Source organism: Nuphar pumila, chromosome 5 (genome assembly GCF_984573655.1).
Source record: "Nuphar pumila chromosome 5, dmNupPumi1.hap1.1, whole genome shotgun sequence".
Classification (NCBI taxonomy): domain Eukaryota; kingdom Viridiplantae; phylum Streptophyta; class Magnoliopsida; order Nymphaeales; family Nymphaeaceae; genus Nuphar; species Nuphar pumila.
This window is the reverse complement of record NC_143253.1, coordinates 42,604,811-42,676,899: the sequence shown is the minus strand read 5'-3', so window position 1 is coordinate 42,676,899 and position 72,089 is coordinate 42,604,811. Positions and strand designations below refer to the sequence as shown.

At 35.3% G+C, this 72,089-nt stretch overlaps 1 protein-coding gene across 1 annotated transcript; it reads left to right on the top strand.

Moving 5' to 3' along the window:
* Positions 1-26,606: 26,606 nt before the first annotated feature.
* Positions 26,607-71,576, top strand: LOC149837455 (RING-H2 finger protein ATL48-like). Its single transcript, XM_090007384.1, has 2 exons — positions 26,607-26,832; positions 71,303-71,576. The coding sequence occupies exons 1-2, from the start codon at positions 26,748-26,750 to the stop codon at positions 71,467-71,469; spliced, it is 252 nt and encodes an 83-aa protein (XP_089863510.1). The 5' UTR covers positions 26,607-26,747; the 3' UTR covers positions 71,470-71,576.
* Positions 71,577-72,089: the final 513 nt, after the last annotated feature.

The window sequence follows — 72,089 nt, the reverse complement described above, 5'->3', positions numbered from 1 at the left end:
TTGAAAAAATCATGTCTTTACATCAAAATTACTTAAGGTACAGTCCCTACTAAATGGACTATTCTAACTGCATCTATGGGGTCAAGTTGATGAAACAAAACTTGCACCTATGAATTTCATAGAGAAAGTATGGTACTCTAGAGTGTACATAATATTTTCTCACAATTTCCTAACCAGATAATTAGTTTACCTATATTATTTAAGATTCTATCTCGCATCTCTCTCTCTCTCTCTCACACACACACACACACAAACACACAAAGATTCGTGGACATGATGATAGGGGATCTGGGTTTGACTTGCAAGTCTAGAAAAGTTTTCAAAAATGGGGCACAAGGGTACATGATTTTTTTTAACAAATTTTTTGATATTTTACTATTTATAAGAGCTTTTTTATTGAGATGCAATAAAAATAGAAATTACTAAAAATATAACAAATATTAGCAGTACGAGTTAGTGACCAAATATGCATGTCTATGCTTGTCACCAAGTACATTTAGCCAAAATGACGTCCCTGAGCTTTTGGTAATCATGTTTGGAGCGAAGCAGGTTATATGTTCCTCCCTGGAATGGGCAAGTGTTGGTCTGAATAAGCGCCATGTATGTAATCACGTGGGGCTCGTTTCCCCGTGTATGTCTACATCACTTAACATCAAAGTCCGGTGCGTTTGAAAAGACTAAAGTATCCTTTCTCGCCATTAGTGCCATGAAACGATGTTTCGTGTAATGTACCAAAATCTCCTCCAACCAGAAAATGGAGGACAACCTTTTGTTTTCGCCCTAAGCAACACCTCTGCTTGAAGAGTCTCAACCTCGAAATATGTCGCCCTCTCCATTCTGGATCACCCTTACACCTCCGGATGAGCACCCTTTGTCGTCGTCTGCTGTCATGGGAGCACCCTTTGCCGTCGTCTGTTGACGGAGCACCTTTTACTGTCGTATGCTGTCGAACCACCCTTTGTCGTGCAACTGATGATCTATCAGATATTAAATCAACAAGAGCAGATTCAAAAGTATACTTTGCAGCTGGTAGCTCTATGTTCTTCTACAGAAGTTCTGACAACTCTATATCAGGGGTCAGATCCCACATATCTTTTGCAAGAAAACAAGCTCATTCGTAATGGCAGCCCACCGCACCATTCAAATTGATACAGTTTCTTAGATGTTTGTTATGTTCAATATTGTTTCAATTAGTGGTTGTACATACTCATCGAAGAGAAATAATTAAAGATCTTTATAAAGAATGGGTTGACCCTGCCAATTGAAGATCTTCGAGTTATTATTTACCATGTCAATAAAAGTAACGATTTATAGTATTAGCATGTTTTGATGCGATTCATACGACAAATATCATAATAATTGACACTAGCAAACACATAATATCTATTTACAACGATTCATACTTCAAATAATGTGCAATGAGTTTAATAGAAATTGTTAAATGAGCAACGATTTGAACACACACATCGATTTACATATCGCACAATATACTATAAATCGATACGATAATTCAGCATAATCGCTTATTCATATTATAAATCGATACGATAAACGTAAGTATTGTTATGCCTCACAAACCCTGGACAACAACAATCGTGGTAACTTCATAAATCATAAATACAAATCGTGAAACCTGATCCATCAATATTGAATGACACATATTTTGGTAACAAAGCCAAATCGACATGCTTTATGATTTATACGTTTAAAGCAACAACGATTTATACATTTCATGCAATAGCGATTTATGATATATAAAGTTACCAAGATTTATACTCATGTTTGCTAAATTGTACAATGAGGTTTATTGTTGAAGCCCAAACGTTACAACGATATGTACTTATGAAGGGTGCGATTTATACATCGACTTGTAAGTTTGAAGCAATGATTTGTACATTTAAATTAGAAACGATTTATACGTTTGATGCAATAGCAATTTATAATTGTTGATGATAGCGCTTCACATGGCAGCTATTTAATTACCGGTACGATGCTTTAAAGTGATTTCCATAGCAATCGCTAAAGGAGAAACGATTTAAACATGGAAATGGCTACCTCGTGTCCCTACAATTGTTATTCCTCACGCACATGTTTCAATTACATACTATAAGTATCTAGCCTTAAACCCTAAGCCCTAAACCCCAGCCCTAAACCCTAAACACTAACCCTAAACCATAACCCCTAAACCTGAAACCCTGAACCCTAAACCCTAAACCCTAAACCCTTTTCCCGAAACCCTAAAGTCCTTACCCTAAACCCTAAACCCTAAATCATAAACCCTAAACCCTAAACCTTAAATCATAAACCCTAAACCCTAAAACCTAAACCATAACATAAAACCATAACCCCTAAACCCTGACCCTAAACCATAACCCCTAAACCCTAACCCTAAACCCTAAATATCTTACTAAACCCTAACGGAAAACACTAAACACTAAACCCTAACCCTAAACCATAACCCCTAAACCTAAAACCCTGAACCCTAAACCCTAAACCTCTAAACCCTAAACCCCAAACCCTAAACCCTAAACCCTAAACCCTAAACCCTAAACTTAAACCCTTAATATCTTACTAAACCCTAATGCTAAAACCTAAACCCTTAATAAATTACTAAACCCTTAACCTTAAACCCTAAACCCTTAATAAATTACTAAACCCTTAACCTTAAACCCTAAAACCTAGACCATAACTCCGAACCCCTAAACCCTAAACCCTAAACATCGTGTCGATTTGTTCTTTAGTAAGTCTAAACATTGTGTCAATTTGTTTAAAGCTATTTTCGTTTCGCCTTTTATGAATCAGTCATTAGGTAAATCGTGATACGACATATCGTTCACGTAGAAAACGCTCATAAAAGCAAATCGCGATAGGATATTGTTCACATAGACAAAGCTGGTAAACAAAAATCGCTATAGGACAAATCGTTAACGATTTAGGTCCGTTGTTGTACAGATCTTGATAGAATACTTTTTCTATAAAACAACAATAACGATTTGCAATTTTAACTTAATGTCTGTTGTTGTACAGATCATGATAGAATACTTCTTTTATATAACAGTGATAGTGATTTACAACTTTTTAATAGTTATCAAGTTGTAAATCGATTTGTACATTACTAAGTCTAAACATCGTATCGATTTGTGTATACGTGCGTAAAACCCTATTCTATATAAAACCCTAATATAGATCTGTGTAAAACCCTATTCTATGTAAAACCCTACTCGACCCGACCCGTTGTCCATGTCTAAAACCCTAATCTATTTAACATCTCTTCCTCTTTTTTGCAGCAGTGCAACTTCTTCTTCTTCTTTTTTCTTCTCCGCCTTCTTCTTCTTCTCCTTCTCCCTTGTATTTTTCTTTCTTTTTTGTTCTTTTGTGTTCCTTCTACCTGTGCTTGATAGATGGGTTTTGATGCTGATAACATAGTTGTTTCACGCCGTGAGGAAAGATCTGTATAATCTTCGATGATGATTATGGTTGTTATCTTCTGTGTATACATCGATATATTCATGACACATACGACTATGGCGTATTTATCGTGAAGTATAACGAAGCTTATGCAGAATATAACGACCATGATCATCTTCAATCGTTGCCGCCATACGGGAGCAAGTACACATATTCTGCATGATAGGCAGGGGTGATGTTGGTGTTCATCTATTTGATCTATTTCTACTGTCGGACCCTCCATTGTTCGCAAACCGTAATTCGTAGTTGGAAAAATATCTGCCTACCTTCAATATACTTCATGACAAATATGCACATAGAATCAGTTGCTTCAAGGGGACAATGCCTGAGCTGATGTTTGTGAAGCATATTCGCATATATACCTCTCTAGAGCTCTTGCTAGCCAAAATATGAACTTTGTGCCAGGAGTGATAACATTGCAGGATCTCTTAAAGCAAAGAATGTGCAACACTATGAAAGCAAAGAATGTTCAGCTGAGGATATTTGTATGAGAAGCAAAGAATATGCAACACTCATATATTTTGTAAATGAATGTGGTTGTAATGTATCATTGAAGTTAACTCGATTTATAGTTTACTATGCCTAAACATCGTGTCGATTTGTTTATTGTATTTTCCTTTCAACCTTTTATGAATCAGTCATTGTATAAATCGCGGTAGGACATGTTCACTTATACAAAGCTCATAAAATTAATTCACGAAAGGACAATCAGTATCAAGCAAAATTTTGTATATCATCTTAAAAATCGATACTAGAAAATACCTAATATCTTACACATCGATATACATAATCATCGATACAACAATTCAGCATAATATCGATTTCTATCATGATTATTTATATTGATTTATGATATTGTTTTGATTATTAATATCAATTTAAGATATTATTTTGATTCTAAATATCGATTTTTAAGATATCAATATGATTTTTCAAATCGATTTATGATATTGTTTTGAATCTTAATATTGATTTCTATGTTGATTCTTAATATGGATTTAAGATATTGTTTCATTCTTAATATCGATTTAAGATACTATTTTGATTATAAATATAGATTGTTAAGATATCAATAGAAATTTACATATCAATTTAAGATGTTCTGATTCTAAATATCAATTTTAAAGATATCAACACGAATTTTTAAATTGATTTAAGATATTGCTCTGAATCTTAATATCGATTTCTATGCTGATTCTTAACATCGATTTAAGATATTGTTTTGATTCTTAATATCATTTTAAGACATTTTTGTGATTCTAAATATCGATTTTTAAGATATCAATAGGAATTTCCATATCGATTTAAGATGTTTTGATTCTTAATATGGATTTAAGATATTAAATTGATTCTAAATATCGATTTTTATTCTGATTCTGTATATCGATTTATAAGCTATCAATAGTAATTTTCATATTGATTTGTATGATATTCGATAATCCGATTGCGTTATACTATGACAATATTTTTCGCAACAAAGGCAGATCTTTGTGGCCGACAACGATGTCATTTTAAAATCTTTTATTATAAGACATGAGCCACCAAAAATGTGAATTGACAAAAAATGTTTGGTGGGTCCCATAAGCATTAAACTCCTTGGCTATAAACGAAGTTCTTCACAATATTTTCCCCTAATCATTCCACAAAAATTCTAACACTTCATCTTCTTTCGCTGAAGCACCCTTTGCCGTTTCGGTAAGTTTTTATGTTGTGCAGGTTTCGAATGGCTTACATTCCTAAGAGAAGAAACACTTCATCGTCAACGGAGAAAATTCTTGACGTAATCGTCCAAGAGTATGCTTTGTATGAGCAAGCAGAAGCGTACTACAGAATAATGAAGATTGAGAATGATAAAGAAAGGGAGCAATTGTTGGTAAAGTATAGATCAAAGCCTAATCCGTTAGATATTGAAGATGATAATCCAACGATGAAAAAGAAGAAGAAGGATGACGAAGACAAGCAAAATGAAAGGAAGGAGGAGGATAATGAAAAAAAGAAAAGAAAACTAAGACAACGGAAGGAGGTGGATGATAGGGGAAAGCAAAGGAATAATAAGGAGAAGGAGGAAGAGAAGTGAAGGCAAAAAAAGGAGGAGGAGGAGGAGGAGGAGGAGAGGGAGAAGCGAACGAAGAATAAGGAGGTGGAAGAGAAGCGAAGGCAAAAAAAGGAGGAGGAGAAGAGAAAAAAAAAGAATAATAAGGAGAAGGAGGAAGAGAAACAGAGGCAATTGAAGAAGAAGGAGGAGGAGGAAGAGAAACAAAGACAATTAAAAAAAAAGGAGGATGAAGAGAAGCAAAGACAATTGAAGAAGAAGGAAGATGAAAGGCAAAGAAAGCAAATTTAGGATGAGGAAGAGAGGGAAAGGCAAAGGAAGGAGAAGGAGAAAAAGGACGAGAAAGAGAAGGCAAGACAAAGGAAGGAGAAAGCTGATAAGGAAGAGAAGGAAAGGCAAAGGAAGGAGAAAGAGGACGAGGAAGAGAAGGAAAGACAAAGGAAGGGGAAGGAGGACGATGAAGAGAAGGAAAGAGAAAGAAAAAAGCAGGATGAGGAAGAGAAGGAAAAAGAAAGGAAAAAGCAGGAGGAAGAGAAGGAAAGGGAAAGGAAAAAGCAGATGATGGACAGAAGGAAGAAAGAAGTACAAAAACAGAGGATGAAGAGGAGAAAAGTATGACCAAGGTACGTTAATCTCTATTATATGTCACGATGCACTGTTGTAGATATTATTATGTATAGCAATTACTATGAATAGCGATTATTATGTATAATGATTACTATATACAACGATTATTACGTATAGCGATTTCTCTTTAAAGCGACTACTACGATAGCGATTAAGCACTAACAATTACTTTGTATAGCGATTACTGCGATAACGATTACTATATATAGCGATTACTTTATATAGTGATTACTAGGTGTAATGATTAAATGTGATTTGATATTTTGTGTTACAGGCAGGTCAGAAGAGAAGCAGAGCAACAAGTGAAAAGCTGACAGGGCGGTGTATGTGGCCTGTAGTTCTGTCGTTGTTCAAAAAGCTGAGTGAATATAAGAAGGACCGATTATGAAAGATGCACTTCAGCGGCCTTCTGGATCAACATTATTTTGAAAATTGCTGAAACACCATGACCCACCTGGTCAATAACTGGAACCAAAAGACGAACACGTTCCAGTTTGAGGGTTTTGAGATGACCATGACCCTAGAAGATGTGGCACAGATTACGGGTCTTAAGTGCCATGACAGTGCTGTCCTAATACAGGATGCAAGCTATAACCAAAGGACAATTGCATGGCTCTTCTAGGAATGTCGATGAAGGAATGGCGTGAGTGTATTTCTCGTGGAGGCAATTCCTCATCGATGAAAGTTTATTTTTTCCATAATAAATGGAAAGGCCAGTCCGCTGTATGTGCATCTGAAGCAGCTGACCAAGAGTTGCGTGACTTTTTTCTTTATTTTTTTGGACTTACTTTATTTTCTTATTGTTCTGGATCGAGAATAAGTTACTTGTGGCTGCAGTTCCTGGAAGACTTAGATAAAGTCGACAACTGGGCATGGGGTGCTGCTATGCTCGCACACTTGTACAGTCAACTTTACCGTGCGAGTAGGGGAACAAAAAATGTCGCGGGTTTTTGGCCATTTGTTCAGGTATTTGTTTATTACATATTTAGTGCTTGTGGACTAAGCTCGTTGAAGGTTGTAGTCTTACTAATATATTATTTTTGTAGGCCTGAACTTAGGAGTATATTGTCATCTTGCGTCCTCAATATGGCCCTGTGGTTTGTGGTTTTCCCATGATCGATGCATGGGCTTCAATAAATGTCAAGTGCGAAAATGCTCAATTCATTTTAGATGGGCTATAATTAAATGAGGTAAATGGTTTAAAATTGTTGTAATATTTAGCATTCTTAAGTAATCATCGCTTTATGATTTTGTCTTCCTTAGTACAAATCGTTATCTCCTACGCATCTAACTTTCATTAGCGTAAATTCTTATATGGTTTAGCATTCTTAAGTAATCACCGCTTTAGGATTTTGTCTTCCTTATTTAAAATCATCATCGCATTTTCATAACTTTCATTAGCGTAAATCGTTGTAATGTTTAGCATTCTTAAGTAATCATCGCTTTAGGATTTTGTCTTCCTTAGTACAAATCGTCATTGCCTTTGCATCTAATTTTCATTACCGTAAATCGTTGTAATGTTTAGCATTCTCAAGTAATCATCACATTCAACATTTTGTTTTTCTTAGTACAAATCGTTATCATATTTGCATCTAACTTTCATTACAGTAAATCGTTATAATGTTTAGCATCCTCAAGTAATCATAACATTCGGTATTTCATTTTCCTTAGTACAAATTGTTATCGCATTTGCATTTAACTTGCATTACCGTAAATCGTTGTAATGTTTAGCATTCTTAAGTAATCAATCCATTCAACATTTCGTTTTTCTTAGTACAAATCGTTATCGCATTTGCATCTAACTTTCATTACAGTAAATCGTTGTAATGTTTAACATTCTTAAGTAATCATCACATTCGACATTTCATTTTTCTTAGTACAAATCATTATCGCATTTGCATCTAACTTTCATTACCATAAATCGTTGTAATGTTTAGCATTCTTAACTAATAATCACATTCAACATTTTGTCTTCTTTAGTACAAATCGTAATCGCATTCAGCATTTTGTATGAATAATTATGTCTATATCTAAACTACAATCTCCATTGTACAAGTTATGTGGAGACCTTATGGGGATGGGGAGGACGAGGACGAGGAGGTTGTTGTCGAGGCTGTGAGATTGTCTGTATGCAATATTGGATCTTTAGCAAATGTGAAGCCGAGATGCTGCATGGTAGTCAAGTACTCCTACAAGTTGGCTTGAGACAGTCGATACCAAAATTGCCTCTGACATTGAAAAGAAAGATGAATAGTGGTGGGGCTACAAACGTGAATTGGCACGAACGCTTTAGAGAACAATTGGATAACTGGAACAAATTAGGTGTTCGTGCCATACCATATGATTATAAAGAACGACAATATGACCCCAACTATTTCAAACAATATTGGCAACCCATGCATGGAAATCGACAGATTGAGGACAAGCAACCTGAAAGTGAGGTCACTCTTGTCCCCAAGCATGTCATCCTCCAGCATAGACGTAACATCCATCATGTCCATTTGACGGATACTACGTTTCCATTTGTTGCAGTACACGATAAGAAGCAAACACAACTCCCAAAGGAGAACGTATCGTTCGACCAAAAGTTTGCAATGCTGGAGAGTGAGAATAAGGAGTTACGGAAGGACATGCAGAATTTGAGTAAACGAATTAGGTCACTGGTTGAGTTGATTATCAGTGGGTTATATAAGATCAAGGGAACGAAGAGGCCACCGAATAACGAGACTCAACCAAGTGCAAGCAAGAGACGAGTTATAGGTCTATCTAACTCATCAAGCGCAAGTGAATAAACATATGTGATTTGTGTATCCTGATAATTCTATGTTGTAATTCTGACATTCTTTGTTGTAATTATATAATTCTTTCCTTAATAAGTGTAACACAGAAGTGCCATTAACTCTTTCATGATTTGTACTTACGTATAGCGATTACTGGCTTCAGGTTTATTATGTATCACGATTCTTGTGTTAGCGATTACTCTGTATAGCGATTAATATGTATAGTATTTAGAAAATTACAATGATTTGTACTTACGTTTGCTAAATCGTATAGCAATTACTAGCTTAAAGTTTATTACTTGTAGTGTTTCTTGAGATATCGATTACTTAATATATCGATTACTCAGTATAGCGATTATGAAGATACCATTATTTGTACTTACATTTGCTAAATTGTATAGCGATTACTGGTTTAGGGTTTATTATTTATAGTGTTTCGTGTGATAGCGATTACTTAGTTTAGCGATTAATAGGTATAGTGATTATGCAGTTACCACGATTTGTACTTCCTGTGATAGCAATTATAGTGATTACTAGTTTTTAGTTTATTATGTATAGCAATTCCTTTAGTTGCAAGAAACATCGCATAACATTAGTATATGGCTTAGGATCTGACACACTAATGATGTTATGCTATGTGTCATTCATTTACATGTACTAACATCATGTCGATGATACTAGAAAATGAAACGACGTCTTTTAATTAATGCACAAAGTAATTTATTTATTTGTTAATAAACTTCCATTGCGTGATTTTTGAAAACTGGCGGGTTATGAAACGACGTGAACAATAAATGAATGAATCGTCATGTTTCACAAGGCACACAAGACATTTCCTTTAATAGCATGGAACAAGCGACGTATCATTTAAAGAAGAAAAGGAGACTTTCCTATAACCTGCTTCGTGAACAATGAACAAAAAAATCAACGTTTCCTCTAACCTCCTTCTAAGCGCAAGCTATATCGATGTCAAAGAAGGACGCTACGATTCTGTCGAACGTCTACAAAAAAGGGTACCTTCAATTTCCATAAAATGCTTTGGTCTTTTTACGTCGTTTACAGTTCGTTTACTGAATATAATGCTACAGTTATTTTATCGAATATTCAACTAATTTCAGTGCAGTATCTACAAAACAAAGTGCCAGAAAACTCAGCAAAGTGTTCAAAGAGAACATCAACCGGATGCGAGATGAATTTGCAGAAGGACACACTATCAGTAATTTTGTACGTATAAAACCACTCTTAGTTATACATTAATGTATGCCATGGGTATGTATATTAATAAATGCACATTTGTTCTAAACAGACTATACACAATTTCGTCATGTATATTCAAAGTAAAGGAAGAACCATGTCGGTCCGTGTTGTGACTACTTATTTTATGGTATATCAGTTGTCTGATATGTTTATTTTGTCATTTATTTACTAATGTACCTTCATGTTTTAAACTTACTATTATTACTGTTCTGTTCAACAGAGTATTGTCTGCCGAATGTCATACGCGGCTGAATTTCTAGACGGAATACAATACTGGGGTGACGATGACCAAATGACAGACATTTTTTTAAGTGAAAAGGTTTATGACCATATCAATTTGTAAGATGTTAAATCTATTTAAGATCCTGTTTTGATTCTTAATATCGATTTTAAGCTATCAATAGGAATTTGCATATCGATTTAAGATATTGTTTTGATTCTTAATATCGATTTCTATGCTGATTCTAAATATCGATTTTTAAGACATTGTTTAGATTCTTAATATCAATTTCTATGGTGATTCTTAATATCGATTTATGATATTGTTTTTATTCTCAATATCGATTTAAGATATTGCTCTGAATCTTAATATTGATTTCTATGCTGATTTTTGATATCGATTTAAGATATTGTTTTGATTTTTAATATTGATTTCTCTGCTGATTCTTTATATCTATTTTTAAGCTATCAATAAGAATTTCCATAGCAATTTAAGATGTTGTTTTGATTCAATGCTGATTCCTAATATCGATTTAAGATATTGGTTTGATTCTTAATATCGATTTATATGCTGATTCTTAACATCGATTTTTATGCTATTAGTAAGCATTTCTATATCCATTTTTTAAGATATTTTATAATCAATTTGCAGATATTGATTCCTACATTGTGGCAATCGAAAAAGCATTGGGTCTTATACGTATTGGATGCACGAGAACAAAAATTATGGCTATACAACTCCTTGAACTATGACATTAGTGTAGACTGTGACATTGTGCATTTGGTAAGTTTCTATCTTTAAGATTACCGTATCTTGTACCGTGGCCCGAAATTTACTTGCTTTTGCATAAACCACATGTTGGATTTTTCAAAGACATGCTGAGTGTCGACATTGGTCCGTGGAGGCTTCACGTCGCAGAGGATGCTCCTTTACAAAATAATGACATCGATTGTGGCATCTTTGTAATGAAGTATATTGAAGCAATATACTATGGACGAGCACCAGAATTCACTGTTGTATGTTGTACACTTAAATATTATTTATTAACCTATATTATTGATTACTACATTTTTATATTGTTCTCATTTTCATTTTTTTTAAGGATGATATACCTAGATTTCGCAAAGAACTATGTGAGGAATTGGAGAATTTTTTAGTTGAGGATGATACAAAAACCCAGACTGCAAAATTACCTAAAAAGCCATGAAGGATGCGAGGCCCCCAGAAGTAAGAGAAAGTCATTTTAAACGTCTACCTGTTCTCAAGGATAACGTGAAAATGGTTACGTTCTACTGCTAAGAGAGAAAGAGAGAGCAATTTTTTGTTCAACTTTCAATTTCCAAATTTTTTGTGTACAAACATTTGTAACAAATTTTGTAAGACTGTGTACAAAATTCACATTGATCCATAAACCAAAGTCACGAACCTGGCACACATGTGTTGAACACTCAAATCACCACCGCAAGCGCCCAAATCACAACATTGTAAATTCTGCAATAATTTAAGATATTATAACGATTTTTGTGAGATATTATTTTGTTTATTAATATCAAATTGTAATATATTATGTTGAATTGCCGTATATAGATTTGTAAGATATTATGTATTTTCTAATGTCAATTTGTGAGATATTGTTTGGTTGTTAGTATCGATTTGTAATATATTATGCTCAATTGTTGTATATCGATGTGTAAGATATTATGTGTTTTCTAGTGTCGATTTTTATGATATTTGTAGTATAATTTCTATTATAGAATTATAATATTACAACAGAAAATTATCGTTTAGCGTTTTATAGCATGAAAATGCCACTGATTTGCTTTTACGAGCTGTGTTCCTATCGTGATTTACATAATGATTGATAAAAGTCAAATGATTTGCACCAACATTGATCATGCAATTTTACCACGATTTGTACTCATGCAGAATGCAATTTTTATTCAGATGTGGCTGACATAGACGTCATTGTGTAAATCATTATACCATTGCGATTTACATAATGACGTCGGTCTTTTAGACAATAAGCTTTGTCTAATTGAATGACACGTACCATCACGATTTACACAATGACATATGAAGGCTGCGTGTTATCGCGATTTGCTTTTACGGGCTATGTCTATGTCAACAATATTTCCTAATCGCTTTTACATGCTATGTCTATGTCAATAAAGGGCGAACATTACAAGCCTTTGTTCACCGCATACATCGCTATTCCCTTTTGTGATTTTTATTTACGTCGGGTGAGCATCACAATGATTTATGAATAGTACACATCTCTAATCGCTTATTGGATTTTCATTAATGAAGGACGAACATTATAAGCTTTTGTACACCACATACATCGCTAATCCCTTTTGCGATTTGTAAGATATTATGTGTTTTCGAGTATCGATTTGTGAGATATGATTTTGCTTGTTAATATCAATTTGTAAGTTATTATGTTGAATTTCCGTATATCGATTTGTAATATATTATGCTCAATTACTATATATCGATGTGTAAGATATTATGTATTTTTTAGTGTCATTTTTTATGATATTTTTAGTATGATTTCTATTATAGGATTATAACAAATAATTATAATATTACAACACAGAATTATCTATTTATAACAAAGAATTATAGAATTACAACAAAGAATTATCGATTTACAATAAAGAATTATAGAACTACAACAAAGAATTATAGAATGCTAAACATTACAACAATTTGTAAGATATGAAAGTTAAATGCTACAACTATTTTGAAGATAAAGAATCCACACACGATTTCTGTGTTGTGTTGCTCGCTTTTGAATTGAACAGAGCCTGTAATGAAACAGAACAATATCAGACACTACATTAAGTTCAACAAGAAATGCTAACATCCTCCCAAAATTGTTACATACCAAAAGACTTGTCATACTCATGTCATCATTCCACTCAAACAAGTCGGGTGGATTGCAGGTTACAACATTGTAGTGCACGTCTGTATAGTATTGCTGCATATTGAAAATTATACAAGATAGATATTGATAGGTTGCACGTAATACAATTTACATGGGAAGCAATATATTGTATTACATACCTGTTCATGCGAAAGGCTTGGTTACTTAGGGGTTGGTTGTTTCTTAGACATTTTCTTGCCAACCAATTCCAGTACACCCTTTGTCTTCTAACGACTGCAATCAGAGGCAGGTTTCCTTTTGATACTCTTTGCTAGGTGAATATTCCCATCATAATCTACAACGTTTACTCCTAACTTGTCAAAAATGATGTTTACGCTTCGGCTCAACTTCTTACAAGGGTCAGGGGAAGCGTGATTTTCACCTACATTGTTTGATCCCGTTTTCTTAGATTGGTCTTCATGAGCTGCAACAGACTCATGGTAAATTAAGTACACTTTTTTAAGTAATTCCCTTGACATGTTTCTCATACATATATAGGCTTCTTTGCTTTTCGATGTCAAATCTGCAACATGCATAAGTGACCTACATAGTTGTTGGTAACGGGAGGCTATCTGACACTTCTCATCAACACTAGATGGACTGACATTATTTATCTCTAGCAGTTCAATCTTTGCTTATCTCGTCCATCTTCGTATTATATATGACTCTGGTATTTCTTGTATCTTCTCTTGATTAAGTGCCTTTAATACATGATGACATAAAATACCTTTGAATTCAAACATTTTGCATGTACATTCAACTATTTTGTTGTCAACTTTGTATGCAACATGTGCTTCTTGCCTTTTTAGATACTCTTTGCCATCCCATACAACATGGTATTTGTGCACATTTCCATATTGCATACGTCCTTCTATGTTGCAATTCATGACCTGTATAACCTTCTTAATCCATTCAAATACAGTTAGTGTATACAGATCTGCAGGTCGCGTCAATATTTCATGCCCAAAGTTACATGGTGGGTATTAAATCATTTCACATCTTGTTTAAGCTCATTCTGTCTAAGACCATCTACAAATAATTCATATTGTTTCATAAAACGAAACATTTTTAAACATGAATACAATATTTTTTTCAGTGTGGCATGCATAGATTCAATTCTTTGTGTGCTTATCATACCTGCATAAAGGTATTGTCTTCCATATGCCAATGCCCACTTCTCTTTGTCTATATATAAATGTTGTAACCACACACAGTCTTCAAGGTCGTACATTTGAATCATTTGTTCCCAATTAGACATAAAGATGACCTCGTCTATGTCTCAAGTACACACTGTCTAAACTTTTTATCAAACCCTGTCTTCTGATTAAAAATGTGTCATATGTTCTTTGCTACATTTTGAAAGATATGCCACAAATATAGGCGATGATGTGCATATGGCCATACATGAGACACTGCAGCTGCAATTGCATGATCACCGTCTATAAGTACAACTCCAGGGTGCCTCCCATTTATTACCTATGTAAATACTCTAAACAACCACTCAAAGGTTTCCTTGGTCTGATCATACAAAAAAGCGCCACCTAATATGCAACTCTGTGAGTGATGGTTCACTCTGACAAACTACGCAAATGACCACTATTCCGTATTAATCTTTATTGTCGTATAAAAAATAAGTACATCATTAAAGCATTCATAATCCACTCTTGACTTTGAATCTGCCCAAAATATATTCACATCATACCCATCTCCATTCAGTTGCATTGCACTAAAGAAACCAAAGTCAATGTTTGATTTTTTCTGTAGGTAATCAACCAAAGAACATATTCCTCCATTCTTCATGTTTTCTGACCTCTTCCTTCTCAAGTGGTTTCTTAGATCCATAGGTATGAATGATACATTCTCGTGACCACCATCTACGTGCACGCAAAAATTGTATGTCTTCCTTGGTGCAATGCTGGCGGTATCAACTATTTCAGCATGCGCTACAATTACTTTATGATGTGACCTTAACATAGGAGTCATAAATGAAGCAACTAATTCATGGTTATGATCATTGATTAAAATATGAACTACATATTTTCCATTCAGAAGTCTTCTTAACACCATTCTCATTGGACAACCACATCTTGAATCTGGCTTGCTCCTTATTGGATTTCTACTTGACTTCTTTCAACCTTGCTTTGAACAAACATATGCCTTTCTCACCACGACACCCTGTGCATTTTTTGCCCAAGAATACCTTTTAATACTGAAGCCAATTTTTAAGGCATAATCATTGTAAAATTTGTATGCAGCTTCCTCATTATTAAACTGCATTCCCTCTACGGGAACAAAGTCAAGTGTACTATCATGTAGACTTGAGGTGTCTGCACCTTTATCAAGTGCACTGTCATGATCGTCTACCTCATTATCAAATTATAATTCGTCTACTGGAATATTCAAGTCAAGATTGAATCCAATGCCTGCACCCTTCTTATCATGTGCATCATTAGTGCACATATTCAATTCTTCAGGTACATCAATAGTACGGATGTCCGTTGCTCCATGACTTCTCAATGATTGAGATACGTCATCTTCACTGCAACTAGTTGATATACTCAACATTGTCATATGCAAAATATCAATTTGCGTTAGCCAGCGCATACGTTTACTACGATTTATTCAAGATGCATCTAACAACGCCTACCTATTAGTTAAGCATAATAGCTTACACATCGATATTAACAAACAACACAATATTCAACAAATCGATACTCGAAAACACATAATATCTTATAAATTGATATATGATAATTCAACATAATATATTACAAATCGATAGTAACAAACAAAACAATATCTCACAAATCGATAGTAGAAAACACATAATATCTTACAAATCGATATACGACAATTCAACATAATATATGATAAATCGATACTCGAAACTACTAACTCGTTGGAGGCCCCTCCAAAATAGGAAGCCTAGGCGGTAGCCTCAAATCTCAAAGAGGCCATCAGGCTCTGGGAACATTGGTCTTTGCATTGATAAAGATCTTCTACCTGGTGAGCATGGCCGTGTCGTGAGGAAAATAGTAAAATCAGGTTTCTTGCTCTCTTTTGTGTTGCAATTCTTACTCTTGCACTTACATTTCTTTGGAGTAGAAGAGGATTTTTTTTGCAAACTTGACTCAATGATTGCAATATCTCTTATTTTAGTTCTATTTAGGTATATATATATATATATATATATATATATAGAGAGAGAGAGAGAGAGAGAGAGAGAAAAGTGGCAGCTGCCTACCACTTTTCTGGCTTACTCTCAACCTACCCTACCGTGAGCGAACAAGTATTTTCATTTTATTTTCTTACAAATTTGACCCTGCGGGTGTGTTCAACATGGTCAATTTGTTAAAAAATGACACTTGGATCATGTTTTTCGATAAAAAATCTGATTGTTTGAGCCTTGAATATTTACGAAAATTTTAGACCATTGACTTTGAAACTTTATAAAAACCTATCTGCGTGTTGAAATCGGATGATCCAAGAGTCTATTACTATAAAATTGAACACGTAGAACACATCTGTATGTTCAAATTTAAGAAAAACGTGAAAAAACCTTGTAGTCTAGAAAAGTATTTGTATATAGTGATTAGTTCCACCTAATGGTAGGAGGGTGTAGACAACCTCAATTTCCATTTTTTTGGTACTTTTTTGGAAATCTGACCTTGCAATGTGATCTACATGGTTAGTTTTGTAGAAATCAGCTTTTGAATAATCCCATTATGACATGTGAATAGGATTTTATAAAGAATAAAAAATCAACAACTTTGAATTTCTACAAAATTTACATCTCATAAATCATATTTTCTAATAAAAAGTATGATCCAACAGTTGATTATCAGCAAATAGATCATGCTAAATACATATGCGGGGTTATGCTAAATACATCTATGGGGTTCGATTTACCAAAAGTAGCTGAAAACATAAAAAATCAGCATTGTCCACAGTGTGGAGGGTTAGGAGAAATCATTTTTCCATATATATATATATATTAAAGAGAGAGAGAGAGAGAGAGAGAGAGAGAGAGAGAGAGAGAGAGAGAGAGAGAGAGAGAGAGAGCTACTAACCACTTTTCTAGCTAACCGTTGTGCTAACCGTGCTTTCAAAGAGTTTTTTTCATGTTTTCCTTAAATCTGACCATGTATGAGTTTTACATGCTTGATTTTATAGGAATCAACTATTGGATCATTCGATTATGATATGTAGGTAGGTTTTTATAAGGTTTAAAAATCGATGGCCTAATATTTTCTTAAATACTCAAGGCTTAAAAAATCACATTTTACATAAAAAACATGATCCAAGTATTTTTTTCAGTAAATCAATTGTGTCGAATATATCTGTATCGTGAGATTTTAGGTAATACATGGGAAAACCCATTCGAAATCCTGGCTAGCACAATAATTAGCTAAGTGGTTATCTTGGTTTTCTATTTTATGTTGTTTATGAAATTTGTATTTTCTAATGAATATTAGGTTATGTCTATATAGATTTTATATACAGATATAAATATCCGATCATGAATTCATGTACCAAATATTTCCCTATAGATGCATCCGATATTTTGGTTCTGCCAATGGCGAATAAATCCAAATCATTACATTGTTTGTATTTCATATTTTCTTGACCAAACTTGTTTTTTCTAAGAATATGTGTTTGAGGTATGCCTGCATTTGCAATGCAAACTCCAATGACAATGATCTCCAGTCCCTGATCTAGATGATCCTTGCTCAATGAAGGAGGAAAGGTGTGAGTTATTGAAAAACAATTCTCATAATCTTCTCAAATTCGGATCCGAATCTTAGATTTATTTTCTAAAATATTTTTGGTGGAAAACTTATATTTTTAGCCCCTTTAAAAATTCAGGATCCACAGAATGACGATCGTGATGGGACCGTTCTTGTGATCTGAAGATCAAAGCTTTTGAAATTCTAGTGTTGCAAGGTTAGTTGTTGTTTTTGGTATTTTTCAGATTTAGATCCACCTCAGATCTACATTCTATTTTATTTTATGTTTTATATTTTTTGGCATAGTCTCAGTGACAAGGCTATATCTCTACACTCATAGTTTGCTTTTTCATGTTCTTAGCTTCATTGAAAAGGAGACGAACATGACTACATTTCACATGTTCATCCCATTTTCAGATTATATATCCACAACTTCTAAAAATGGGTGAGAACAGTAGAAAACAATCACTTCGATGACTAATTTTCACATAAAATACCTATTCTTTTATTTGTATATCAGCGATTCAGCAATGAAAACTCGCATTTTTAAGATCGTTAGAAAGCCGAGACTCACATTTAAGTCCATATAGTTTTGAGCCAAAGCCGAAAACTCCTCTGAAGTGCCTATTTTTTTTTATTCAAAATCTGGCATGGGTAACCCTCTTGTGTTGTGAAACAATTAACTACTCAAAAAACTAAGCAATTTTTTTTTTAAGGTGAGCACACAACAGAAGAAAACTATTTTTAAATTCTTATAAAAGCCATAAGTAACTCAGTGACTCAAAACAAGTATATCCATTGATTCAAGTTCAGTTTACAAAATAATTAGGTAAAGTATAAACATTTTCTTTTACAAAATTTCTAATTTAATTAATATCTATAATAGTCTCAAAACACAAAGGGCCAAAGAATAGAACGGGTCAATGATCTAACTCCAGAGATACTCTAGTCCACTACATCCATTGTTGACAAAGCACGCTTATCCGTGGGTAAATGAAAAAGGAAAAGTAAGCAAAATTAAGATCAAACAACAAGTTTCAGCTAAAAACTCAACCACCCATCCCACGATAGCGAGCATGGATAGGTCAACAGGCCTAATGGACTCCAACCAAGTCCATATCTCCACACGAGTTTACAGTCGACTCCCTGTAGGATTTGACTCGACTTAACCTCTAACTCAAGAAAAAATTCAAAAAACACATACACAACCTAGTTGCATGCATATATTTTAATTTATTTCTCCATTTAGATTATTCTTTTGCTTTCTACATGATGCACACATAATTATTTAAGTTTTGATAGAATTACTGTTTCCATGAGTGCACTGCTGCCTCGGGCCACTATAGGCTCACTAGTATACATGTGAGTATATTTTTAAACATGAGTACATTACATCTTTTATTAACCCTATGAGAACTCGGTTACGTCAGCACCAAGGTCCACTACTGCTAGCATACGTAGGTGGACCTCACACTTAAAGGAGTCCTTGTCCCCTAAGCCACCGTGGTTGGGGACTGGTCCACCTTAGTGACCAAGACGGGGCCAACAACAACACACCACCATTAGTTGAGAAGGAGTTCGGCGTCAACTCAACGCATCCCAAGGGGTTGGTGCAAACTTGTAAGACGAGTACAAAGTCACCCAAGGTGATAGGTTACCCCATTTTTAAGGGTGCAACCAAACATTTCTATGTAACTTGTTTTATAATTAATTAAAGTTCATTTTTGCTTTAGTTTACTACGTACCTTATAGGTACACAAGGACTTCAAGCTACTCTTTAACATATGAGATTATTTTTTTCGAAACTAGTGCAATCACTATACAACATCCATGGGGTCACCTACTAGCCCCAAACCCTCATGTTCAACTAAAGCTTCACTGTATCCTACAATAGGTTTACACTTGGAAAAATTATTTCTCAAGATCCATACTACGAGAAAGGTTGGAAAACTTTGTAAATCTCTAGTTTACGAATTTCAAAATAACACACGTAACCTACTAAGGCCCATGTATCCAAAGATTAACCAAATCCTAAGAGGAACAAAATCACACAATTTCTAAACTAAGCTCCATTAGTAGAACACTTCAACAATCTTTTTCTTCAATGATACAGGACAACATAGTGTTCATATATCATATTTTTTTCTCAATCATAGGACAACATAGTGTCCATATATCATATTTTTTTTCAATCAAACATGATAGCATAGCGTCCATAATTTTTTTTTCAATCAAACAGAACAACATAGTGTCCATACATCATATCAGATTTTCTCTTTGAATCACAGGACAACATAGTGCCCATATATCAGATTTTTTTTTCAATCAAACAGGACAACATAGTGTCCATATATAATATCAATTTTTTTTCTCAATAAAAAAACAACAGTGTCCATATATCAGAGTTTTTTTTTCTATCAAACAGGACATCATAGTGTCCATATATCATATCATTTTTTTTCCAATCACAGGACATTATAGCATCATCTCAAAAAAAATTCTCAAACAAAAGAACAACATATAGAGGATTATATCAATATCAAAACTGTTTTTTTATCAAGCAAAGAGAGCAATATAGAGTCATATCAGCAATTTTTTTTTTCAAATCATAGGACAACATAACAACATCTCAATTTATTTTCTCAAACAACGAAACAACATATAGAGGATGAAATCAATATCAAAAATGTTTTTTTTTATCAAACAAATAGGGAAACATAGAGTCATATCAACAAATTTTTTTTACACGACAACATAGCATCATCTCAAATATTTTTCTCAAACAAAAGAACATATAGAGGATCATATCAATATCAAAATTGTTTTTTTTTATCAAAAAAACAGGACAGCATAGAGTCATATGAGCAATTTTTTTTTTCAAGTCAAAAGACAACATAACATCATCTCAAATTTTTTTTCTCTAACAATAGAACAACATATAGAGGATTATATCAATATCAAAACTGTTTTGCTTTTAATCAAACAAATATGGCAGCATAGAGTCATATCAGCAAATTTATTTTTTTCAAATCACAGGACAACATAGCATCATCTCAAAAAAACTTTCTCAAACAACAAAACATCATATAGAGGAGCATATCAATATCAAAATTGTTTTTCTTTTATGAAATAAACAGAGCAGCATAAAGTCATATCAATAATTTTTTTTTCAAATCATAGGACAACATAGCATCATCTAAAAAAAAATTCTCAAACAATAGAACAACATATAGAGGATCATATCAATATCAAAACTATTTTTTTTCAAACAAATAGGGCAGCATAGTCGTATCAACAAATTTTTTTTTTCAAATCACAGGATAATATTGTAAAACCTAAGATTTTCTTGATAATTAAAATAAATATATAATGGTATTGATGTAATTATGATTATATTTGTTCTTTCTTGATTTTCATGATTTTCTTGATCTTCTTAAAAAATCTTGAATTTGTGATATTCTTGATTTCCTTGAATTTCTTGAATTTCTTGAATTTCTTGATTTTGATTAATTATGAACCTTTGTCACAAGTTATGAAGATTATTTTAAAAATAATTAAAAAGCTAAAATATGTAGACTAAACAAGAAAGTAAATGATTTATATATTTTTAAATTATAGATTTTGGATTTGGATCTAATCTTATTGGATTTGATCAATATTGTCAGACACTCTGAACAATATCATTATTGTTTCAATAAAAATTTTAGCCAATCAGTGGCTCATCTATTAAATCAGAGTTGACCTTCACGCTTTTTATTTTAAGGGCATAGAAATCGACTATCTACATGTCTAAATTGGCATTGATTTAAATATTTTATCACCGATCGAAGTTCATGCCTAATTATAGATCAAAAATTAATAATTTTCGACATCAACTAAAGTTTTTTGCCAATCCGTATGCGTATGATTATGTCTAAGACCACCACAATAATCTACATTTCGAGGGCTATCAAATCGACTATTTAAACATCAAATTCTGATGAGTTTTTTGGGTTTGTAGACCTTCCAGAAGGTTACCATGTCACTAAAGCCCAAGCCAAGGTAAGAAGTCCCTACTTTTGTTTTATAGCTTGAGTAGTTTCGAAATTTAATGAATTAGAACTTATAATTTATTTTATTATTTTATTAATAAAAAAATTAATAAATATTAACTTCTTATATTAAAGATGTGACTCTTATCTAAGCTCGTCTATAAATAGTGGCCCTCATGAGGAGGATTAGCAAGGTTAGTTCTCTCTTTCTCTCTCTCTTTTTTTTTTGTTTTTATTTATTCTCTTCTCCAAAAAGTCTAGGAGGTCGAGAGAACCCTTAGACAACCATTAGACCTGCACATATTTGTTTTGCGATGGTGGATTAGGAGCCGGACCACTTGTTTCTCTTGTTTTACAATAAAATTTATTGTTGACAAGTAAGATTTACGTAGCCGATGTTCTTTATGCACTTGGAGCATGTATGATTTAATTATTTTGATTTTTAGCAACTTTGAATATATTCTTGATCTATTCTTTATGTTTTCGTGGTTGAATAAGTCATTTTTTGGATCAAAAAACCCAAATAATGAGTCCTCCCTAAAAATAATTTTGAAAAATATGCGAAATTAGGGCTTTGTTATTATTTCATTATAGATCTAATTATAATATAATTTTTTATGGTGTTATTCATGTATTAGCCTATGTTAAGTCATATCAAACAAAAAATAATCAGATTCTAAAGGTTTTATAATCTTAAAAAGGGTTTTTACAAAATTATTTTTTGAGAAACCTAAAGTTGTGATGTCTGATAAATTTTTTCTGACCCATTTTGGAAAAAAATTGATAACTTTATGAATACTAGTATGAAAAATCTAAATAAAATCACCACAATCATGTACAGATCTTGATCTTAAATTTAGAATCTTGTTTCACCAGTTTTGGATCCGTATTATTAAAGTTATGCCTATTTTAATAGAGCTCAAAAATTCTAGCCTTGTTTACAGGGTGATTTTGACCCATCTCTGATAAAAGTTATAAACGCATGTGAAAAACGATTCTAAATATTTTATAAAAATTTTGAGTGAATCTTAATACCTAATATCAGACTTTTTAAAAAGGGTTTTGTCAAAAACATTCTTTATAAATTTCAAGAAATACCTTAATCTGATTCAAATCTTGCAGATTACAGATTCTAGACTGAAACTTTATCAGAATAGGGTTCAGTAGATGATTTTTAATTATTTTTGTATTTATTGTTTTTAGAATGGTTTGTTGGGTTGTATTCTTAACAGGCATAGGTAACCATGATAAAAATACTATAATTTAAAATACCTTTTGTGATTCGTAACAAATTTTAAAAATTTGGGTTACCAGAGATCCAAATTTGTTTCAACGACTTATACTTGTTTTTAATTAGCAACGTGTTAGAAACTTTTGATTTTGATATATTTTTAACATGTATTGCATATTATTAGTGATTTTATTTTATATTGCATCATGATTAATTTGCTAGACGTGAGAAGATCTGATTGAGATGTTTATGTGAATTATATGTATAAAACATGACTTTTTTCATATTGTTTTATAGATACATTATTCTGATCGATTCTAAAAGGCATATTTTGGTGAGATATGAAGTATTGGTAGTTTGTATGGCATGAACTGAGTTTAAGTAATGTGTACTCATCTTGTTTAAGCATTATTTGAACATAATTAGAAACATGTAAGCCTTTTCGTTTTGGGCTTATGAGGGCTTGAATTAGAGAAAAAAACTTATGTGTTTTTAGTTACGGGCCAGTTGTAATGAGTTCTTTAATGTGTATGCTACCATGTATATTTTAATTAGATCTGCTAAAAAATCTAACATTTTAAAAACTTTTCCAAATTCAAAATTTTGAGAAAAATGTAAAACTTTTTTATTCGTTACAAAGTTTTATATAATTCTCGAAAGTAATATGTCAATGAGTTTATCTATGATCACATTTCAATCATTCCAAATATTTTATGACCCACTTGAGCACAAACGCGAATGTATATTAGTCTCCCAGTATCAGATTCAGTACAGAATCATCTATAAACACAACTTGATTGAGGTTATTACTTTAAGGATTCCCACACGTAGAAAAAATGAGGAGTTACGTAAAGATTTACATTTTAAAACCATACACACAACCATTGCATTAACAAAAAGACAGAATTCATAAATATTCTTAATCTAAAATATTACAAGTCTTTAAAAGTAAAGATAAAAAAATAACATAGTTAAATTGTTACAAGTTTATAACTACCAAACTTCTTGGATCCTCTAGGGATCGTAATAGGTAAGAAGAGTGAAATATTCATCCGCACAACAACTTGTACCTCACTTGAATTATCCACGAGGTTATCTATAATGTTGTAGAGCATCAACTACTTGCCCGTAGAAAACCTAAAACTAAACTTAAAGAATACATATCAAGTTTGTAATTGTACAATCAAAGTGTGATTTCCATCATTTAAAAAAAATGAAGGTCAATGGAATCCACATCCAAACATGCATATAACATTTAATCACATTTGTCATCATTCATTCCATGACATTCATAATTGCATAATTTGCATCCATAACAGGTATTCACATAAATGATTGATAATATGCAATTCATATACATGTGCATTAATATAATAAGCCAAATCCCATTTGACTGTGTCTAGTATAAAATACAAACACATGCTTTGCAAACAATTTAGGACATCAGAGTCCCTCATAAACATATCATATGCTTCTAAAATAATGCATATGAGCAATAGGTCAAAATCCCATTCAACAATCTCAATGTACTTGATACACGTATGATTTTAAGTGCAATAAGACATAACAATCTATAAAAATTTACTTTCACATTCTTTTTTCTTTAAAAGAGCATACTCATGACTATGATATGCATTAATCTAAATGATCAATTCTCATGTCCATTCTCAGAACTTTAATGCATCTTTGCATTTAGATATATAAAGAACATACCCTGATTCGACCTTTTTTGCATGTCTCACACACACAAGCGCCTCACGTGCATCAAATAAGTCCGTGACTTATATCAACAGGTCAATCATATGACCATAAACATGTCATTTTCATTCACATATGAAAATTCATATACAATGACATATACAAACCTTAGTAGTCTCTACATGTTCAGATTTATATGTTTATGCATATAATAACAATGATTCTAAAAATTTAATTCATTATTTATCTTGTTTATTCAGACTCATTTGGTATAAAAGAAGGGTATAAACATCTATAGAAGTACTTATTATTCTATGGACTTTACTTACCCTCCAATAACTCAACTGGTTCTTTTTCGAGTGATTCAACACTGCAATGCAACAGTTGAGAGAACAAACTCATGGTCCCAGGTCTTGGCCTACGCCAAACCAAAATTGTTGACGAAAAATCGAGCATACATTCCTAAAACTTTAAGTTTGGGTCGATCCATTTGGGTCCAACCCATATAGAGTTTAAATCCATTTTAAAGTCCACAACCTTTTCTAAAATTGATTTTTCTTATCTTATTAACACTAAATAATTATACTAATGAAGATAGTTCATGGTTTTTGATATTTTCTAAAAATAATACTTTATTTGATTAAAATATTTCTCATAAATTATTTTATGACCAAAATACCTTTTTTGAATTTTTTTTATCAAAAACCATCATAATGCATATAGTTAAGTTCAAAACACCTCGAAGATACTAGATGAGTTTGTGACTCACTAAAGCGATTATTTTGCATGATAATTTAAATATTTAATAATATCTTATCTGAAGTAGTTCTGAAAATACTAATTTCACCCTTGTTAGCTAGAACTGAGTAATTGAACGTGTATAATACCAATACTTGTAAATACAAAATATAAATACATTTATAATTCATCGATAAAGCTGAATTCTTTATTTATTTAAAGTCTCAAAATTTTACAGGTTCAAAAAAAGTGTCTTGTATTCAATCAACACTAAAAAATCTCTGCCGAACTTTACCATCTTGAAAAAAATCTCTGCCGAACTCAGCCAATGCTGCAAGTTTTCTTCCTTCTATGATTTCCTTCTATTGGCAGCCAATAAACTTGCCTTTCAAAATTGATTTTCAATAAACTGTTTTTTTAAAATGATTTTCAAATGGCATCCGAGGGTAGCAAATGGCTCTTTCTCTGGTTTTGGAATTTTAGAAAAGTTGGTTCTGGATTTATCATTTTAGTTAAAAGTTGGGCCCCCTTTTGTCATTTTCCTATTCAAATTAATTGAGAGAGAGAGAGAGTTTCAACGTAAACAGCCTGGGTCGAACTGTTTCCACCTAAATCCACCGACCCAAATTTCCAAACACACCCTCAAATATTCCACAAAAAACAGATCCGGTCAGACTGGACCCGGGCCTCGACCAGGAAATCGCAACCCACAGAGTGACCTTGTTTGGACTTATATGGATCAGGGCCGGAACCGATCCGTTTTATAATTGGATCCGGTTCGAGACATACCCGAACCATGGCGCCCATGGGTTATTTCTGAAAAACTTTAAAAAAAGAGAGGAAAGAGTCCGGGTGAATCTTCTTTCTTGAGTCTGTTGCTTGGTCTTTGAATGCTGCGGGCGTCAGAAGGAGAAGGGTGGTGGTGGGACTTTAGTCCAACCGTTCCTTTGAGTACAGGGAAGGATCGGCGCAGGGCGAGAAGCAAAAGAAGATGGCTTCCAGTGAATCTGAGGTAACCCAATTTGAGGACCTTCTTGATCACAAGAAGCCCGTCAAGAACCCATTGGTCCCAATTGGTAATTTTCCTCCTCTGTTCCTTTTGATCCCATTCTCTCTGCATCTCAAGAAACTTATTGTTTCTTTGCTTCTGTAAAAACCGTTCGGTTCTGTTCCCCGGTTGTTGATTGATTTTATTTGTTTAATTTGTGGGGATTGATTTTCTGTTATATGTATTGGAGTTTTCATTGTTTGTTTAAAATTGTTGAATGGTTAGATATTTCAAGTGGGTTTCTGTGTTTTTTCTGTAATTTTGTGCTTGTTAACGAAAATGGTGAAGATGGTATTCGATAATTCGGGGGGGAAGGACTCGCGGGCACCCGAGTTGCCGAGTCGACTTTGATCAAATTGGTTGATGATGTTGTGTTTGAGCTCTAGTTCTTTTTTTCTGTTTTGGCAAGGGTGAAGAAAAACTAGGTTTTGGAATACGAGTGAAGAACGTAGAAATTAGATGAATGTAGAGATAGGCTTACTTGGAATAGAAGGAGAAGAAGTTCTGCAATTGAGTTATTCATTGTTGTTTTTTTTCTGAACGAAGATGGGTTGCATATATGAGTATCGTAATTAAGAAAAAATTTACTATCTGAATCCAAGACTTGTTAACAAGCTAAGAAAAGACCCCCACATTATTTTTTACATTTTCTATGTTGGATTTGGATAAAGGATCCAGTGTGAACACACGGTCTCACATTATAACCCAAAGAGCCGCAGAAGGGTGGGCTCGTTAAAACTCTATGAATGAGATTAAAAACCCCATTCACACACGAGAAAGAACCCCTTGAATCTAGCCTTTAATCACCATCCTCAATCTTTGTTCTCCTCTCTCACACACGGTGCACACCACGGTTCCAAATTCCATTTGTATCAGAGCTCGGTTCCGTGTGTGCAGAAAATCAATAGATCACCGCTAAAAAATGGGCATGGATAAAGTCATCATCGAAAAACCCAGGAACCGCATAGCTCGACCGGTGGTTCTGCCTGCGAGAATCAGCAATAGATGGGAGAGAAGGGCGTGTCCATGGAACGACCGTGTTTGGCGGTTCATGTTGCTCGTGAGGTGGCAAAGAAGAAAAAAAAAAGAAACCCCCTTGGGGCAGCATCACATCCGGTGTCAGGGCTAGAGGAGACCCCTGTAACAGCATCGTCGCTGCAAGAGTCAGAGATGGATGATCTAGGTGGAGCAGGCAGAGTGTGGGGCAGCAAAAGAAAGGAAAAAATGAAAAAAATAAAAAGGAGAAAAAACTCTTTCCTTCGGCAACTTTGCGCCTACCATTGAAACTTACATGATCACCGCCGAACATCAGCCACGCGTGGCTTTGGGAGTCACCGACGATCTCTTCGCGAGCCACAACACGATTAGAAGCAACTGAAGCAGCAAGTGCACAACGATGGCTGCACACATTCCGTGTAACGACCCAAATCGGGGCTTCTCCAGCCCGAGTTCATGGACGTTAATTCTCAGAGAAAAATTATCAAAATAACCTCAAAAAACCATGCCAATTTTTTTTTTATAAAAGCTTCATACATTCACCAGTAACAACTATTACCATCCAAATACAAGTGTCCAATTATATAAGCTGAATGAACAGAAAATAAAAAATAAATAATAAGTGGTAGCTAAGTCAAAGTCCATGATCAGTTCCTTCTGTTGGCAGCATTCCCTATACTTACAGTTGTAACCAAAAGAAAGAGTAGGTCTATAACTCAGTAAGTTCTCATTTATAAATTAGACACGACCGTTACCACTGTAGTGAGCTTTAAGCTTTTAATCTTAGTTTAGTTTGCTAATTAAGCACATAGGTTGTTTATAGATTTTACCTCATTTAATGTATCTTTATCATAATTTTCAAAGTAAACATTCACATTATACTCTAATCGGCTATTCCAGAAATAGCCTCCTTGGGTGTAGTCACCCATGTAGACAACTAAGAGACTACAACATTGGTCAAACATATATACCACTTACAACAACATAGTGCAAACCGGCCCAGACTATAAACTTACAAGTGCTGCAACTTTTCGTCGGTTGTAAGCTGCGACCCACAAAGTGCTCGTCGGTAGTTAGCCGAAGAGCTTGAGAGGCTATACCTACCCACAAGGTTTTGTAGTGCATGCTACATCCTACATAAGTCAAGTGGACAATGTTTTTAACTCCTAAGGATCACCTAGGAGTTTCTGAGTAAATCTTGAGATACAATAAGGTACACACCCCAAACAATGCCCTAGACCATGTCTCACCTATTAGAGTTCCTTATCATGCTCTGTATTGTTATCGTATGCACATTATTCTTTTAACTTTCATTTCTTAACGTTAGTACCTTATACAATCATCAATGTATGTTTACTAACTACTTTTAACATGTAGACACGTCATATATCTAAGGATAACATCTCACCACAGAGTCAACTCATTAAGTCACGACACTTACAATACCCCTCCAAAGACATAAGTGTAACATTCTCATGACAGATCCTATCCTGAAACTCTTAAACTTTATACTCATTTATCAAAGTCATACATAAACCTTTAACAATATTTTACATGCAGTAATGTTATGATTATCTTCACATAGGATATATTTATAATTTAAATCATATTATAAATTAAGAAACATGTAATATGTATAATCATATTTAAGCATCATACTGAATACTAAAATTATGGATTCTCAAGCATGCTAAATAGTTGTTCTATTCATAATAGGATAAAACTAGCACACTTATAACATATGAAATCACATTGCATGATGCTTAAACTAACTAGTACTAGTATGCATTTTATTTAACTAAGGAGGAATTTGTAGATGTTCACTTACCTGGAATGCTTAAATTTCAAATCTAAGGAATAACCTTAGTCTTCTCACAAGTTTTGATATGAAATATATCAAAAATCCTGTATCATAACTTACAGTCTCATCTTTATAAAAAACTATAAAAATTCCCCTAGGCTTTAATGCAAAACTTTGATTATGTTTTCTCAGAATTTATCATTATATTTGTTGCTAATGGATCCTACTCGAAGAGAAAAATCCAAAGATTAAAAAATCACTTGAATATGATATCGAGGGTGAAAGTTATGTGTCTCATCTACTAATCAAGGGTAAAATGGTCTTTTTACTCTTCAACCATCTCTAGGTTCATGTAATTTTTCTCAGATTCATTTTGTCTTTACACCACACCTAATTCACATTCACCATAGCTCATATTTAATTTATCTGGTTCTTTTGATTAAATTTCGGATTTAGATCCACTCTTATTCTAACAGAGATCACTTAAGTTTTCAATTATAAACTTGACTGAATCATGGATCCGGTACGATTGGTCCAAACTTTTTCGTAATAAGTTTGGTACAAGGGTGGCATCAAAGATGAAAATGACTTTGATTTGAACTAAACTCAACTGGATCTAATTTGTTTTGGATCCACATTATGTTCATGAGATCCGATCTGGGTTTGGATCCAAACCCATATTTGAATCATATTGGGGTCTAGACCGAGTCGGTCTGTCAGACCAGACTCGATTTATCCCAAAAGTTGGCCTAACTCGATCTGGATTGAGTCGGTCCACTGAAAACAAACCCCACTCGGTCTGTCCAGACCGAGTCGATCTGCCAAAGAAAACAAACTTGACATAATTTGTTCAGACAAAGTCCGTTTGCCAAAGGAAACAAACCCGACTTTGGTCTGTTCAGACCGAGACGGTCTGTCGAAACAAATTCGCTGCAAGGCGGTCTGTCCAGACCGAGTCAGTTTGTCATCATCATTATTTTTTTTTCTGACTTGGTCTGGGCACGTCCAGACCGAGCCATCCTGGTCAGCTGCTGACCCAACTCGGTCTGAGTTGCCCTACTCGATCTGCCGTTACGTGCAGACCGAATCTGCCTATCACTCGGGGTTGAGATAGAGATGTAGACTCTCTATCTCCTCTCCTTCTCTGCTATGTAGTTGCCTTCGGCAACCTCACGGTTGTCGATGACTGCTGTAGGGCACCTCTCCCCTATCGTTCACCATGAACATGGAGGCACAACCGATCGCCATCGACTGTCAGTCTGACATTTTTTTTTTGAAATTGCAGGTTGCTGGTAGTGAGGGCAGAGGGACAAACCCCTCTGCACCTCCCCACTGCGAGCGACAGGAGGCAAGGTTCACCCCCTGTCCCTGCTGTTCTTTTTTTTTTTTTGCCATTGAAAACTTGCTAGTTGCCGGTTGTGAGGACAGAGGGAACCCCTCTGTGCCTCGCCATTTTGGGTGACAGGGATAGAGTCGCCTCCCTGTCCCTGCACCTCTGCGGTCACCGACAATAACACAGTTGTCGGTTCCCACTTCTTTTTTTTAAGAGAACAAGAGAGGAGGTGACTTACCTGGTTCGCCGGTGATGGGCGATCTTCATCGTTCCCTGCATCCTCCCTTCTCCTCCTCTTCTATCTCCGTCTCAACCTCTCATTCTCTTTGCGTGTATACCCTCTCGCTTCCTTTTTTGCTAAAATCGATAGGGGAAAATAGAGTGGACCCATGGCTCTTATAGCCATGGTTGAGGGACATTACCCCTCACCCCCTCTTGCCTTGATTATGAGATGTGTTTCCCCTCTCTCCCTCCCACTTTTCAAATGTGAGAGAGAGAGAGGGTAACACCCTATCCCTTCTTGCCTCCATTAAGGGGTGTTTTCCCTCTCTTTCTTTTCACTTACCATACATGGGAGAGAGAGGGGTAACTGCCCCTCCTCTCTCTGTAACTGAGCCCCAGGTGGGGTTAAGCTTACCTGGGCGGCGTTACAATTCCACTCCTCTTAAAAGAAGATTCGTTTTGAATCTTACCTGAAAATAACTGGAAAAACTGTGCATGAATGTTTGCTTCACTCTCTCACATAACTTTATTATTGCTGTGATGCTGCCATCCTACCATGACCATCAGAATAACCTTCTTTCTCAGTTTATGCTCTTTGAATTCTAAATTCTTGGTTGGTTCTTCATTAATACTTAAGTCTTCATGGATATCCAACATTGATTCGACTGTGTTCAGTATGTGTGAAGGATCTGACACGTACTTTCTTAACATGGATACATGAAACACATTGTGTATCTTGGACAATGATGTGGGTAATGCCAATTGATAGGCTGTAGAACATATCTTTTATAAAATTTCAAAGGGTACAATATATCTTAGACTTAATTTTCCTTTCTTTTTGAACTTCATTACCCCTTTAAAAGGTAATATCTTCAAGAAAACGTGGTCACCTTGCTCGAACTCCAACTCATGTCGCCTCTTATCTGCATAACTTTTCTAACGACTCTAAGCTGTTAAAAGTTTTTCATAGATGAATTTGATATGTTCTTCCATTTATCAAACCAATTCAGGCCGTAAGGTCTTCCTTTCACCTACTTGGTCCCAACATAGAGGCATTCTACAACGTCTCTCATATAAAGCTTCGTAGGTAGCCATACCAATGCTGGCTTGAAAACTATTGTTATAAGCAAATTCTATTAATGATAGAATCTCATATCAAGAATCATGATACTCTAATGCATAAGCTCACAATATATCCTCCAGCGTTTGGATGGTCCTTTCCAACTGTTCATCTGTCGGAGGGTGAAAGGTTGTGCTTATCTTCAATTGAGTCTCCATTGCTTCTTGAAAGCTTTGCCAAAATTTGGAGGTAAATTTTGAATCTCTGTCAGATATAATGTAGTCTGAAACTTCGTGCAATCTCACTATCTCCCTAATAAAGAGACGAGCCAACTGCTCGAAGAAACACGTTGTCTTGCATGCAAGAAAATGCACAAACTTTGTCAATCTATTGTCAATCACTCAGATTGCATTCAATCCTTCCTTGGTCTTAGAAAATCCTGTAACAAATACATTGTTATATTCACCCACTTCTATACAGGGATGGGTAGCGGTTGCAAGAGTATGCCTGGTCTCTGATGCTTGATCTTTACTTGCTGACATAAGGCATCTACTGACAAAATCAGCAACATCCTTTTTTATTCCATTCCACAAGAAGTTGTCCTTTAAGTCCCTACACATCTTCGTACTACCAGGGTGAATGAAGTACCTAAAATGATGAGCCTTGTCAAGAAGTTATTTCCTAAGTTCTTCATCCTTAGGAATACATACTCGATTTCAAAATCTCAGAATACCTTGGTCGTCCACTTTGAAATCTGGAACTTCACCTTTAGATACTGCTGATCTGATTCCTTCTAATTCTTGATCTAAGAGTTGTTTTTCCTTATTTTTTTCCCAAATTTCAGACCCTAAGGTCATTTGGACAAACATCAATCGACCTAAAAGACATTGCACTTCTACTTTTTGCTCCATAATGTTGACAAGTAGGTTTGATACAGATATTCTTGTGGTTGCCTCTGCTTTCTGACTAAGTGTATCAGCCACCACGTTGGCTTTCTCTGGATTATACTTTAATTTAAAATCATAATCCTTACGTAGCTCAAGCCATCGCCTCTGCCTCATATTCAATTTCTTCTAGGAGAATAAATATTTTAAACTTTAATAGTCAGTATAGACCATGGTTGCCAGTTGTGGAAGCAGGAGCGAGAAGCGATACAGGAAGCGGGAAGAGAGGTACTTTCAAAATTTTAGGAAGCGAGAAGCATAGGACCACTTAGGAGCGAATCGGGAATCGTCTCAGAAGCAACCTAGGAAGCAAATTGAAAGCGACCTAGGAAGGAAGCGAGGGGGAAGCGAAAAAAATAAAAACAAAAATAAAAATAAAAAATATAAAAAAATTAAAAAAATAGGGGAAGCGAGGGGAAAGTGTGATGGGAAGCACGCTTCCCCCCATTAAAGGGAAGCATGCTTTCCATAAAAGGGAAGCATGCTTCCCATTTAAAAAGGGCACTTCCCTGCGTGTTTCGGAAGTGCGACGTTCCGTGCTTCCCCACTTACCTAGGCGCGCTTCTGGTAACTCTGGTATAGACCTCAAATTGTTCTCCATATAAGTAGTGTAACCAAATTTTGAGGGCAAACACTACCACCGCTAACTCTAAATCATGAGTTGTGTAATTCATCTCGTGCACCTTTAATTGTCGAGATGCATATGCTATAACCCTACCGTGCTGCATCAGGACACAACTCAATCCTTTATGCGATGCATCACTATAAATGGTAAAACCGTCAGTGCCAGAAGGTAGAACTAAAACTAGTGCAGTGGTTAATCACTTCTTGATTTCTTGAAAACTTTACTCACACTTCTCATTCCACTCGAACTTCGCAATCCTTCTTTGTTAGCTTGGTCATTGGGGCTGCTAATATTGAAAATCCTTCAACAAATCGCCTATAATATCTAGCTAAACCCAAGAAACTATGAATTTTTGTAGCATTCTTGGGTGTAGACCAGTTGGTCACTGCTTCCACTTTTGCTGGGTCCACCATCACTCTCTCTTTACTGATGATATGTCTAAAAAATGAGACTTGATCTAACTAGAACACACATTTAGAGAACTTAGGATATTGCTTATGTTCTCTAAATATTTGCAAAACTATTTTCAAGTGTTTTGTATACTGTTTCTTATTGGTGGAATAGATAAGAATATCATCCACGAATACTACCACAAATTTATCCAAAAATGGTCTGAACACCCGATTCATTAATTCTATGAATGTAGCTGGGGCATTCGTCATACCGAAGGGCATGGCCAGAAATTCATAATGCCCATACCTTGAGCGAAAAGTTGTCTTGGTCACGTCCTCCCGAATTTTCAACTGGTGATACCCGGAGCATAGATCAAACTTAGAAAAATAGGCAGACCCTTAGAGTTGGTCGAATAAATCGTCTATCCTCGGTAGTGGATATCTGTTCTTTACTGTCACTGTATTCAATTTCCTATAGTCGATGCACATACGCAATGACCTTTTTTTTCACAAACAAGATAGATACACACCAAGGTAGCACCGATAGTCGGATAAATCTAACATCCAACAACTCCTGCAATTGATCCTTGAATTCTTTAAGTTATGCAGGTCCCATCCTATATGGTGCAATAAAGATGGGTGTCATGCCGAGAACTAAGTTGATCTGAAACTCGACTTTCCTATCTGATGGAAGTCTTGAAATTTTTTTGGGAAAACCATCCATAAATTCTCGCACAATATCTACCTCCGCAACTGAAAGGTTATCACCAACTTCTGTTTCATATAAGCCAAATACCCAAGACAACCCTTCTGTAGGTAATGGTTGGCTTAAAGACATGGAATAATTGTGGGCTTTGCCAGTTTTCTATCACCCTGAAAGGTGAATATTGGGGTTTCGGGGTGTTGAGAACTGCTACTTTTTCTCTGACAATTGATCATCTCATGATGGTTAGATAACTAATCCATGCCTAAGATAACATCTACTCTCTTAAATTCTAATATCAGGAGGTCTATCGATAATAGACGTTCTTCGATTTGTACTATGCATTCTTTGGTAACCTTATCTACACAAATGATCTTTCCCACTGGTGTATTTACTTGATAGTTTATGTCTAGAGATATATGTAAAACAGGTAATAGTACAACAAAAGTAGGGGTAGTAAAAATATGTATTCCACCCGAGTCAAAAAGAACATGAGCACTAACACCAGAAATCAGAAGTATACCTTCCACAACATCCACACTAGCTAGAGCTTCTTGCAGAGTCGCCACATAAACTCGGCCTGGAGCAACTAGTTTGTCTTTGGGTTTTGCTCTATCACCTTGTACTGACTGGGGGCACTTCCTCACGATGTGTCCAGTTTGTTCGTAATTATAGCACTTGATATTCTTTGCATCACAATGACCTTTATGCTTGAAGCCGCAAGTCCTACAATTGTTACTGCTCTTGAAAGGTGGCCCTTAGTACTAGGGTTTCTTTGTTTTTTATTGTTAAGGCTTCATCCTCTACTGCTTATTGTTGTTTTCCCCATTACTTCCTTCCTTCACCTTCAGAAATCTGTCATTGTTTTTTTTTCTTGAAGGAATTACAAGACGATGAACTTGATTATCCCTGGTGTACTTGCTTTGGCGTCTCCTCTGTCTTAGGCTTTGTTGTTCGGGCATCCCAAAACTCGTAATGAGATGCCATCTCTACCAATTTGACGAACTTTCGAATTTGCAATAGTCCCATCATTCTTAAAATCTCGGGCTTTAGTCTACGCTCATAGAGCTTGCATTTTTGCTTCTCTGTAGATACAAAATCTTTTGCAAATTTGGATAATGAATTGAACTTGGTGGTATAGGTTGCCATACTCATGTTTCCTTGTTTCAACTTCCTAAACTCTTCTTTTTTCATTATCTTGATTCTTGAGAAAAACTGTCGGTAGAACTTGTTCCGGAAAGTAGTCTAGGGAACAAATTCTCCATTACCCAGGACATCTCTGATGGATTACCACCAATACTCTGCATTACCGACTAAATTAGATGTTGCAACCCATGTTTTATTGTCCTTGGGGCACTGTATCACATTTAGTGTCTTCTCTGCTTGCATCATCTACTTTTCTGCTGCCGCTCCTTTAGGAGTTTCATCGAAGGTAGGTATTCTCATATTCTTGAACTTCTCAACTCAAGAACTGCTTTTAGATGCTACCTGGTTCTGGCTATACTGCAGTGAATTTTGTAATAACTCATACAAAATTATTTTCGTAGTATACCCGGGAGGCACACCACTTCCTATCATAGCATGCTCCTGTCTGAGTGAAGCTGGTGAAGCTCCTCCACCTTCTGCTTTCATATTCCTGAGGCAGACTGTCAGAAATATCAACCTGCAAGAGTTAAAGATGAGGTAAAGAGAGAAGATGAACTCCTCTACATCATCATCTTCACCTTCCACTTCCGGTGCTGCCATCTCCTCCTTTCCAGGTATGACTTCTTGGATTCTTGACTCGGGTGCCTCTTTCCATATGACTCCAAATGCATCACTTTTGTCAAAACCAAGTCTCAATAAATTTAAATCATATGTATCCACCGCCGATGGAACATCCTTGAATGTTGAAGGCATTGGAAATCTTGAGAAAACTTATGACCAAAACAAAGAATTTTTTGTTCCCAAAATCCGGATTATTCCAAAACTCAATCTAAATCTTTTTTTCGTTTCGCAAATTACCGATTTTGAGTATAATGTCTCTTTTTCACCTACCCATTGCTATGTGCAGGATCTCCGGTCCGGGAAGCGGATTGGGCAAGGCCATATAAGAGGGGACCTTTATTATATGGATTTTTTGTCTTTGCCATCCAAATCATTTTGTAATCATGTTCAATCTAAAGATATTGAGACTTGGCATAAGAGACTTGGACACCCTAGTATTTTCAAGTTGTACCTCTTTCCATTTTTGGAAAAAATTTGTAATACAAATACATTTACATGCAATGATTGTATTTTTGGGAAAATTCACTCACTTCCATATTCACATAGTAATTTCGTGTCAAAGAGGCCTTTTGAACTTGTGCATTCCGATGTTTGGGGACCGACACCCGTTATGTCCAAAGGGGGTTATACTTACTATGTTTCTTTTATTGATGACTTTACTAGATACACATGGGTTTACATTATTAAGAATAAATCCGATATCTTCAATACTTTTAAAGAATTTCACGCCCTTGTTCAAAATCAATTTCAACACAATATAGCCATATTTAGATCTGACTCGGGAGGTGAGTACATGTCTAAAGAGTTTCAAAATTATTTTAAAACAAATGGAATTTTGCACCAACGATCTTGTCCTAAAACTCCGCAACAAAATGGTCTTGCGGAAAGAAAACATAGACATTTAATCGAAACCACTAGAACTCTTCTTGTGTCTAAAAATGTTCCTAAAAACTTTTGGGCCGAAGCTCTTCTTACCACAACATATCTTATAAATCGTATGCCCTCTTCTTCTTTAAAAAATGTTTCACCTTTTGAAAAATTATTTAAAATTACTCCAGATTTTAATAGACTAAGAATCTTTGGATGCAAATGTTTTGTACTTAGTAAAAGACAAGCTGAATTATCACTTAAAGCTCTTGAATGTGTGTTCATTGGCTATGGTGAGAATAAAAAAGGCTATAGATGCTATGATATTCGAAACAATAAACTATATGTGTCGAGAAATGTAAACTTTATAGAAGAACAAAATGGTTTCGATATCCACACATCTAGGGAAGACATTGACTATTCTTTTCTATTTGACTTAGCTCCTAGATTTGAGTCATCAGAGGCAATTATTTATGATACTACTTGTGATAGCATTTTACATCATAATGATATACCACAACATGATAATGAAATTCCACTAGAGGGGGGGTGAATAGTGAAATACGATAAAGATCGATAAAATAAAATAATCAGGCAATAAGGCACAACACATAAAACACAGAATTTATACTGGTTCGGTCAGTACCCAGACCTACATCCAGTCCCCAAGCAAACCACTTGAGCTTTCCACTATAACATCCGAGTCACCGGATAAATAGTACAACACCCTCTTTCTCAGAGGTCTTCTTCTCTCAACAGAGAAGGACAACACCCTCTTTCACAGAGGTCTTCTTCTCTCAACAAAGAAGGGCAACACCCTCTTTCACAGAGGTCTACTTCTTTCAACAAAGAAGGAAAACAGTGAATAACAGAAAGATACAATACTTCCTATAGAACCTTCAGAAAGATATGAATGCACGAATGAAGGATTCTCAGAATGTTCTGTTTGTCACTCAGAGGATACTCTTTGTCAAAGAGCTGGACTTGACTTTTTCTCTTTTCTTTCTTTTCTTTTTCAAGGCTCTCTTTTCAAATAATGAATAGAATTTTTCTCGTTGTAAGCTCACACGTCTATTCCATTCCATGTTGAATAGTTTATTTGAGTGTGTTTATATAGCTTTTGAAAAAGTAGTTGTTGTTTTTTGAAATTGTAGCCTTTTTGAGATGTGAAATGTCATGTCATTTTCAAAAAACATCTTTAGAGAAATTCGAGAATGCCTTTTTCCATAAACAGTGAAGTATGGGGTACACTAGTCATTGTAATATTTTAGGTAATACATATTTTATGTAAAAAGTCTATTTCTTACAATAGTACATTGAACGTTGGATTGTAGTTTTGTCTTTATTCTAATTAATGATTTTGAGGTACATAAGTACTTCTTTACTTTAAATGAGTGTAAGTACAATGAGTGCTTTGAGATATTTATTTGTACATGGTCATGTCAAGTGTTTTCTTTATGTTGTGTTTTTCAAAGTCTTCAGAGAGAATGAGGACTACAAGAAGGTCGACATTCTTGAGAAGGATATTTAACAAGGATTCTTTACAGGAGGTATTTAATGCTTGTACAAAGAGAATGATGACTTCAAGTAAGTCGACATTCTATGGGTTTATAAAAAGGTAACTAGAGTCATTTCAAAAACTTTATTATATTTGTTTTTCTTGGTGTAGCCGATTTCATGTTTTGTCTTTTTCCTATATTTGAAATCATTTCTTTAAAGAAGGTAACTAGAGTCTTTTCAATTAGTATTATATTTGTTTTTCTTGGTGTAGCCGATTTCATGTTTTGTCTTTTTCCTTCCTTTAAAAACATTACTTTTCAAGTTGTCTTATATATGATATAAGGTACAATTATTATATTTTGAAGTCATGTCAAAATACCTTTTTCATGAAGGGTTGTAAGAAGGTACAATGATTTGTTTTCAAAAAGGAGCTTTTTGAAACTATCGTATACTTTTATGAAATATGGCTTTTATGAATGGTTATGTACTATGCAATATGCATGCTTCTGAAGGTTCTGTTACATATGACTCTAAAGAAGAAAATACAATCTTCAATCTTGAGGTAGCCGAACTTTTTGGATGCTCTTTAGTAATGCATGGCTCATCAAGCTTTTCTTCAAGGAGTATGATTGCACCATAGTTGTACTTGAACAGGAGGACTCCATCCTTTTTGGGTGAGATATCCTTGCATCAAATACTCGTTAGATTTATGGCAAAACATATCCAGTCATAATATAACATTTTTCAAGAAGGCATATTATCATATTATATAGAATCAAATGAGACAGTGTATCATATTATGTGACATCAAAACAGAGTTTCTCAACATTCTCTCCCTTTTTGATGATGACAAAATATGCTCCCCCTGTCAAAAAGACATTATGCATAGAAATAATACTTATAAAAATATTGAAAAATGTTGAATACGAGTATGTTTCTCCAATAATGGAGACAGGTTTTTCTCCCCCTTTGTCATAGACAAAAAGGTAGGGATCAGAGTAAGAGAGTTATTACAGACCAAAAGTAATTAAGAGTTATTACAGACAAAAAAAGTTTAACCCGAAGGTGGAGGAGGTTGATGTGTTCGGTCGGCATGATTCTGCTGGTGAGCTTGACGAGTCTGCTGCAACAGGGCTTGATTGCGAAGGATACGATCCTGAGAGCACTCAATATCCATCATTGCAGAAAAGTAATCCAAGGTAGATGTTGGATCGTTTTCATCAGAGCCGGGCATGTGCAGGGACCTTAGATTGAAGGTGGTAGCATCGAGGACCTGAGAGGGACGGAGGATGACTTCGTTGTGAAGGGTACTTTGAAGTATTTTAGGATGTGAGTTATAAAACACCCGAAAAGAAGAGGCTTGAATTTTTGATAACGAATAAAAAGGTCGAAAAGAATGGAGGACCAGTTTATCGGAGTAGAAAAAAAAATTGCATATATAAGAAGAGAGATTTTTCGTGGAACTAATCCCTTGCGGGGAAGCTTGGGATAGATGTTGTGGAGAAGAATCTGGGCAAGTAATTGAGCATGAGGTTGGAGATTCCTCATGTGCCAGGGAAGTTGGTAGCAGTTGGTGCAAAGAAGAATTTTTCGAAGCATCGATCGTTCGATTGGTACTATGGTGTTGAGGTCTGTCCCGGTGGAAGGTAGGTTTAGAATTCTACCTAGTGAGGAAGAACGAAAGATCATCAGTTGTCCGCGAACTTTGGTGGTGATAGTTGTTTGTTCATGATCAGTGGAAAAGTTTGTATAGAATAGTCGAACTAGTTCAGGATAGTAGGCAGCTTGGGATGAAGATCCTAGTAGAGGTTTGAGTTCAGGGAGATAGTTGTCTAAGTCAAATAGCATGAAGTCGTCGAAGTTAACCAATTTACCTTCATGAATGGGGCGAGAGCATATTAAGTTGTAATTGTGAAGCAGATCTGGATACCTTAGATCTGCTGCAGTAATCACATTGTTGGAGGAGGAAGAGGCCATTGCAAGAGTTTGTAAGGAAAAAAAAAGCGGACTAAGAAGGGCGAGTTTGAAGTGAGTAATAGTTTGTAGGATGATAGATAGATACGAGTGGAATTGGTGTGTGATGAACCAATCCATTAAATAGAGGAATGAAAATAATTTTGATAGGTTTTGAATGACATTGGAAGTGAGTGATTTTTAGAATTTAGTCAAATAAGGAAATCCGTGAGTAGTAAGTTAAGAGACTTGTGATTGACAAATCAAATCAATGATGGAGGATAGTGTATCATATTGGTGTGAGAAGGACATAGTTTTGAAAAATATAGATTTTACTATGGGTGAGTTTATCGACTAGTGAGAGAATCCATTAATAGAGTATGGGGCGTCATGTTGAACTAAAAGGAGTGAATGATTTTAAAAATAATGACCTAATAAAACAAGTAACTTTTTACTTTATGAGGAAGTATCCTCATTCGTGAAAGAAGAGTTTTAGAATAGGACGGCCCATAGGGTATGGGTGAGAGATAATTTATATATATTGATAAGCGTGAAAGGAGAGTGAATAGACATAAAAAGATGATACGGATGTGTAGAAAAGAGAGAAAGGTTATAAAGGACAACAATCACTTGATTTAGATATGACATAAAGTAGAGTTAGATTAGCCAATAGATAAAGTTTTGCTTGAAGACAAGATTTTTATGAATCTCGATTTAAGAGAGATATAAAATGAGAGAGAGTCATGGTCACAGATGGAAGGTCACTTCATATGAGATAAAAATAAAAAATAAAAAGGGTGGTACTAGTAGTGCTAGAAACAATAGAGGACAAGTTGTCGACAAAGGAGAGTTTAAAATATTATTTCATAAATGATGTGAAAGGATGATAATAGATTATACTTAAGCTATGAAATAACCGATGATATAGTAAACGTTTTACGTGAAATATAACCACTTAAAAGGTGAAAAAACAATCACTTTGAAATTTTATAAGAGGTTTTAAGATTTTAGAGAAGTATATTGATAAAAGGTCCTGATAGCTTTTTACTTAATATAAATGATTCATAATTAAGAATAATAATTAGGAGTCATGTTTGGAGGTCGGCTAGCTTTTTGTATGAGAGGTTGTCACAAAAAGACAAAAGATATAAAAGGTGTAATGAAATGAATGAGGTGATCCAAGTCATGATAACTTTTTATTTAAAGTAAATGGTTCTTATGGATATGTGTAAAAGGAGATAGGACAAGAAGACATTATGAGAGTGTACTTGAAAGATGACATGTTGAAAGACATAAAGAATGTGTTATGATGAACGAATTTTTATGAGTATTGTGAGTATACGAAAATATGAAAACATAGTTTGACTTTGAATAGTAAAACAAACACAAAAAAAATCGATAATAAGAAACTTTTAAAATAAGATTTTATCAAAAGCAATACTCTTAATAAGTGTGATTAATTTACAAGTCATTTAGTTTGCATATTCCTAGTTCTCTTCTAATACGTGTGAAGTCTTCATGTTTTAATGGTTTAGTGAATATGTCTGCTAACTGTTGATTAGTGGGTATGAATTCGAGTTTAATTATGTTGTTTAAGACTTGTTCTATTAAGAAGTGGTGTCTTATTTGAATGTGCTTAGTTCGTGAGTGTAAAATAGGATTCTTAGATAAGTTTATAGCACTAGTATTATCACAGAAAATAGTGGTATTTTCAAAATTTAGACCAAAATCTTTTAAGGTTTGTTTCATCCAGATAACTTGTGTACAGGCTAGGCTAGCAGCAATGTATTCGGCTTCAGTAGTTGATAAGGATACACAGTTTTGTTTCTTACTGAACCATGATACTAGAGAGTGCCCTAGCATATGACATGTTCCACTTGTGCTTTTTCTGTCAGATTTACTTCCAGCAAAGTCAACATCGCTGTATGAGATTAGATCAAATGTAGAGGATTTTGAATAGAATAATCCAAAATCAACTGTGTCTTTTAAATATCTCATTATTCTTTTTACAGCTTTAAGATGTGATTCTTTTGGATTTGACTGAAATCTAGCACACAAGCAAACACTGAACATAATATCTGGACGGCTAACAGTTAAATAGAGAAGTGATCCTATCATACCTCGGTATACCTTTGTATCAACAGACTTACCATCTTCATCTTTGTCCAAAACAGTAGTAGTGCTTATAGGAGTAGATTTTGAAGCAGTTGAGTTCATGTTGAACCTTTTCAGAAGTTCACGAGCATACTTAGATTGATTGATGAAAACTCCATCCTTGGTTTGCATAATATGCAGTCCAAGAAAGTAGGTGAGTTCTCCCATCATACTCATCTCGAATTCTTTCTGCATGGACTTAGAAAATTCTTCACAGAGAGTGTTGTTAGTAGATCCAAAGATGATATCGTCTACATATATTTGAACAATTAGGGTATGATTATTCACTATTTTCACAAATAATGTCGAGTCTGCTTTGCCTACAGAAAAGCCAGTTTTTAATAAAAAGGTTTTAAGTCTATCATACCAAGCACGAGGTGCTTGTTTTAGACCATATAAATCACGTTTTAGTTTAAAAACATGATCTGGATATTGTTCATTTTCAAATCCTGGAGGTTGTTTTACATAAACTTCTTCATTTATAAAACCATTTAAAAAGGCACTTTTAACATCCATTTGATATAATTTGAAATCCATATAGCTTGCATATGCTAAAAACATTCTAATAGATTCAAGTCTAGCAACAGGAGCAAATGTTTCATCAAAATCAATACCTTCCTCCTGGTTGTATCCTTGAGCTACTAGTCTGACCTTGTTTCTTATAACATTACCTGTTTCGTCTAGCTTGTTTCTGAAGATCCATCTTGTCCCAATGATTGGATGATCCTTTGGTCTAGGTACAAGATCCCAAACTTCATTCCTTTGGAATTGATTCAGTTCTTCAGTCATGGCTAGCATCCAGAACTCATCGATGATGGCTTCATCAATCTTCTTTGGTTCAAGTTGAGAAATGAATGCCATATTTGCAATTCGTTCTAGCTGAGCTCTAGTTTGAACCCCCTTTGACAGGTCTCCCAAAATCTGCTTTTGAGGATGATCTTTGATATCGACAAATGTTCTTTGATGATCATCTTCATTAGACTTAGCTGTGTTATCTAAAAATAAATCTGTACTTTCAATATCATCATCGTTAATTTGCTTATGAACAGATTGATCAATAGATTCACAGAAACTAACATGCATAGATTCTTCAATAGACTTAGAATGCTTATTGAAAACCCTGTATGCTTTACTATGACTTGAATATCCTAAAAATATGCCTTCAATAGATTTAGCATCAAATTTATCTAGGCTATCTTTTGTGTTTAGGATAAAGCATTTACAACCAAAGACTTTGAAATAGTCTATTCTTGGAGTTCTGTCATAGAATAGTTCATATAGAGTTTTATTTAATAGGGGTCTAATGAGAACTCTATTTGTTATGTAGCATGCAGTATTAACAGCTTCTGCCCAAAAAGATTTAGCAAGATTATTGTGTTGGAGCATAGTCCTGGCAGATTCCTGAAGGGTACTATTCTTTCTTTCTACTACACCATTTTGAGGTGCAGCTCTAGGAAAGGCAAAGTTATGAGAAATACCATGCAAGTTACAAAAATTTTCAAAAAGTTTATTTTCAAATTCTCCTCCATGGTCACTACGGATTTTAACAATAGAACAAGATTTTTCATTTTGTAACTTTTTACATAAGATTTCAAATTGACAAAACGTGTCACTTTTGTTTTTCAAAAATATTACCCAAGTAAATCTTGTGTAGTCATCTACAATGACAAAAGCATATCTGTTATGATTAAGGCTAGCTACCCTAGAAGGACCAAACAGATCCAGGTGGAGAAGCTCTAAAGGTCTTTTACTTGAAATGACATTTTTTGATTTGAAAGATGATTTTGACAATTTTCCTAATTGACATGCATCACTAAAATAATCCTTTTTAAAAGAAATTTTGGGTAACCCACGTACTAACTTATCTTTAGCTAATTTAGACATGTATTTAGAATTGACATGACCCATTCTCATGTGCCATAGATGTTGAGTGTCATTATTAGCTATGAGGCAATGTTTTGTGATGTTTTCTAGGTATAGTTCATATATGTTATTCTTTCTTATACCTTTTAAGATGATGTTTTCATTTGTGTCAGTTATGAGGCATGCATCATGATTAAAGTTAACATTATAACCTGTGTCACACATTTGACTGATACTTAGTAGGTTATGTTTTAAGCCTTTAATAAGGAGAACGTCTTTAATAAGAGGTTTATCTATGTTACCAATATTACCAATACCAATTATCAAACCTTTGTTGTTATCTCCAAAGGTGACGGTTCCTCCTTCTTTATGATGAAGAACAGCAAAAAGGTCTGGATGTCCTGTCATGTGCTTTGAACATCCACTATCTAGTATCCATCTGTTCTTCTTCTTTGGAGCCTGCAAAACATTAAGTAAATCTCTTTTTTGGTACCCGATCGGGTCCTTTTTTGTTAGACTTTGGAACCCATATCCATTTGGATTTGGGTTTGTCTATATCTTTAGAGGAGTTAAAAAAATTATCATTATAATACTCCTTATTTGGTTCAGATGAACCTTTCACAAACGAGGTCTTTCGATTGATACAAGAAGGTTTGTTGAAATGAGAATAGTCAATACCATTCTTGTAGAAAGAGACTTTCTGAGAGGATAAGAGTTTATCCAAGTTCTCTTTACCTTTAGTAAACTTGAAAACCGTTTTCATGAGGTTCTCAGTTTTACTTTTTAGTTCTGAAATTTCTACTTGCAGATTTTTAGTTTTGGAGCTAGTAGAAGAGATTTCAGACATAAGCATTAAGTTCTTCTTTTTCAACTCAGAGTTTTTACTACTGAGTTTTTCATTTTTCTGAGAAAGCTCTAGATTTTCAGATTTTAAGGCTTTATTTTTGAAACTCAATTTTCTAGATTCTTCAAATAATTCTTGAAAAGCATCTAGAAGTTCTTCAAAGGAAAAATCAGAAATTTCACTTACAGAGCTTTCGTTTGCCATGAAGCACATGTTTGCAGTTTCGGCTTCATCATCACTTGACTCTTCACTGGTGGATGGTTCTGAATCATCGCATTGAGCGTGCAGAGCCTTTTTCTTGAAGAACCTCTTCTTTGGTTCCTCAGTCTTGGATTTTCTTTTGAGAAGGGGACAGTCACGTCTCAAGTGGCCTGGCTTATTACATTGATAGCACATGGGATCTTCTTTAGGATCTTTTCTATCCTTGTGCCTGTTTGGAAGCCGGTTCCTTCTCATGAAGCGCTGGAATTTTCTGGTAAGTAGCGCAATTTCAGATTCTTTATCTGAGTCTTCATTCTCAGATAGAGCTGAGAAAGCTAGAGTTTTCTTTACTGGTTGCTCTTCTTCCCTTCTTTCTTTCATGTGGACTTCATAGGCCATAAGATTGCCTATTAAGTCGTCCAAAGTAAGCTTAGATAAATCTTGAGCTTCTTCAATAGCTGTAGTCTTTTTCTCCCAATCAGTTGTGAGAGATCTCAAGATTTTCTTCACCTTTTCTGTCTGGGAATATGTTACACCCAGAGATTTCAGATCGTTGGTGATGTTGGTGAATCTGGTGAACATCTCTGTGATGGGTTCATCTTTGTTCATTTTGAACAACTCATATTTTCTAACAAGAGATGAGATTTTTGATTCTTTTACTTTGTTGGTTCCTTCATGAATAACCTCCTAAGAATGCCAAATGTCATATGCAGATTCATATATAGATATTCTGTTGAATTCATTCTGATCAATGGCACAATATAAGGCATTCATAGCCTTTGCATTTAGGTTTGCCATTTTCTTTTCTTCATCAGACCATAAGTTATAGTATGCGGATGGAGATGTGTATGGATGCTCAACAATTTTCCATACAGCAAAGTCTATGGATTTGAGAAAGATAACCATTCTGCACTTCCAATATCCATAGTTGGAGCCATTGAAGAAAGGAGGACGAGATGCGTGTTGACCTTCAATATCACGAGCATAAGAGGTAGATGCCATCTGTGCTGGAAGACTTGTTATGTCGAAACCAGCAAACCTGCTCTGATACCAAATGAAATTCCACTAGAGGGGGGGTGAATAGTGAAATACGATAAAGATCGATAAAATAAAATAATCAGGCAATAAGGCACAACACATAAAACACAGAATTTATACTGGTTCGGTCAGTACCCAGACCTACATCCAGTCCCCAAGCAAACCACTTGAGCTTTCCACTATAACATCCGAGTCACCGGATAAATAGTACAACACCCTCTTTCTCAGAGGTCTTCTTCTCTCAACAGAGAAGGACAACACCCTCTTTCACAGAGGTCTTCTTCTCTCAACAGAGAAGGGCAACACCCTCTTTCACAGAGGTCTACTTCTTTCAACAAAGAAGGAAAACAGTGAATAACAGAAAGATACAATACTTCCTATAGAACCTTCAGAAAGATATGAATGCACGAATGAAGGATTCTCAGAATGTTCTGTTTGTTACTCAGAGGATACTCTTTGTCAAAGAGCTGAACTTGGCTTTTTCTCTTTTCTTTCTTTTCTCTTTCTCTTTCTTTTTCAAGGCTCTCTTTTCAAATAATGAATAGAATTTTTCTCGTTGTAAGCTCACACGTCTATTCCATTCCATGTTGAATAGTTTATTTGAGTGTGTTTATATAGCTTTTGAAAAAGTAGTCGTTGCTTTTTGAAATCGTAGCCTTTTTGAGATGTGAAATGTCATGTCATTTTCAAAAAACATCTTTAGAGAAATTCGAGAATGCCTTTTTCCATAAACAGTGAAGTATGGGGTACACTAGTCATTATAATATTTTAGGTAGTACATATTTTATGTAAAAAGTCTATTTCTTACAATAGTACATTGAACATTGGATTGTAGTTTTGTCTTTATTCTAATTAATGATTTTGAGGTACATAAGTACTTCTTTACTTTAAATGAGTGTAAGTACAATGAGTGCTTTGAGATATTTATTTGTACATGGTCATGTCAAGTGTTTTCTTTATGTTGTGTTTTTCAAAGTCTTCAGAGAGAATGAGGACTACAAGAAGGTCGACATTCTTGAGAAGGATATTTAACAAGGATTCTTTACAGGAGGTATTTAATGCTTGTACAAAGAGAATGATGACTTCAAGTAAGTCGACATTCTATGGGTTTATAAAAAGGTAACTAGAGTCATTTCAAAAACTTTATTATATTTGTTTTTCTTGGTGTAGCCGATTTCATGTTTTGTCTTTTTTCTATATTTGAAATCATTTCTTTAAAGAAGGTAACTAGAGTCTTTTCAATTAGTATTATATTTGTTTTTCTTGGTGTAGCCGATTTCATGTTTTGTCTTTTTCCTTCCTTTAAAAACATTACTTTTCAAGTTGTCTTATATATGATATAAGGTACAATTATTATATTTTGGAGTCATGTCAAAATACCTTTTTCATGAAGGGTTGTAAGAAGGTACGATGATTTGTTTTAAAAAAGGAGCTTTTTGAAACTATCGTATACTTTTATGAAATATGGCTTTTATGAATGGTTATGTACTATGCAATATGCATGCTTCTGAAGGTTCTGTTACATATGACTCTAAAGAAGAAAAATACAATCTTCAATCTTGAGGTAGCCGAACTTTTTGGATGCTCTTTAGTAATGCATGACTCATCAAGCTTTTCTTCAAGGAGTATGATTGCACCATAGTTGTACTTGAACAGGACTCCATCCTTTTTGGGTGAGATATCCTTGCATCAAATACTCGTTAGATTTATGGCAAAACATATCCAGTCATAATATAACATTTTTCAAGAAGGCATATTATCATATTATATAGAATCAAATGAGACAGTGTATCATATTATGTGACATCAAAACAGAGTTTCTCAACAGATAATGTTTCCCAAAATGAAAATCTTAATGATATAAATGTATATACCCGGCGGTTAGGAAATGAACATCAACCTGCTATTGACAGATACTCTCAAGACTTCTCTTTAGAAGAACCTATTGACAACAATCCTCTTAAGAGATCTTCTCGTATTAGTAGGCCACCACAAAAGCTTGTGTCTTATGAATCCTTTTCTCCGAATTATAGAACTTGTCTCATGTTAATACATTCGTATCATGAACCTACCTCATTCAAGGAAGCTAAAGATCATCCACATTGGATTGAAGCTATGAAAATCGAATTAAAGGCTCTTAACAAAGCCCAAACCTAGAGGCATTATTCCTCAACCTTTAAGAAAAAAAGTAATTGGGTGTAGATGGGTATATAAAGTCAAAACCAAATGTGATGGGTCTCTAGAAAGATACAAAGCTCACTTGGTTGCTAAAGGCTATGCCCAAGAATATGGGATTGATTATGAAGAAACCTTTGCTCCTGTAGCTAGAATGACTAGTGTACGAACCTTAATTGCTTTAGCCTCCATCAAGCAATGGCCGATATATCAACTTGACGTTAAAAATGCGTTCCTTAATGAAACTCTGTGTGAAGAAGTTCTTATGGACCCTCCACCGGGTCTTGAAATTGGGAAAGAAAATATTCTAAAATTGAACAAAGCTCTCTATGGTCTTAAACAAGCACCAAAAGCTTGGTATGGTCTTTTTAACAAAGTAGTTATTGATAATGGTTTTTCCTCATGTTACACAGATACTGCTTTGTTTGTAAAATCTTCTAATGAATACATAACAATTTTGTTGCTATATGTTGATGACATGATTATCACAGGTAATGATAAGAAATGTATTGACCTTATTAAAAATATTCTTAAGAAAAATTTTGATATGTCTGACCTGGGTTTTCTAAGGTATTTCTTAGGAATTGAAGTTGCATACTCCCCCAAGGGGTATGTTCTATCTCAGATGAAGCTTGCCTCTGACATTATTGCTAGGTCTGGGCTGACAGATGACAAAAGGGTGGAGACTCCAGAAGTAATCAATGCCAAGATGAGAGCCAGTGATGTCACTCCTTTAGCAGACCCCACGCCTTACCGTCAATTGATTGGATCTCTGACATATTTATCTATCACCAGACCCGACATTTCACATGCAGTTCATAGTGCAAGCCAGTTTCAGACTGCTCCTTCTACTATTCACATGGCAGCAGTAATGAGGATTATCAGATACTTAAAAAATTCCATAACTAAGGGAGTATTCTTATCCTCTTCTTCACCCCTTACTTTACTTGCATATACTGACTCCGATTGGGGGGTAACCCCGATGATCGTATTTCTACCACATGTTATTGTGTGTTTCTTGGTGAGTCACTCATCTCCTGGAGGTGTAAGAAGCAGCATAAAGTCTCTCTCTCGTCTACCGAAGCAGAATATTGGGCGATGGCCACTACCACAACTGAGATTGTATGGTTAAGAAGCCTGCTTCAAGATATGAGTGTCTCATTATCAACTCCTTCAAAGCTGTGTTGCGACAACAAGAGCTCTATCTATATTGCTAGCAATCACACCTTTCATGAACGAACAAAGCACATTGAGATGGACTGTCATTATGTTCGTGATGAGTTCTTACGGGGCACCATTCAACTCCCATATGTTCCTACCGAATATCAGTTGGCGGACTTCTTCACTAAAGCTTTGCCATTGCCTCGCTTCTATTTCCTTCTTAGCAAACTCTCGGTGATTTCACCGTGTGTTTGAGGGGGGGTGTTAAAATATGATGTATATATATCTATATATATAGATTTACGACACATACACATATATATTATCATATATATGTCTATGTGTCTATCTACATGTATAAATATATATATTTATTTTGTAATACCCGATAGGGGTAATTCTGTCATTTCACTTGTACACGCATATCATTGATATGCTTTCTTTTCTTTTTCCCTTTTATTCTTTTTCCTTTTTACTTTTTACTTATTTATTTATTTATTTATTTGAGAGGGGTCCACATAGAGTCGTTGGACCCCTCCAACGGTCATAAATATGACCGTTGGAGGGGCTCCAACGACTCTATGGGAGCCCCTCCTTGGGTCCCTTGCTGTGTATAAATAAGGGGCATGGCCCCATGTATTTATAAAGCTTCTTATGAAGCATTTCATGAGTGAAATATATTTTTTTACCTCTTTGTGTGCTTGACCACTTTTTGTGGTTTATTTTGCCCATTAGTGGCTTCTTGTGTATGTGCTTGCTTCTGTGCTCTCTCTTGGAGATTTCGCCTCTCTCACTTGGCACTTCATTACAGACATGCCTATAGGGAGAATGTCCCCATGACATTGGCGATCCCCCAATAGGTGGTGCTACCCCTTCTGCTTCATATCTTTGCTCCCGGTCGTTGATTATCACTACGATTGCAGCCAGAGAAGGAGTGAGACTTGTCATACTCCCGATTGCCTTAGACACATCCATCAGGGTTGTTACGAAAAGTGAGAGGACTGTGACCATCTAGTCCGTGTGAATGACCTCCGGATGCCTTCACCTTCCTGTATCCCTATCATTCATACAGTCGCTTCAGTTGCTATTGCTATTGTTAGCATCCATACCTGCTAACATGAACCACTCAATAAGTTCAGGATGTAACCCACTACATGAGCTTTCCTATGACTCATTGCTACTGATTCAACTTGGATGATTCAAATTATCTTTCTTGTAGAACCTTGTAATTTTGATCATCCTCAATCCATGATATTCCTTTTTCACAGTCTTTAATTTTTCAAAACCTGACTCTGATACCAATTATAACAACCCAAACTAGGGCCTCTTGAGCCCAGGTTCATGGACGTTAGTTCTCAGAGGAAAATTACCAAAATATCCTAAAAAAACCATGCTATTGTTTTTTTTATAAAAGGTCCATACATTCACCAATAACATCTATTACCATCTAAATACAAGTGTCCAATTACATAAGCTGAATGAACAAAAAATGAAAAATGAATAATACTTCAGATGTAGAGAGGTCTGGTGGTAATTGAGTCAAAGTCCACGATTAGTTCATTCTTTTAGCAGTAGTCCCTAAACTTATAATTGTAACCAAGAAATGGGGTGAGTTTACCACTCTGTAAGTTTTCATTTACAAATTAGACAAGACTGTTACAACTGTAGTGAGTTCTAAGCTCTTAATCTTAGTTTAGTTTGCTAATTAAGCACACAAGTTGTTTATAAATTTTACCCCCTTTAATGTATCTTTATCATCATTCTCAAAGTAGACATTTACATTCTACTCAAATCCGCTATTCCGAAAATAGCTTCCTAGGTTATAGTCACCCATGTAAATAACTCAGAGTCTACAGTGTTGACCAGACATATGAACCACTCACAACAATATAGTCCAAACCGACCTAGACTATGGACTCACAAGTACTTCAGTTGCTTGCCGGTTGTAGGCTAGGAGCCACAAAGTACTCATCAGTAGTTAGCCCAAGAGCTCGAGAGGCTATACCTGCCCTCAAGGTACTCAAGGAGCTTTACCTGCCCCCAAGGTATCGAAGAGTTATATCCACCCCCAAGGTTTTGTGGTTCATGCTACATCCTACATGTGTCTAGTGGGCAATGCTAAGGGTCACTTAGGAAGTTCTGAGTAAATCCTAAGGTATGAGGTACACACCCAAAACAATGCCCTAGACCATGTCTTACCTAGTAGAGTTCTTTATCATGCTCTGTATTGTTATCCTATACACATTATTCTTTCAACTTTCATTTCTTAACGTTAGTGCCTTAGACAATCATCAATGTATGCCCGCCTATTACTTTTAACATGTAGACGCATGTCATATATCTAAGGATAACATCTCACCATAGAGTCAACTCATTAAGTCATGTCACTTACAATGCCCCTCCCAAGGCATAAGCGTGATAATTGTAGAACATATCCTATCATGAAAATCTGAAACTTTACACTTATTTCTTAAAGTCATACATAAATCTTTAATAACATTTTACATGCAGTAATGTCATGATTATCTCTATACATGATATATTTATAATTTAAATCATGTCCTTAATCAAGTAACATGTAACATCTATCATCATATTTAAGTATCATTACTAAACATTAAGATTATGAATTCCTAAGCATGCTAAACAGTTGTTCTATTCACAATAAGATAAAACTATCATACTTATAACACATGAAACCACATTGCAAGCTACTTAAACTAGCCAGTATGCATTTTATTTAACTAAAAAGGAATTTGCAAAAGTTCACTTACCTGGAATGCTTAAATTCCAAATCTAAGGAATAACCTTAGTCTTCTTACAAGTTCTGATCTGAAATAGATCATAAATCCCGTATCATCACTTAAAGTTTCATCTTTATGAAAAATTATAAAAATACTCCTAGGCTTTAATGCCAAATTCTGATTCTATTTTCTCATAGTCTGTCATTATATCACTTGCTAATGGATTCTACTCAAAGAACAAAATCTAAAGATTAAAAAATCACTTGAATCTGATATCAGAGTAAAAAGTTATGCATCATCTACTAATCAAGGGCAAAATAAATTTTTTACTCATCGACCATCTCTGGGTTCATGTAAAATTTTCTAGATTCACTTTGTCTTTATACCACACCTAATTCGTATTCGCCATAACTCATATTTAATTTTACTAGTTTTTGCGATTAAATTTCAGATCCAGATCCACTCTAATTTTAACGCAGATCACTTAAGTTTTCAATTATAAACTTGACTGGATCCTAGATCCGGTATGATCGATCCAAGCTTTTTCGTAATAAGTTTGGTACAAAGTTGGCGTCAATGATGGAAAGGACTTAGATTTGAACTAAACTCAATTGGATCCAATTTGTTTTGGATCCACTTTATGTACACGAGATCCAATCTGGGTTTAGATCCAAACCCATATCTGACTCGCATTGGGAAAGTCGAGGTCTTCACCATCTCAACTTTTGCCCAGCTCCATATACATGTCCATATCCGCTTATATATATATATATACTCAGTCTAAATCGGGTCAGTCTGTCAGACTAGACTTGGTCTAGACCGAGTTGGTATATCCCAAAAGATGTCCTGACTCGATCTGGACTGAGTTGGTCTGTCAAAAACAGACCTGACTCGGTCTGTACAGACCGAGTTGGTCTGTCAAAGAAAAGAGACCCGATTCGGTCTGCCAAAGGAAACATACCCAACTTGGTCTGTTCAGACCGACAACAAATCAGACCTAACTTGGTCTGTCATTTTACAGGCCGGACTCGATCTGTCCAAACTGAGTCGGTTTGTCAACATCATCAATTTTGTTTTTTCCGGACTCGATCTGGGCACACTCAAACTGAGTCATCTCGATTTGCTGTACCCAGATTGAGCGGCATGGGTGACTCAATCTATTGTTATGTGCAGACCGAGTTTGTCCGTACCTCGGGGTCAAGACAAAGAGTTGGACTCTCTGCCTCCCTCTCTTCTCTGCTGTGCAGCTGCCTTCGGCAATTGTGAACGCGGCGACACCTCTCCCCTATCGTCCACCATGAATGCGGCGACACCGTCATCAATTCACGATTGACGGCGGTTGTCTGCCCAACATTTTGTTTTTTTTTGAAATCATAGGCCTCCAACAACCTAGTTGCCGACAGTGAGGGCAGAGGGACAAACCCCTCTGTGCCTCCCCACTGCAAGCAGTAGGCGTCAGGGTTCTCCCCCTGCCCCTGTCGTTCTTTGTTTTTTTTTCTTTCTACCACCGTCAACCTGCTGGTTGTCGGTTGTGAGGACAAAAGCAACCTCCTCTATGCCTCACCATTTTGGGTGGTAGGGACAAGGTCTTTCCTCCCTGTCCCTGCACCTTTGCAGTCGTCAACAACCACTCGGTTGCTGGTGTTTCCTTTTTTTTTAAGAGAACGGGGGAGGAGGCGACTTACGTGGTTTGCCGGTGATGGGGAGATCTTTACCATCCCCTGCATCCTCTCTTCTATCTCCCTCTCTCTGCATGTATCGTTTCTCTCTTCCCTTTTTGTCAAAATTGACAAGGGAAAGAGAGGGGACACATGGCTCTTATAGCCATGGGTGAGGGACGTTACCCCCTCACCCCCTCTTGCCTCATTTAAGAGGTGTGTTTCCCCTCTCTCTCTCCCACTTTCCAAATGTGGGGGGGGAGAGAGAGGGTAACACCATCTCCCTTCTTGCCTCCATTAAGGGGTGTTTTCCCTCTCTTTCTTCTCACTTACCATACGTGGGAGAGAGAGAGAGGGGGGTAACTGCCCCTCCTCTCTCTGTAACTGACCCTCAGGTGGGGTTACGCCTACTTGGGCGACGTTACATTCCGACAAAGAAACCTTCTAACACCTATTCTAGTTTATTGTTTTTACCCAGAATTACCTTCTAACTTTTTGTTTTTGTAGAAAAGTGCCTTTGGTTTGCGAAATATATAAGTAGTTTCTTATAAACATGGTTGGATCCAGTAAATTTTTTTTGACTCAGTTATGATATGCTTTGGATCTCTACCCTCATACAAGAGAAGTTGAATTTTTAACATGCATCTATTTTTTGGATCCAGAAATACCATGTAATTGCAGTTTGTTTTTTAATATGTTTTATAATTTGTCTATGTTTGAATCTTATTATATATGGAGCCGGTATGATTGAGTATTGATTCGTTTTTTATGATGAATCAAGTTTTTCTGGACCAGGATCCATTAGATCTAATGTTTGAATCAATATTGGATCTGATTAGTATTAGATCAAATGTTTAGATCTAGTAAGTCGGCATAGACCTGGATGGATCTAGTAAACGAATTTAGATATGGTTAAACTTGTATGGTTTTGGATAAATCCGATTGAATGTTTTGGATCCAGAAAACATCATTGAGCATGCTTGAACTATTATCATGCTTGAATGAATCATTTAATGAGTTTTTTTAGGTTATTTTGGACATTGAATAAATAACTCAACATGGATCAATTTAGATAATTCCTTAATTGGGTTATCTTATTGATCAGATCTAGTGTTGGATTCAGAAAAATATAATGCTCAGATATGCGATATGGATCTAGATTTGATCCAAGTTTTATGATGAATTCGAAAAAGTATAATGCTCATATATGCCCGAATATGGGATATGGATCTATATTTGATCCATGTTTTATGATGGATCTAGAAAAGTTTAATGCGTAGATATGAGATATGGATTGAGATTTGATCTATGTTGTGATGGATCCAAAAAAGTATAATACCCAGATATGATGTATGAATTTGATCCAGGTTTAATGATGGATCTTAATAGTAACAAGTCAGATATTTGAACCTAATAATATATTCTGTATGGGTCCTGGTTTGATCCAGATAGATTCAGATAAGTATAATACTAGATATATAGTGTAGATCCATTTGAATTTAAAATATAAGGATATAGATATGAACTTATATGTTTACAAGCTTATGGTTTGAGTGTTTAAAGCCTTGGTATTGACTTATCATGTTTGGCATTGTAATGAAGAGAGGCGGAAGCACCAATAGAGCAAAAGCACTCTTTAAGAGTGACCACAAGAGCCAAGAACACAAGCACTAAGAGTGTATACACAAAACTCACAAAAGTAGAAAATGACTTAAAGTCATAAGTTGAATATTATTGAAGAAAGAAAGAGGAGGGTGAAAACCCAATGCTTTTACAAGGAGAGAGCCTCCTCTATTTATAGAGGAGAAGAACTAAAAAGGAGACCATAAAGGGGGCTCCTTTCTAGTCGTTGGGAGCCCCAACGGTCATAAATATGATAGTTGGGGCCCCAACGACTAGATGGGTGGGGCCCCTTATGGTCCTCCAAAGTGAAAAATAAGAAATAAAAAAGAAAAAGAAAAAAGGGGAAAATAAAGAAAAAAAGGAAAAATAAAAAAGGAAAAATAAAAAAGGAAAAATTACATGGTAATTTACCAAAACACCCCTATCGGGTTTTTGGTTGTACAAAAAAAGAAAATAAATTATGTATATATACATATATGTATATATATACTTATATATATACAAATGTGTATATATATATATATATATATATAAGTATATGTATATATATTAATATATACATAATTTAACAGGCATATCCAAAAGGTAATGAATTTGAAAATGATGACTTCCATTAGATATAAATCTGGTGCATATCCAAATTAGATTTGGATACGAGGACTTAAGTTTGATTACTTATGCATATTGCTTTTAGTTTTTGATGGCTTAATGCGCATATTGCTTAAATGCATTGTATTGAAAAAATGAGAGTTGAATTATAATTTTACACATGTATGCAAATATATTTATTTGTATATGATGATTACCCTATGGTTTGTGAATACATGAAAAAGTATTTTTCAAGTTTTAAAAGTTTATTCATAGAATACAACATAGTGTTAGCCCGTCATATTTATGACTATTTGGATCTGAATATACTTATCCAAGATGACAATGTGGTAGTTAACCTTATGAGAATTTAAGTATGTTGCATGTGATGATGATACACATGGATAGTGAGAGTATGAAATATGGTGAAACTTTAAAAAGTGAGAGTATTTGTTATGTTTGGCAAATCATACTTTATTAATAATCCATGCATTGATGAAAATCCATAGTATTCCACTAGTGTGCATGTGGACATGATGATTTCCTATGATATGGTCATGGAAGAGCCATAAGAACCCCATAACTAACTAAGAAAGTGAGACCCCAATATAATATATTTATTTGAATATAGTATTGCACATTAAGGTTATGATTTAAACTATGACATGATAAAAAACCTATATAGTTATGTAAAATTAGTGCATACAAGAAAAATGCCATGGTTATGTGAAATTGTCTATGAAAAGACAATATGCATACAAGCATAAAAACTTTATAAAAGAAGTGTACAAAGACACTCTCACAACACTTAACAAAATACGCAAAAAGCGTAAAAATAATAAACATGCAATAATGCATGTGTTTCATAAAAAATGAGCAAATGCTTCAGACTCTCAAGCTTGGGAATTACAAGGGGGAACACCCCTATTTATACAAGAGCCAAGAGGTGCAAAAGGGGGGCTCCAAAGGAGTCGTTGGAGAGCCCCCAACTGTCACATTTGTGACCGTTGCCCCCCCCCCCCCCCCCAACGACTCTATTTGGGGACCCCCAATGCACCTTTAATAAAAAGTAAAATAAAAAATGAAAAAATAAAAAGAATTACAAAATGAAAATAAAAAGAAAAAATACAACATATTCTAAATGGAATATGCGCAAGATTACAATAATACCCTTTTTGGGTAAGAAATTAAAAAGGTATATAAATATATATTTATATATATATATAGAGATACATATACATATAATATATTATATGTATATGTATCTCTAAGTATATAAATATATATATTTATATTTACAACAAGGATTTTCGGAGATACATTTTAACACCCCCCCTCAAACTTACAGTGCGATAACCGCAAGTTTGTCAAGAAGGAAATGAAATCTGGGCGAACATAGAGTTTTTGTGAAGAAGTCTGCAAGTTGATACTTAGACGTCACGTATGGTAGATCAATGACCTTCTTCAAGTATTCTTCTCTGACATAATGGCAGTCCATCTCTATATGCTTTGTTCGCTCGTGAAAGGTGTGGTTCTTGGCAATATAAATTGCACTTTTATTGTCACAGCATAGCTTTGTTGGTTCTCTGATAAACACTCCCATATCTTCCAAAAGGCGTTGAATCCATACAATTTCCATGGTGGTAGATGCCATGACTCTATATTCGGCTTCAGTGGATGACAGAGAGACCTTCTGTTGCTTCTTACATCGCCATGAGATCAAAGACTCACCTAAGAAAACACAAAAGTCAGTGGTGGAGTGACGGTTACTAGGGTCACCTCCCCAATCTGAGTCAGTATAAGCAAGTAATTTCAATTCAGAAGAAGAAGATAGAAATACTCCCTTATTCACAGTTCCCTTCAAATATCTGATGATGCGAAGCACAACACTCATATGAACAGTTGTAGGAGCGTGCTGAAACTGACTGGCGATTTGTATAACATGTGACAAATCAGGTCGAGTAATGCTAAGATACATTAAAGAACCTACCAACTGCCTGTAAGGAGTAGGATCAGTTAGAGGAACACCGTCGTCAATCTTCATTTTTGCTCCCACAACTTCAGGAGTTTCGCATACTTTGTCATCAGAAATTCCTGACCTCTCAATAATCTCGCAAGCAAGTTTAGACTGTGATAGAAAATAACCACGTTGCGAATAGGCAACCTCAATTCCAAGAAAATATGTCAGAAAACCCAAGTCTGACATCTCAAATTTTGAAGTCAAGACGGACTTAATACCCTTGACTCCTTGAACATCATCACCTGTAATTAACATGTCATCAACATAGAGTAATAATATCACAATCCCTGCATTAGATTTTCTAGTAAATAGAGCAGTGTCAGTATAACATAAGGAGAAACCATTTTCCAGCATTACACTGGTAAATCTGTCATACCAGGCTTTGGGGGCCTGTTTCAAACCATAGAGGGCCTTTCGAAGACGAAAAACTTTATCTTTAGGGATCTCCATGCTTGGTGGAGCATCTATATATACTTATTCGTTAAGATCACCATTTAAAAAAGCATTTTTCATATTCATTTGAAAAATATTCAAATTTTTAATAAATGCAATAGTAATAAGACATCTGTCTGTAACCATTCGGGCTACAAGAGCCAAAGTTTCTTCATAATCAATTCCATACTCTTGCCCATACCCTTTTGCAACTAAGCGAGCTTTATACCTTTTCAGGGATCCGTCGCTCTTAGTTTTAACCTTAAAAACCCATCGACAACCTATAGTTTTCTTTCCTATGGGTAGAGTTTGAAAATCCCAAGTTTCAGCCCTTTTAAGGGCATTAAGTTCATTTTGCATAGCTTCTTGCCATTCTATACATTTTTTAGCTTTTTCAAAATTCCTTGGCTCAAAATAAGAGTGAATGACACTAAGACAAGCCCTATACCGGGGTGAGAAAGAATCAAAAGAAACAAAACGAGTTGGAGGTCTCCTATTCCTTTCAGATCTTCGGTGATCGAGGGTAGGAACAAGCTCACTATATTGGTCCATAGCACTTCTAAAGGTGTCTTGATTTCTACGGGAGTAGGTTATGGGACTACTTGAAATTCTACTTTCTTGTTCATTGAGTGAGTTATGTTCACCAACATCACCATCATTTTCCTCATCATGATTTGATGATACATCATCATCACTAGATATATCATCATTGCTAGACAATAAGTCAAATAGGAAGGAATAATCAAAATTTTCTTGTTGAGAAACATTTTTTTTCAAAGCCACTTTCATTTTCTAAAAAAGTTACATTTCTAGAGACATATAGCTTATCATCTTGAAGATCATAACAACAAAACCCTTTCTGAGTTTCGGAATATCCAAGAAAGGCGCAAGGGATAGCTTTGGGAGAGAGTTTGTCATTCTTATCCGTAAGTATAAAACACTTACACCCAAAAACACGTAACCTACTATAATCAGGTACAATCTTATATAAAATCTCAAAAGGGGATATTTTTCCTAATATTCTAGATGGTAACCGATTTATCAGATAAACAGAAGCAAGAGCTGCTTCTGCCCAAAAGTTTTTAGGAATGTTTTGGGAAATAAGAAGGGTCCTAGTGGTCTCAATGATGTGCCTATGTTTTCTTTCGGCCAACCCATTCTGTTGAGGAGTTTTAGGACAAGACCTTTGGTGGACAATTCCATGATCCTCAAGATATACTTTAAATTGATTGGAGAGATATTCCCCTCCAGAATCACTTCTAAATATCTTTATATTACTGTTGAATTGATTTTTGATCATTGAATGGAAGGTTTTAAAACACGAAAAAACTTCATGTTTGAACTTAAGGAAATAAATCCACGAATATCTGGAAAAATCATCCACAAAAATGACATAATAAGAAAAGCCTCCTTTTGAAGCAAAAGGTGCGGGTCCCCAAACATCCGAATGAACAATTTTGAAAGTTTTAGAAGAGAACATAGTTCTTTGATCAAAAGGTAAACTTTGCATCTTTCCGAGAATACAATCATTATAAGAAAAAGAACTTTTACATAAGTCTTTTGCAAAATGTAAATAAGACAACTTGGTGATATTAGGATGACCAAGTCTCTTGTGCCATACATTTATATCTTTGTTTTGGGCCACATTACAAAAAGATTTTGGAACTTGAAGAGATTCCATATAGTATAAGTCTCCTTTTCTAAAGCCTTTCTCAATCAATTTCCCGGACCGACGATCCTGTATTAAACATTTATCATAAGAGAATTTAATATCGCAACCATGGTGCGAGAGTTGAGAAACAAAGATAAGGTTTAAGTTTAGTTTAGGTATAAATCTAATTTTTGGAATAAAAAATCTTGAGTTTCAAAATTACCTATTCCTTTAATTTCAAGGGAGGTTCCATCCGCAGTGGAAACAAAAGAGGGAGAACCATTTTTTGAGTAATCGGAAAGTGAAAATATGTTTGGGGACATATGAAAAGATGCACCGGAGTCCAAAAGCCAAGAGACTTTACCTGGAAAAGATGAAGTAGACACAGCGGCACCGGAGGTAGCTCCTTTGAGGAGAGGTTGAAGGGCTTCCACTATTTGATTTAAAGAGAGTGACCCACTTGATGATGCCTCCTCCTTTTGTGGTACACCGGTGGTAGCCATAGCGAGAAGCTTTTTTCATTTGGGACATATGGGTTTGATATGTCCGGGTTCTTTACAAAAATGACAAATAATTTTGCTATAGTCCCTTTTTCCTCTTTGGCCACTATTCTCACCTTGATTTTGTGGTTTAAAATGAGGGGGACGATAAGTTTTAACATTGTTCCCGGGTCTTGATACGACATTGACCTCATTGCTTTCTTTATGATTACAAGGAACCACAAGAACACTTGATCCTTGTTTACATAAACTCATACGAGTCTCCTCATCACTTAATTTGGTGAGTACATCTTCAAGAGAGGGAGGAGTAAATGAGGATAAGAGAGAAGACCTTATTTGCTTAAATTCGGGCCTTAGCCCATTCAAAAAATTGAAGAATCGATCTTCTTCAAGTTGCTTGTGGCGGAGATCAATTGCCTTTCCACTCCATTTTGGTTCAAGCATGACAAGCTCATCCCAAATTGAGGAAAGATCAGCAAAATATTCCCTAATAGTCATTTCACCTTGAGTGAGAGAGAGAGCCTTCTTTTGAAGATAATACTTATGAGATAGATCCCTCGATGTATACATTTTCTCAAGATAATGCCAAGTTTCCGATGCTTTTTTGAACTTAATAATGTTGGCATTAATCTTAGTCTCAACGGATGAAAAGAACCAAGAAAGAATCTTAAAATTCTTCATTTCCCATTCATCGTGCTTCTTAGAATACTCTTCAAGAGCTTTAACCCTTTCTTCTCCTTCAAGAATCTTGATTTCACTTCCGTTTACCACCGTTATCTTGGGTTCCGGTTCCGGAATTGTACCTTGCACATAACCCCATAGCCCCTTTCTTTTTATGTGAGCCTCCATGTTTCCGGCCCAAATATGATAGTTGGATCCATTTAATTTGAAGCCAATAGTAAAATGAGACTCCTTTTCGCCCATTATGAAGTAAAGAGAAAGGGAGAAATGGCGTACCAACACCAAATATCAAATGCAACTTTGAGCAAGATCCTTCTAAAATATTTGAGAAGCAAGATCCACCACTCCAACTTCCAAAGATCCGAAGGCACGCTTTTTGAAGCACTTGAAAAGAAGAGAATCCCACAATCCTCTATCACCAACCAAGCTCTGATACCAAGTGAAATTGTCTATGAAAAGACAATATGCATACAAGCATAAAAACTTTATAAAAGAAGTGTACGAAGACACTCTCACAACACTTGAACAAAATACGCAAAAAGCGTAAAAATAATAAACATGCAATAATGCATGTGTTTCATAAAAAATGAGCAAATGCTTGAGACTCTCAAGCTTGGGAATTACAAGGGGGAACACCCCTATTTATACAAGAGCCAAGAGGTGCAAAAGGGGAGCTCCAAAGGAGTCGTTGGAGAGCCCACAACGGTCACATTTGTGACCGTTGCCCCCCCCCCCAACGACTCTATTGGGGGACCCCCAATGCACCTTTAATAAAAAATAAAATAAAAAATGAAAAAATAAAAAAAATTACAAAAGGAAAATAAAAAGGAAAAATACAACATATTCCAAATTGAATATGCGCAAGATTACAATAATACCCTTTTTGGGTAAGAAATTTAAAAGGTATATAAATATATATTTTTATATATATAGAGATACATATACATATAATATATTATATGTATATGTATCTCTAAGTATATAAATATATATATTTATATTTACAACAAGGATTTTCGGAGACACATTTGAACAGGTTAAATTCATACCATATGTGAAAAGTATCATAGTTCATATGATGATGAAAAAACCACATGATTGTGAAAAATAACTCATAGCATGTGTGAGAAACATCATACTTAAAACTGAAAAAAAAATACACGTAGCTATGTGAGAAATAACCCATAGCATATCTGAAAACCTTATACTTGAATATAACTGATGGAAAGATCTGTTAAAATATATGTAATATATATATATATATATATATATATATATATATATATATATATATATATATATATATTTATCATACACTACCCGATAAGGGGTAGTTCTGTAAACTCGCCCAATAGGGGCATTTTAGTCTTTTTCTTTTTCTTCTATTTTTCCTTTTTCTTTTTCTCTTTTCCTTATTTCTTTTTTCTGTCTTTTTATTGTACTTTTTTGTGCATTTAATGCACAGCCATTGGGGGCCCCAACAAAGAGTCGTTGGGCCCCCAACGGTCACAATTGTGACCGTTGGGAGCCCAACGACTCCTTGTTGGGACTCCCAATGGTCCCTCTCTCTTGCTTTTCTCTAACTCTCCCTCACTCCTCTCTTGCCTATAAATAAGTGGGGTCTCCCCCTTTGTAATGTGTGGCTTCTTCAAGCCCTTGAGTGCCTTTATAAGATTTTATGCTTTCTAGCCATTATTGGCTTTTGTGTATGTCCTCTTTTGGACTTGTTCTTTGATTTCTATGTGTGAATGTCCATTGTAGGACATACATTTCTTTTCCGCATATTTCATTACATGGTATCAAAGCCTTGGTTGTGCTCTTGATTCATATATAGCTAGTTGTCTTGTTTTATCTCTCTCTTGGCTTGTCCTTCATTCTTGATTATAGGATGAAAGGAGAACAAAAGATTGATCTCTCCTTCAAGCTTAATGGTACTAACTACATGATGTGGGCCGCCGCCATGGAGAACAACCTCAAAGGTAAAAAACTTTGGGGATATGTTATGGGCACCATTAGGGAACCTCAACTTCAACTTACAAAAATAGATGGTGATCAAGAAAAAGCTCTAGAAGGAAATGCTCGCATGAAGGCTATTGAAGATCACCAATCTAAGGTAGAAGATTGGGAAAGTAAGCATGCAAAAATTCTTGCATGGTTCATGAACAACGTGGAGCTAAAGATTTGCGCCAACATTACTAAATTCCGCCTAGCAAATGAAGCATGGTTCTTTATGAAAGGTATGTATACCCAAAAAGACCTTGCTCGTCAATTCTTTATCCAAGAAAAAATCCGTACCATTAAGGAAGGTGAAATGAGTGTAAGAGATTACTATAGCACTCTTGGACCTTTATGGGATGAGCTATCCCTTCTTGAACCCAAATGGGTATCTAGTGAAGATGTGGAGATGCGAAGAGAACAAATGGAAAAAGAACACTTTTTCCAATTTCTACATGGGCTTAGGCCCAAATATGAACAAGTTAGGTCCTCCCTTCTTTATAGGTCAAAACCGCTTCCATTGGAAGATGCCATAGCCGAAATATGCCAAGAAGAAACGCGTCTTGACATGATTAAAGGAGGAGATGAAGTTCTTGCCGTGTCTAAACCCGACAATCATATGAAAGCATATAAGCCTCCACACTTTGGGAGGCAAAACAACTATAATAGCAATTATAGGAAAGCCATTTGCCATCATTGTCAAGAACCGGGTCATATAAGACCTAATTGTCCAAAGATAAATGAACCTCCAAAAGGGAAAGTTGCTATTATTGAAGAAATCCCACAAAAGAAGGAGGAGCCAATGAAAGGGAAAGAATCATTTTCCCTTGCTCAACTATCCGAAGCACTTCAAATTCTACTCAAATCGCCATCAACTTCGGGAGCCGCCATTGCCTCTTCTTCTCCTCCAGGTACGCCCTCTTGGATTCTTGATTCTGGAGCATCTTTTCATATGACCCCTATTGAAAATGGACTATCCAATGTATGTAGCAACTCCAAAAATTCTTTTGTTTCAACCGCCGATGGTACCTCTTTATAAGTTAAAAGTTTTGGAACCTTAGACTTTTCAAAAGATTTTTTTGTGCCAAATGTAAGAGTAGTACCTCAACTTAATTTAAATCTTTTATCCGTCTATCAAATATGTGATCATGGATGTGAAATCTCCTTCTCAACTAAGGGTTACTCTATACAGGATCTCCAGTCCGGGAAGCGGATTGGGCAAGGCCATAGGAGGGGAGATCTCTACTACATGAACCATTTGAAACTTCCCATCAACTCATTTTGTAATCATGTCCAAGATAAAAATATAGAAACTTGGCATCAAAAACTTGAACATCCAAGCTTCTAAAAAATGTACTCCTTTCCTTTTGGAAAGAAATTTTGTAATGAGAAACATTTTGTTTGCAAGAGTTGTATTTTTGGAAAAATAAAATCCACCCCTTTTCCAAAGAGAACATTTGTGTCCAAAAGACCCTTTGAATTAGTTCATTCGGATGTTTGGGGTCCTTCTCCGGTCATATCAAAAGGAGGATATTCTTACTATGTTACTTTCATTGATGATTTCACTCGATATGTGTGGATCTATTTTCTCAACCTAAAATCCGAAGTTTTTAATTTCTTTAAGAAATTTCATATGATTGTCAAAAATCAATTTTCAACTAATATTTTCATTCTTCGATCCGATTCCGGTGGAGAATATCTATCAAATGAATTTCAAGAATACTTAGAAACCAATGACATTTGTCATCAAAGGTCATGTCCTAGGACTCCCCAACAAAACGGTCTAGCCGAAAGGAAGCATAGACACATCTTGGAAACCACTAGGACTCTTCTCATTTCCAAAGAAATTCCAAAATGCTACTGGGCCGAAGCCGCCTTAACCTCCACTTATTTGATAAATGGAATGGTATCCTCATTCTTACAAAATATATCTCCATATGAAAAACTCTTTGAAAGAACACCCGATTTTAATAGATTAAGAATTTTTGGGTGTAAGTGTTTTGTCCTCACACATAAAAGAGATAAGTTGTCTCCCAAAGCTATCGAATGTGTGTTTTTAGGATACAGAGAAAATCAAAAAGGTTTTAGGTGCTTCGACCCCAAAAGCAACAAACTATATGTATCCAAAGATGTTACTTTTTTAGAAAATGAGAATGGTTTTGAGAAAAATAAAGATATAGATGAAAGCGAATATGCTTTCTTATTTGATCTTCTCTCTCAAGAAGATGTGACTCCTCACGTAGAGGATGTTCCTAATGATTTAGAGGATACTCCTCTTAGTAATGTTGAAAATTGAAGTAATGATTTTGAAAATAGGTCAATTCAAACCTATGCTAGGCATGGTTAAGAAACTCCCATAAGCGCTTTAGAAAAATATTCTCAAATTTCCAACATAGAAGAAACCTCTTTAAGGAGATCTAGCCGAATCTCCAATCCTCCTAATAGGTTTGTTTCCTATGAGTCACTAACACCTAAATATAAGGCATGCCTAATTGCATTACACTCTTATCATGAACCATCACACTATAATGAAGCCAAAAACATTCCTCAATGGGTTGAGGCCATGAAACTAGAACTTAGTGCCCTTGAAAAGGCTAAAACTTGGGAAATAACTTCATTACCCACTGGGAATAAGTCTATTGGATGTAGATGGGTCTTCAAGATTAAAACTAAAAGTGATGGGTCATTAGAACGTTATAAAGCTAGGTTGGTAGCCAAAGGATATGCTCAAGAGTACGAAATAGACTATGAAGAAACCTTCGCTCCCGTAGCTAGAATGACTAGTGTTAGGACTTTTATTGCGGTTGCATCTGTTAAAAAATGGCCTATCTATCAATTGGATGTTAAGAACGCATTTCTTAATGGCGAACTAAGTGAAGAGGTCTATATGGATCCTCCACCAGGAGTATCTATTGGAGAAAACAAAATTCTTAAACTAAAAAAGGCTATATATGGGTTAAAACAAACTCCAAAGGCTTGACATGACAGATTTAGCAATGTAATGACTAGTTTAAATTTTCGTTCATGTTATACTGACACTGCGTTATTTGTGAAAAGTGCAAGATCTTCTGTAGTTATTTTACTACTATATGTTGATGATATGATCATCACTGGAAGTGATGAGCAAGGAATCCATGATATTAAGAAAATTTTAAAAGAAAATTTTGACATGTCTGACCTTGGTTTCTTAAGATATTTTCTAGGTATTGAAGTTGCTTATTCTCCTCGAGGATATATTCTCTCTCAGATGAAACTTGCTGCTGACATTTGCTCCAAGTCTGGAATTTCGGATGATAAGAAGACAGAAACCCCTGAGGTTATCAATGCAAAGCTAAGGCTAGAAGATGGGACACTTCTCGAGAACCCTACTCCCTACCGTCAACTCGTTGGGTCTCTGACATACTTATCCATCACTCGGCCAGACATAGCTCATGCAGTTCACTCCGTCAGTCAGTTTCAACATGCACCTACAACTGTGCACATGAGTGCAGTCTTAAGGATTGTCAGATATATTAAAAACACCATAACTAAGGGAGTTTTTCTTTCCTCTTCATCATCCCTTGATTTAATTGCTTATACAGATGCTGATTGGGGAGGAAATCCCAATGATAGAGTCTCAACTACTGGTTTTTGTGTTTTCTTAAGTGACTCTATGATTTCTTGGAGATGCAAGAAGCAGCATAAAGTATCATTATCCTCAACTGAATCGGAATATCGTGCAATGGCCACTACAACCATGGAGCTTGTGTGGCTTAGAAGTCTCCTTTGTGATATGGGCATCGTCATCTCAAATCCTTCGAAGATGTGTTGCGATAACAAGAGTGCTATCTATATTGCAAACAACCACACCTTCCATGAGCGTACTAAACACATTGAGATGGATTGCCACTATGTTCGAGATGAATACCTAAAAGGAACCATAGCACTGCCCTACGTCACATCCGAGTACCAGTTGGCGGATTTTTTCACCAAAGCTCTTGCTGCTCCTCGATTCATGTTTCTTCTCAACAAGCTTTCCGTTGTATCCCCGTAAAGCTTGAGGGAGGGTGTTAAAATATATGTAATATATATTTATATATATATATCTATATATATATATCTATATATATATATCTATATATATATAAATATATTTATCATACACTACCCGATAAGGGGTAGTTTTGTAAACTCGCCCAATAGGGGCATTTTAGTCTTTTTCTTTTTCTTCTATTTTTCCTTTTTCTTTTTCTCTTTTCCTTATTTCTTTTTTCTGTTTTTTATTGTACTTTTTGTGCATTTAATGCACAGCCATTGGGGGCCCCAACAAAGAGTCGTTGGGCCCCCAACGGTCACAATTGTGACCGTTGGGAGCCCAACGACTCCTTGTTGGGACTCCCAATGGTCCCTCTCTCTTGCTTTTCTCTAACTCTCCCTCACTCCTCTCTTGCCTATAAATAAGTGGGGTCTCTCCCTTTGTAATGTGTGGCTTCTTCAAACCCTTTAGTGCCTTTATAAGATTTTATGCTTTCTAGCCATTATTGGCTTTTGTGTATGTCCTCTTTTGGACTTGTTCTTTGATTTCTATGTGTGAATGTCCATTGTAGGATATACATTTCTTTTCCGCATATTTCATTACAAGATCCATATGACTATGTGGGAGATAACCCATAGCATGCGTGAATACCTCATACTTAAAATTGAATGATGAAAAAATTCACATAATTATGTGAGAAATAACTCATAACATGTGAGAAAAATATCATTGATATAACCCAAGGAATTATGCAAGGTTATTTGGTGCATGTTTTATCATGAAGTGCTATATGCGATACATGATGCACCTGTTATGATATAATCTAGTTGTTCGACTCATATGGTCAAGTGAGAGATGTTGGATCGGGATAAAAGATCTAATGTGGCCATACTGTATCATGGTGGTATGAATCGTGAATGCATTATCATGTATTATCAAGATACTTCCCTATCATTTTCTACCTTGGTGATGATTAGTTTTGGTTTCGGATCGGAACCATCTACTAATCCCCACAACCCCTTTTCTCAAATATGGTGCTTCATAATTGAAGCCCACATTACATAATTTGTATAATTGAGTTTCATGAGCATGATGATGACTTTATCATTGTCATCCACTCTTACAAAGAAAGAAAAAAGAGAGAGGAATAAAGAGAAGATGAGATGAGAAAGAGAAGAGTGTAGGAGAGAAACAAGAGCACAATCATGGTTCCACAAACTGAGTAGAATCAATCTGCACTCGAGCTAACAAATCACTATTTTCTCCAACTATGCAAGCACACAAACACTTGAATCACCAATGACCAAGAGACATTTTCTTGCTCTCACAAGCACGGAAAATGAGCCAACTAATCTCCAAAGATCTAAGAGCTACAAGGCTCTGATACCATGTAACGAAATAAGAGCCTTCGAACAAGAATACAAAAGTTCACAACAAGTCTCCACTAAGGGCACATCAACAAAGCCCACAAAAGGGCATACACAAGAAGGCTAAAAAATATAAAAAATAAATATTTTATTTAATCTATAAAAATGCTAGAAGCATTGAATACAATGTGAGGGGATGGCCCCTATTTATATACAAAAGGGAGCTCAAGAGAGAGGCTCTTGAGAGAATCAAAGAGTTGTTGAAGCTAGTCCAACGACTCTATTTGTAGCCGTTGGATGGGCTCCAATGGCTATCAAACTAGTCAACAATGTGTTGACTAGTTTGAATCTAGTTCAAAATGAAATAGACAAAAAAAAGAGAAAGAGAAAAAAGAAAAAAATATATAAATATACATATATACTATATATATACATATGTATATAGGTATGTACACACATATATATATTATATACATCATACGTATAGCTATATATATATATATATACACTTTTAACAAGAAATACCATTTCATGTTTAGTAAACATTCACCAAGCATTTGGTGAAACACCTCTACAAGTCCACATCTCTTGCCCTAACTGAAATTCGTGTGATTGCGTAAGGCCCTCTTTTCTAAGTATACTTACGTGCTCATGAAAGTAATATATATATATATATATATATATATATATATATATATATATATATATATATATATATATTGGGTCACTTAGTTGCTCCTGCATCTGATCCTCGTTACGGGACGTGTTCGTAGACCGTGGCCCTTAGTAGTCACCATTATCCTCCCCAATAGCCATCCATCACCTGTCGATTTTCACTTCTTCCACTGCCACTACCAACACTGTCACCATCATCCACCTCTTATCTGCTGCCCACCCACCACCTATCACCCTTCTCTGCTCTTTTCTTCCACCAGTGCGGCCTGCATACTGCATATCATCTATTATTTTGTCTTTGTTTTCACCTACCACACAACTTTTTTGATTGCCACCACTGCTGCTCATCTTTTCTTTCCTTCTATTAATAAAAATGAACCTGAAAAGAGAGAGCTCTACTAGGTGAAGGATAAAGGGTAGAATCACAATAAGAGAAAAATTGGACAGAAAAGGTGCCTGTGCTGAGCTCTGTTAAATTAAGGCGGTGGTGGTGGTGGTGGTGGTGGAGAGAGAGAGAGAGAGAGAGAGAGAGAGAGAGAGAGAGAGAGAGAGAGAGTCTTCTAATATTTGAGGGTAAATATGTAAAATACAAAAGCTTAATCCAAGTTGAGTTAATACATGCCTGATTCCATCTGATGGAAATTGGTTGTTGATTAACCAGGAGAAAATTAGGTGCATTTTTATCATTATAAAAAACTAGTTTTTTTTTTAATAGTCAAAATTTAAGTGCTTTTTTAAAACTTTCCTAGAAATTGTTAACGGCAGTAAATCTGTCTGTTCCTCGTTTTGGACTTGACCCACGTGCAATATTATCAATGCGACTTGGTTTCATTGTAGTTGAAGAAAGTGATCATGTAGGAGGTAATCTTAGATGCTGTTTGATAATAAGCATTAAAAATAATAGTTATCAAGAACTTCGACTTTTGTCTTTAATCATTTTAGTCTTGCAGGTGCACTCTTAACTGCTGGAGTTCTAACAGCAGGTTTGATTAGTTTCCGGCAAGGAAATTCTAGGCTTGGTCAAAAGCTAATGCGAGCTCGTGTGGTCGCCCAGGGTGCTACTGTTGCGCTAATGCTTGGTACTGCGTACTACTATGGAGACAAGGACAAGTTCTAATCATTCTGATATCAGATTGACATGACATTTAAGATGTCTGCATCATGCCTTGTTCTTTTCTTTCTTGTTGAATTATTAAAAGTTAAATAGATCAACATCTTCCTTGAGTGATCATCTTAATTGAAACTACTTATGAACATAGTTTCCCATAGCGGCAATTTGTTTTCACAAGTGTTTACATGAATACATTTGGGTAATAATCCAGGAAAAGAAATATGTATTTTTGTTTCTTCCACTTCAAGCCACTCAAACCAAATCCTCTCTCTCTCAGGCGAGAGGAGTCTCTCTCTCTCTTTGTGAGGCGAGCCGAGGAGGCTCTCTCTGTCTTCGGTTCTCTCTATGTCTTTGCGATGCGAGCTGAGGACCGAGACCCTTCTCTCTCTCTCTGCAAGTTGAGCCTCTCTCTCTCTCTCTCTCTCTCTCTCTCTTTGAAGCAAGGCCCTCACTCTCTCTTTGCCTTTGTCTCTGTTGTGGCCTTAGGGGCAATAGATTTCTTTTTCTTTTTGTTCAGACTAATGGGGATTTCCCACTTTTTCTGTATTGCAGTATGCACGATGCACACTATTGGAGGTTTATTTGTTGTCGACACAATCCCACACTATATACACAAACATGGTACA

Excerpts from the sequence above, each read along its gene's own strand:
- LOC149837455 (XM_090007384.1), top strand. The coding sequence starts at position 26,748 with ATGGCTTCCAGTGAATCTGAGGTAACCCAATTTGAGGACCTTCTTGAT. Across the intron at positions 26,833-71,302 it reads GAACCCATTGGTCCCAATTG|GTGCACTCTTAACTGCTGGA; the intron begins GTAATTTTCCTC and ends TTAGTCTTGCAG.